The following is a 59,554-nucleotide window of genomic DNA, read 5'->3' as shown; positions in this document are numbered from 1 at the left end:
ATATTTTATTTTTCATAATTTGTGGATGAATAATATAGTGAAAATGTGTGAAGTTGAATAAATGTAAATGACTATGCAATGAGAAGTCATGGCTGATCACAAAAGATAACTTTTGGTGAAACGTCATCTCTCCTTCAAAAGTCACCTTACATCTATAAAACACTTGCTACACCATATTCTGAAAATAACTTTTCAATTCATCTTTTCTCCTCTCGTTTTACATATGAGTCTTTCCTAATGTCTTGAAAATAAATCGAATCTTATTAAGAAAGAGTTCATACACAATCTAAGTCCGCTGTTCTTGAGGTTTGGAGTGCTACTACCATAAGAAGAAGGTCGTTGTATCCTGGGAGACGTTTGCCATTAAAACCCTTAAAGTACCAATGAAGAGGCAATTTCGTTTTAAGGACATAGAACTAAGTTCTAGACTCGACCATATTGTTTAAGGTATTTCTAACTTTTATTGGTTTACTTTGATTTGAATTATGCTCTCTGCCTTTTACTTGATCTGCATAAATGAGTTCTTAATTTTATTATAAATATAGCAATTAGACCATATATTTTACCAACAGTGATAAATGGAAATGCAATTTAAAAGAAGCTCATGGTATGCTTGCGTCCAGTCCAGAGAAGCCTTCTTTCTCTTTTTCCTCGCAAAGTTTTCTGTCTCTAACTGGCTTGACAGAGATCATTGGCTAGATACTGAAGAATATATGCCATGAATATTCCTAAAGCAATTGAACATTTGCGGGAAGTTGGCCCTTTTCAGTGAAACTTATGCGTTTTAACTGGGAAGGTTTGATTTAGCAGACCAATGTTTTCCAAAGATCCTAGGGACATTTCTTATTGTGACGAGATGATAAACAACTAGTCAGAGACATGAAACATCTTACCATCAATTGAACAAGCCCATATGCTATGTCAGTTGATTAGTTGGCCTAACTAATACCGTGAAAATTATGTGTTCAAATCTCACTGACATCAGAAATAGATGAGATGAGGATAAAAATCAGATAAAAACAAAAGAATCGAGGATTTAATTGAATAAGGCTCTTAACATTAACAAGCTTCCAATCAAGTGAATCCAGATCCTTACCCTCCCAAACTTCCACAGAAAGTCCTCATCTATTTAATAGATCTTTAGACAAGTTCAACTCCATTCTACCAAAGTCCTCGTAGTGCTGCTGCAATTGGCTCAAGCTGGAATACCCTCCATGTAAAAGAGTCTTGGCTACTTCCAAAAAAAACAAAAAAAGTGTTGATTAACACCACTCGAATCAAATGACAACTCTTAGGAAACCCTCCAGGCCTTTTAGTGGATTTTTATTTATTATTTATTTTTTATCAAATAAGTGTCTTCATACAAAAGTCGTTATAAGCGGCATGAATAATATAACCATGAGCCACTAACGGTTCACCCATAACAAACGTTAGATCAACAGGGTTGGAGAATACTTCCTAAGTTCAAAGGGAACTAATGGAGCTACTAAATTTCTGATACACTATGAGGCTGAAACAGTGATCACATAGACAAAGGAGACTCTTAATCCAACAAAGTGCCAACATCATTAGTAAGGAAGCATCCGCATACCAACTGGGTAATAGTTTTGAACCCATGAAGGAGTAACTTTGGTCGGTGGAATTTAGACTTCGGTAAATGACCTATGTTTGGTATGCAAAAGGTAAGGAAAAGTTTCCCAGACGAAGTGATTAAGTGTGGGAAAGTGAATCCTCCCACATTTCTAAGGGATTCCCTCACTCTCTCTTTGCATCACTCATTTTCCATTATATTCTTGCATTATTTACGAGTTTCCTAACAACTTTCTTGACAACTTCGCCAATCTTACTAGATACTAGAATAGAAAAGTTTATCAAAATCTTAATTCCCATCACTTAGGAAATGTAAAGGAAGTGCTTTCCTTTTTGCTAACCAAATGAAACCTCAACGTAAAATAATATGTACATTAAGGTCTTGTTCAAGCTATTAATCAAGGTTATCAAACCAATCTAAGTGGGAAAAGATTCGTACCTCCCCATCACATGTGTCATTGACAAGTATACCATTCCTTGAAGACTAAAAAATTCACCGATGAGTGAAGACATCGTTAGGTTTTCTCGTACTTTTGAACAGATCTCGTTCAACTATATCTATCAAGAAGCAAAATTCACATTAAATTGTCTCACTAAGATAAAAATAGGTCTTTGTAGCGGCCACATGAACATTGAGATGATCCGATCATCCAATTACGTGGTAACACATTTATCAATTTTAAGAAAGGAGTATAATTTTGGTTACATCACATATGATGCATGTGGGGGTGGTCAACTACTACTAGACCCACAATTAAGGCAATTAACTCCATAGTTAGTATGACGATAAATATTGGTCATGAAAGTGGTGAATATTACTGCCTTAACGACGATAATAACTACGCACAATAATTACGATTATGAATGCGCGATGAATGACCGTTGTAAATGTGCCATGATTAACCGCCGTTAATGCAGATTATCATCATAAGTGTGTGAGCAAATGCGGCCATAAAAGTGGAGATAATGGTGGCTTGTCCCCAAGTAAGTCATCGCCTATATAAAGGAGGCTTGATGTACTGGTAAACAATCCCATTACTTATTCTACTTCACTCGATTAAGAAACATACTGACTCGGGCATCAGAGTTTTTTACAGGTACCCTCCCCTCCTCACTCAGCTGACGGTCAAACTCCAAGTCAACGCTCAAAGGAAGCTTCTCCATTGTTCCTGCTCAACTCCCGCTCCAGTCCGCATTCATTGGTGAGTCAAAATCCTCTTTGGAATTTTTCGTCACCAATAACGCAAGAGTTATTTTGGCTCTTTGAAGGAGTAATACACAAGACATGATACTTAATTATCTTAGAGCATTTTTAGCAATGCTATTCATTGTTTAGTTAAATTTTAGCCAAACTATCTAAAAATCATTTTGCCTAGCCACTTTAAAAATACATCAACATCAGTTCTCTCTATTTTAACTAGATTTGAATTTATATTATTTATTGAATGAAGAAAAAATAGGTTAAACATATTTATAAATTACATGAAATAACTTAAAAGAAATGTTAAGCTATAGGAGGGTATGGAGTATGGACACGTGGTGTAGTGATACCCAAAATTTAAGCTATCCAAAATGACTGAACAAGTATATCAAGTTTTTCATCCCAAGAAGCAGAATTCACGGTATGGAGTATGGACAAGTGGTGCAGTGATACCTCAAGAGCTAAGCTGTCGAAATGACTCAATAATGCATATCAAGTTTTGTCATTATCAATCCAGAGGAACTAACTTCAAATGTTGAAATTCTTTCGATGAATAGGTGGTGGAGACTTAACTTTTATATATACAAAGTTGTCAATACAAAGTGTATACACATCAATGAAGGTGCATCTTCTTTATGAAAAGACCTTCATATACTACCTACCACAAGAGAAACAGATTGTTTTCTACATGTACACCAAAAAGAAAACCTTCAATATGTATAAGAACCCTTGTGAATGACCAAAAAGCATTGCATTGTGATGTAACAATTTGCTATCCCTTATCGTCCTTCAATCATTGTAATGCTAGCTTCATTTTTGGAGGAATTAGTATTCTCAAAGTATGGTTGAGGATGATAAGCTGAGTTTTGGATAGTGAATACAGGTAGCTTAGGTTGTGGACCATCTTTCTCACTACTTAACATCAAAGCTATATCTGCCATGGTTGGCCTATCCACAGCATTGTCTTGTACACATAGAAGCCCGATATGCAGGCATTTCAATACTTCCGATGAGGAATATAAATCTCCTAATATTTCATCTACCAACTCCAACCCCCTACCTTCATTCCACAAGTTCCATGCCTGAAAAAAGTTAATGTATATGGTTTAAGCTATAAGAAAGTGCTAACTCATGAGTGCACATTTTACATCGGAAATTAGAGTATGAACTTACATAGGCTAGAAAACTAAGATGTTGGTCATATAAAGAGAAGCTGGTATTCTTCTTGCTGCTAATAATCTCCAAGACTATGACCCCGAAACTGTAGACATCGGATTTTTCAGAAAACATACCCCCCATGGCATACTCCGGAGACATATAGCCACTGCATAGCAAACTAATTAGTAGGTGACCAATTGATCATGTTGGAGATTAGGAAGAAAATATTTATTACCGTGTTCCCACAACTTTCTGAGTATTTTCTAGATTTTGTGTTCCTTCAATTATGCGTGCCAATCCAAAGTCTGAAATTTTTGGATTCATTTTTTCATCCAGGAGAATGTTGCTGACTTTCAGATCTCTATGTATTACCTTCACATAGGAATCATGATGGAGATAAAGAAGCCCTCTAGCAACACCCTGAATAATATTAAAGCGTGTTGCCCAATCAAGCACTGCTTTCTTTCTCATATCTGATCAAATAATCAATGCACCTAGTTAGTGTAATCAGTAATGGTTTTTCATAAATCATGACTTCCATGCACATTACAATGAAATATCATGAGACTGCTACCATTTCAAAACTTGGTTTAAACCAGATTTCTAACCTTCTTTAATTGCTGGGAAATGCAGACACAGTTGTATGAAAGTAGTAGTAAGTGCATCATCATATAGATCTGAACTGAACACATATTATATTGTACAGACACATTCAATATGTAATAGTTCTCTGCATTATATTTAGAAGATATATTCAATATCATCTAATATCTGAAAGTAATCAATAATAGATTATTTGTCTCTTGGGTAATTTATTTCATGTGACTGCTGCATTAATAGCTTTATGTTAGTATGTATTTGTGATTCCAAAGCTCAAATTATGCTAAGGTTGAATTCTTCAGACTTTCTGATATTTTTCTTGTTAAATAAGAACAAATAGGTGAGATCTTACTTTCCAGAGAAAGTTTTCATGGTTGCCCCAAGTTCGACATTTACAAACAGCAAAGATACTTTCATTGAAATAAGAAGATTGGTGAAGATGAGTTTTGCACTGCAATTGAACATAAAACACTAATAAAACTAACCAAATAGAAAAGTATCCAAGCTTTTGTTTGGCATGAACTCGTAAATCAGTAACTTCTCATCCTCTTTAATGCAGCAACCCATGATCCTAACAAGATTTTTATGTTGAAGATTGGAGATCAACAGCATCTCATTCTTGAACTCTTCAATGCCTTGTCCTGAGCTACTAGATAGTCTTTTTACAGCTACTTCCTTCCCATCTTGTAGCATACCCTATATGAGGTCCCCAAGTTGATCATGGTGTTCATGTTTGTATTCTTCTACTTGTTACAATGCTATATTACTCTCAAGTAAACAAGTAAGTACCTTATAAACAGGACCAAAGCCTCCTTGCCCAAGTTTGTTTGTAATGTTGAAATTGTCTGTAGCAGTTAATATGGTATCAAAATCATAGATCAATAGCTCTGATGGATCATGTTTTCCAATATATTTTCGAAGAGTGTCCCTAGAAGTTGGAATCGACTCTGTTCATTCAAAGACAAGTTTTGTTAATTTGCAAGTATAAATGTCAAACACCAAGTCAGAATAAAACAACAAAAGGTATGGATATCAACCAGCATATAACTATACATGCTCTTATATATACGGTTCTGAAGGGAAGTTATACTGATTTGATTAGTAGTCTAGTACTTCAGATTTCAGAAGTTCAGAGAGAGATAATGATAAATATGTTGATGCATCAGAATAATTGGTTTCCTCTATCTCATTCTCTTACCCTTTTGGTTAGCTCGCAACCTGTGCAAACCGAACACTGTGGCAACCAAGATAATCGTTAAACCAATAGCTGTAAGGCTGGCAATCAACTTAATCGGCTTTCCGTCACCTGCAAATGAATTTACAATACGAGAAGAAATTAACATAAGAAAAAGATAAGATATTGCTACCTACAGCTTGCAAGCATTGTTATCATATACCTAGTTCTCTGCGTGCTAGGCGAATATAAATATCAACTCCCCCCTTGGAAAATTTCTGTATATCAATAAGGTCTTTGGACCAGATCAAACACCCAATATTATTAACAAGTGCAAAAGCCAGGCATGAACAATTATTTAAGCACTGTATCTTGCAGTCACTGAACTTGTCTTGAAGATCCAAAGATGTAATAAACTGATGATAATCTGGTACTTTCGCCCGTATGATCTTCCAAAACCCATCATCGTTATCATCTTGTTTTCCTTGCAATGGTACTGACTTTTTTTTTTTTCTCTCACAGAACAATTCGGTTTTTCTTACACATCCACCAGTCCAGTCTCCTTTGCTCCATTCTTGGTGTGACTTTGGTACAAACCCTTTCAAACACTTGCAGATTGGAGATTCAGAGATGCTGCAAACCCCATAAGGCCCACATGCTCCATAGATGTCACATCGATTCGTTTGTCCCTCGCAGTAGAGTGACCAGTTCCTACCATTTTCTGAACTCATAAGCTTCAGCTTTCCCTGTGAAGAGACGTCTGCATATGCGAGAATTTTCTCAGGTAAGTTATAAGAGAAATACTTTGTTCCCTGTTCTGCATTTTCATCTAGTTTAAATCCACTAAGATATCGATCATCCATATCTGGGAAGCCGATGAACTTTGATTTATCCCATGGTCCACTTCTCCAGAAGGGAATTGACCGATTAATCCAAATGATCACTTGTGCTGGCATATCTGTTCGCCGTCCGCCTTCAGCTGTATATATCCCACTAGATGGATCACTCTCACTCTTCCAGGCAGTCAAAAAAAGGCCGTCTCCATATTTGCTGAAGTATCCCAACACCATGGTTGGTAGCATAGTGTCACCAGGATGATGAAAGCTCTGCCATATGAAAGCTCTACCATATTCACTAGCTCCGATAACATCTTTGACAACAAAGTTTCCATCATCTGAAAGAACTGCAGCAACTAAACTAGTATTAGATGATGACACCTGTATAGTAACATTGGTTGACCACACAGAATTTTGCTTCCCATCTACAAGCTCCAGACTCCCATTGCTGCTAATTCTCAAACTAGCCAAGGTGTCTATAAGAGCAAGAGGCTGATCTCTGTTAGCCACCCATACCACTTTACGTGGAAATATATCCTTGTGCCATATCCCCACATACTTGTTACCAGAACTATTAGGACTGAAGAAGCCCAATTCGAATATTAGGCCAGGAGAGACTAGAGTTTGTCCCTCGGATAATGGGTGTGAAGGGGTTATGTTATATACTTCAGCGCCATACTGTGATGGAAGCAAACTGAAGATGAATGAGAAAAAAGAAGTAACACTACCCAGTAGCATCCCTACCCCAATAGGTACATTTCCCAGAAGAACAATTTTAATTATTTTCTGTTTCACAAGGATAGCTCTGCTACTGAAAGTGGAGAAGAATCTAGGCCACATACAACTAAGCGTATAGACCCGGTAATTTAGAAAGTCCAATGATAGTTGTGCCATGCTTTCAAAGTCATGGCAGACTAATTTGAGGACCTAAGCTCCTTATAGGAGATCATATGACTCAATAATGCATTGCCCAAGACTTACGACAATAGCCCTCGATAAGCATCAAGTTGAGAGTATTTTTCTAGACCACAAAAATGCAATTATTGCAACTATATACATAGGAATGCTTATCGAGATTTTTTTCTAGACCACAAAAAACAATAAGAATTGCAACTATATACATAGGAAGCCAGCTAAGACTAAAGATTGAAATATCTGCGAAATTTCTAATATATCCTTTTTTCGAGGGATCGATATATCTTAGGGGTTACCATCACTACACCATAAACTTCTATTGATAGCATTTGAAAAACACAATGGTATCCTACCACCATAGCATTTTAGTAAACGCTATGTCTGCCCCAGCCATAATAGACTCGGGTTCTTCATAGCGTTTCTTCAAACGCTATGAAAAGTCTAGCATCCATAGTGTTTTTGTAAATGATATTGTATACGATTCAATAGTGATTCAGAAATGCTATTATTGAACAATATATAGCGTTTATTAAATGCTCTTAATACACATACTGCAGCTTTTAGAAAACTCAATTACATATATTTAATAGCATTTCAATGGTGCTGTCCTGTGTTGTAGCAACTGAAAATTGGCACAACACTTTCTAAACGCAATAATAAGACATGAAAAGTATATGGACTTTCAAAATACAATGTAATTAACATTCATAAAATTAGACAATTACGTACTACATTGTCTCAGCCATCAAGTTCGTTTGCCCTTGTACACTGATGACAAATCCTACTCGGAAAGTCTTAATAACAAAACTAATCTATTCGTCGAAAGCAGCTTCCAAAACTTGCAGTGTATCTCTGAATTGAACTGAACTGCCAAAACATAAAGTTAATATGAAATTTCATACAAACATATATATAATAAACTAAAACATACTAAGCAGATACATGAATTTTTAGACATATTATATACTTTATTAAAGTTGAATGTGTGATACTCTTACCTATGAGTGATGGTTAAATATGAAGAAGTCTTGGCCTATTAGCTGATTCGAAAAACAACCTCCGTTAGCATGTAATGTTACTACATTAATCATTTCTCAACAAGACAAATTACTAAATATATATTCCTCTGCCATCAGACCATACCTTTAGGGAATTAGAATTACATGGCAACAAAGCAAAACAAAGCCCCAATTGCAACACATTAAACAATTCACATATAAAAAAGAGTGAGAGCACTAAATGCATTATAACGAGAACTCAAGAACAAAACCAAACATAACTGGACATGCCAAAAAGTAAAAAATAAATACCAGGAAAAACAAATTAAAACCAAACTCAAGATCATGATAAGAAGGACAAAAAAAAAAAAAAAACAAACAAACAAACATTTCCTTAACAGATTGTGAGGCCAAAGAACAAAACAACCAAATTTGTTATATTACTGAACAGAATTCTTTGAGCCAAGAGAGAGTACACGAATTTAGAGCTTTTTGAAGTATTTATTCATTCCATCTTGCAATAATGTATGACATAACAATTAATAGTGATAAGGCTTATGTCAGTCATCAAGAGTGTACCAAAGCTAGAATTCTATCATTCACTAGTTGTGTTAGCATACCATCAACTTCAATTTATGAATGCAAATCATAATACTAAGATGTATTTAACCTACTCTGACCATTTAAGATATTGAACCATATGGATATATTCTTCAAACTAAAGAGCATGAACCAGATGTTGATATTAAAACTCTAATACTGTGCAACCCACAAATTAACTATACCAAAAAGTTATGCAAAGTGTGCACAATGAGATTTAACAGAACCTAAGAAGAAATGAAAATAGGTAAACAAAAATAAAAGAAAAAAATAAATAAAGAGAATATATACCTGATTATTTTCTTTTCGGAGTTGAACCAAACAGAACAAACTAACTTCCACTCTTAATCTGCAGTAGACCAAATAAAGAGGAAAAAAAAAAAAAAAACAGAACAATTAAACTCATTTCAGATTTGTATACAACGTTCAGTGATAACAAAGTACTAAAGTGAATCTTGGTCCTTTTTTTTTTTTTTTTTTTCTTTTGAAGATCTTGTAAAGAAAAATAATAAGGCAAAGTCCAGATATCGATGGTTTCAGGGATGATACTAATGCCAGACTTCACTGTATAACATCTCCACCCTATTCCTACAATCAATAACTAATGAAATTCAATAGTAAAGAAAAACAAACAAGAGATCTAATAAGACAAAAAACAATAACCAGTCCAAGTTGTTTGAACTGCTAAATTTTGCAATACCTTACTTGGAAGCATTGAGATGCTCTGCTTATTCCCAAAAAGATGTTCTGGATCAACGCCAATACTCTTTCACCAACCTACTGAGTATTGATGTTGTCATCAAAGTACCTCAACCCCGTAAGCAATCCGGCAGATATGATATAAATATGAAAAACATAGATACGTATATAGTCAATCCAATGCCTTATCAGAAAAATTCATATTCCCGTTTCGGGGCTGTATTTGAGATTGAAAGTTTACATAAAAGAATTCTGATTCAATCTGAAAACAATTCATAACAAAATAAAAAAGTCCCCAATTTAGATTTCTCTAAACCCTAAGTCAAATTTCCAAGAAATAGGAGAATCATAAAGACTAAAGAAGAGGATAAGAGATCCTTACCGATAGAGAATAAAGCTCTACTACCACAGAGAACAATAGAGTTATAGATAGGACGAGGAGATGGAGTCTGCGTTTTCATTCTGGCCGGCCAACACTTCTATCTATTTATCTTGTTAATTTTGGGCACGACTTCTAATCTTTTATCACGTTTTCCCTTTTACGAGGAGAAAATTTTAAATCCCCGCGTCTTTTTTAATGACCCGCCACCTTCCTGCATATAATAATAGCGTTTCAATATGTATTATAGCGACGGTAACTTTTACAGACTTCCAAAATTAACCATTATAGCATTTTGAGAAAAAAACTGATCCCAATTCCTTTTGAATTCACAACAAACCAAATTCACCTCCCTCAAACATGATTTCACGGTAAGCATGCAATCAATTCCAGCCGCAAACAGCAAACTACATAGGTAAATTCGCAGAACCCTTAAAACAAATTCCAACTAACCTTGTGATCAAAGTAGATGAAGAACGGAACCCATATTGCAGGTCTGCTCCCTGGCGGACGAACACAGCAAGCCGGAACCAGCTTAATCAATTTCGAGTTGATCAACTCAGCCCGACACTGCAGATTAAGCTCGAATGACCACCCTTCCGAGTCCAAACTTCAGATTTTCTATCCGAGATGAATCAGACTCCGACCGTCGCCGGAAACCGGAATCGCAATGAAATCCGACAACACCCCAAAACACAATTTTATCAGAACCGACTCGAACTCAAAAACTAAGTATGCTGGGGTGTAGAGCATGACGAGGAGGTGAGGTTTCATACCAAATACAGCTCAGATGGTGTCCGGAGTCGCCGGAAAGCACCACAGAACCGCTAGAGCAGGCGCTGCTTCTCATCGTCGATTCTCCCTCATTGTTCGGTGTATGGGCGATCGAAGACCACAGGCATGACGGCGACGACGAGACAAATCTATTTCTGGTGGTCTGCCGCTGTGTAGTGGCCGGAGGAAGGCGTTCTGGTCGGGTTCTCCCTCGGTTCGGCGACGCGTTTCCGGGTCGGAGAGCTCCCAGCTCTCGCTGATTCGCTCTCTCTCTCTCTCTCGTGCCTCCTAGATCATTCTGATCCGGTCCAGCAACAAAATAAGCCACCTCTTCTTAATATCTGATGGTTGTGATCAATCGGTGGGGTTATGGATGGCTGGGATGAAGCGGTGGATGATCGACGGCTGGATTTCACCACAATAGTTTCTTTTTATTTAAATGAAATCTCCATAATTTCTAAATTTCAGAAATTCATTATAAACACTTCGGGTGTCCGCAAAATTCCCCGAAAATTCCCACGAACTCGTCGTGTGGTGTACTTTATCATCCAACTCCTAAATTAAGGATTTCAGTTTATGAAAATTTCTGAAAATTTCCTCGAGCATCTTGACATTTATCAAGATCGTTGAATAATTTCGCATACGATCTCCATTAAGCTTGATACATTTTTCCGGGGCTCACACTAGTGGTTCTTGCCTAGTTAGGTGTGCTCCCCAACCTAGGTTCGAACCTCGAAGCTGTTAAAGTGGCTATACAGTATGCTGCAATGCACAGTTGAAGCATTTCACATGCACCGAAGGAGTTTATCTTGGGCCTAGGAAGCCTTTGGGTTCCCCTTGACAAAGTAAAAAAAAAAAATATATATGAATCATTTGGTACTGTGTACTGTAGTATGTAGTTGAACAATACAAAGAAGATAAAGATTCAATTATTCAAATGAGGCCAAGTGACTTTGCAGAAGGAATCATATATGGATTCATCCTTATTATCCCTTTATAGGGGAAACAGTCGGCAGCTCTAAAGAGATCTATAACTATCATGTTCATCGATCACTACAATTCGTACTATATGGGTTATATATCTTAGTCTGATTATTGCACTTTCGTAGACCAACGAGTGACTTTTTAACCACTGAGAGTCTCTTTTTAGATGTAGATAAAGTTGATATTCATATGTATTTATATGTAATTCAAATAAATTGACTCTTTCAAAAAAGATATATTTTCCCGGATATCCTCGATATTTTTGATATCTCCTTTTTTTAAAGTTCCGATAGATACGTAAATATAGATATTTTAATCCTTCACCAAGATAATTAATTGGAAGAAAATGGAGAATTTAAAAGACGGGTACTTTTGATTCTAACACCCATTGGCACCCCAATTAGGACAGTAAATTCCGTGCAAGGCTATATATTGGAGAGAGACTGATAACAAACAAGTATCACGAGGAAAAAAGGGAAAAGATTTTAATAAAAGAGTCAGGGAGTGCTTGAAATTATCGGGAGGGAAGTGAATGGGGGTCGACGATGCACCCTGGTCGGATGTGGAACACTCACAAGCTGGTCAGCCACTCAACTAGAGACGTGGACCATTGCAGATTGCGGCGGCCAAAGTCTGGGCTGTTGATATGTCCATGTAGACGTTGTTGATGTGGTAGGTAGCATTTGCCATCTCGGTGTACTACGACATCATGTTCCTCATAATATAATTTAATCAATAAGGGCTATCATGTTCCTCATAATATAATTTAATCAATGAGGGCAATAAATTTACATTTGCAAAAATCTTTCTTCTGTAGGGATCTCCACCTAATACTGATCTTCAAATTTCTTCTCAAATCTCTCCTAATTTAAAGGCTCTTGCCAAAATTTAGACGATTAAATTACCTCTTTAAGATTAAAATTTTTCTTGGTTATTGTTGCAAGCTTTATACTTCTAATAGACTTCTTGTTTCAGTAATGTAATTGATCTATGCTCTTTTGTAAGGCTTATGTACTTACATAGGCATTTGCAAGCATAATTAGCTATAATGAGCCACGTTCATGCTACCGCTAGCGGTACCAACTCCCGCCAAATGAGTGACCCACGGGAACACAGCCAAGCAGGTTACCGCTTGAGCCCCGGCTTGCCCCCAGATCACCGCTGACGCGCCGCCACGCACCGCGCCAAGACAGCAGCAGAAGTTCCAGAAGCTGGGGACTGAAGCATATCAGTCCCACATCGAAAACATGAAGAAGATCAGCTCCTTCTTCACCTATAAAAGGTTCTCTCTTCTCTCCTCATTGATTACACATTTAATACTTACCTACTGTTACTTTGTCAATACAAATACATTAACTAACTTAGGCATCGGAGAAGAGAAGACCGCCCAGCGCGGTCTCCCTTTGACGCCCTCTTTATTTCACTTGACATGTAGCGGGAGCTCTAAAGAGTATCATAGATAGTGGTCCGCCCATCGGACCAGCGGTAGCTAAAAGCGTTAGCAAAGGTTTAGCTACCGGTGAACTTTAAACATTAACATTGGCGCCGTCTGTGGGAATCTTTGAACAGAAGGCCATCCCACCACATCTACCATGAAGAACGGTAGCGGGGAAAGCACTGAGGAGCAGGCGGATCAATCCGCCAACCCCCATCCCACCAATCCAGTGATCAACGTCAATCCAGCGGTTAACGTTAACCGTGCACTATTCAGCACGCCGGTCAACCCCAGGCTAGTTACCAGATCCCACCAACCCAAACTACAGTGGAGGCTCAACCGAGCGCCAGCCGCCCTCCGGTGCAGGACCTCGCCGCTATGTATGAGCTGGCACTAGCGGACCTTCACAAGACAAATCGAGAGTGCGAGCAGGAGCGCAGAGAAAAGGCCGAAGCACAAAAGCAGGTGGCCACACTGATGTCAAGATTTGATGAGCTGAAGAAGGCGCTAGAAGCAAACGCCAACCCAGCGCAAAGCGAGCAATCGCGGAGCACCAGGCGCAGTCAGCCCAACACCGGCGGATTGGTACCCGGACCAATCATACAGATGCAGGTACCGTTGAACCCACCAAAACTACGAGGAATGGGACCACCTCCGGAACCCTGACTAATGTTGGAGCAGGAGGCGGAGTCACAGCCACACACCAGCCGCTCAACAATCAGGGCCAGAACCGAGGGTAATATACCTGTCCCTAGGCGAGAGCTGGTTCAGCAGAACATCTAGGCCGGACTCGATGAAGACACAACCGCCCTAATACTGGAGCGGATGCAACAACTAGAGCAAAGGCTAATCCGGGCCGAGGCAGGCGCCCCAGCGCCAATATCAAATTCACTCTTTGCGTCCAGACCAGGACCATTCACCGCCAGGATCCTGTATGCCATCCACCCGGCGCACATAAAGACACCAAAGATGTCACCTTACAGCGGCATGACTAACCCCTTTGTCCATATGGACACCTTCAAAAAAGTCACCAATAACAAGGGGTTCGATGACGCCACCCTCTGCCACTTGTTTAGCGAAACGCTGGATAGTGAGGCAATGAGTTGGTTTTTTGAGTGTCCACCGGGGTCCATTGACTCATTCCATGCACTATAAAATGCTTTCCTCTCTCGGTTCATCCTATTGGCTGCCAGACACAACAGTACATCTCAACTATTCAACCTCAAGTAGGGGGCAGAGGAAACATTGAAGGCGTTTGTCACCAGGTGGCGAGCGGCAACGTCCCAGTGCCGTGATCTTGATAAAACAATGGCGCTCGCAGCTTTCAAGCAGGAACTCCTCAAGGGACCATTTCTCTATCACCTCAATTACAACCATCCAAATGCCGCTTACAACCATGTCATGAGCGAGGCTGTCATCCATGACAGGCATAATTTATTACATATGGAGAAACCCCCCCACCACCACCAACACCTGTAAAGTCCACCCAACCCTCTGCCAGCCATCAGAAAACCGCTAGCAAAACCTCTGCCACGCCTCCAACTGATAAGAAGAGAGACTGGCAACAGGGCAACTACCAGAGCAATCGGTAGAAGGACCAACACTACAATAGGGGTAACCGCTCATCTCATGGGGATAACTGTAATAAGCAGGAGTCATCCCAATGGTACGCAGTGTTTACAGTCCTCACGGCCTCGTACGAAGAAATATATGACCAGTGCAAGGACCAGATACTGCCACCACCCCCAAGGAAATACCCAAGGGTCGGAAAGCCCAGAAACACTGGCAAGTGGTGCAAATATCACGAGGACAGCGGCCACAACACTAACAATTGCAACGCCCTCAAAACAGCCATTGAAACCTTATACCGAGACGATAAGATGGAACAATTCAAGGTACACCAACCACCACCCGTGATCGCTAACATTGAGCCTTTGGGCCTCATCAACACCATCGACGATGGTGCTCCGATCACCAACATGTCTCACAGGGCAAAAAACAGCTATGCGCGTGCTAACCACCCCAAGGAGGTGTGCAATATCCGTTATGAGAGGTCCGTTAAACTCCCAAAATCTGGTTGGGAGCCCATTACCTTCTCAGAGGAGGATGAGCGCGGAGTACATCTGCCCTAAGACGATCCATTCTTGATCGACGCCATACTCGATAAATGGTCAGTGGGAAGGATCCTTGTCGACAGCGGGTCCGCTGTAAATGTCATCTTCAACAGGTGCTACGACAAACTTCGGCGGAACAGAAAACTACTGCAGGATCATGAGCCATTTCTTAGCTTCTCTGGTGACGTCACACAGCCATTGGGTTCTGATTACATGTGACTGGTTATCGATGCCAGTCCACGAACGGCGGAGATCCATAAGGAGTTCATCATTGTGGACTGCTTCAGTTCATATAATGCCATCATTGGTCGACCGACACTTAACAAACTCAAATGCATCATCGTCGGGTACATGCTCCTCATGAAGTTCCCTACTCCCAACGGAACAGGCTGTGTAAAGGGAAGTCAACAACTGGCAAGAGAGTGCTATTCCACAACCGTGGCACGATCAGCGTGCCGCCACGAAATCCTAACAGTGGGAAATCATGCAGCGACACCAGACATCTTTGAGGACCCCAAGGATGACGAGAAGAAGTATGTCAAAAAGAAGCTGTTGAGCAAAAATTGTAAATTTATACTCAACACAATTTCGCTCTATTTTATTGACAAAATAGAGCTTTTATTATGTCAGGTTCGACCCATTCAAGATAACAACAATCTCTTAATTACAACCCCTCGCTTTAAGGGAAAACCCTTTGATTCCAAGTACAAAGTTAACATATGGAGATGTGTGTGTTTGTGAAAAATTGCGGCTGCACCTGGGTTGTTTTACAGGTTGCCTACGTACCCCGGAAGGGATCAAGCCACTCGTAGTTCAAGTTTTCGTGGCTGTGGGGTTTCAACAGGTTGATGACCTATCGAAACAATTCTGGTGAGGTGTTTGGGTGAATTTGGTTTTAAAAGAACCAGGGATTCGGTTTACGTTGTGGTTGCATCCAGATTTAAATCCAGATTACCTACATACCCTATGAAGGGATCAAACCACTGTAGTTCATATTTTTTTTGGAAATTTGGGGTTTTTTCTTGGTTTTGTACCAAAAGGATATTTTTTAGGTTTCGAAGCAATTTTTTATGAAACCAAAGCCTGGGTATTCGGAAATGGAACCCATGGCGTCATGCTTTGCCGAATTCTTCCAACGGGCCCAAATTTGGACATGGACTTCTTTTGTATCCTCGCGAATCAAGTTCTTCGATCCATGAAGCTTTCTCAGCCCCAAATTTAATACAAGGACCCCCAATGTAGCGAGTGAACTCCGAGTCTCAATTTTTCTTGAAAAGAATTCGGGGAAGTATATCGAACTTTTGTTTTGGGCATCAGAGAGACTTTTTGAAGGCCCAGACGCCCATCAAACTGTTCAAAGGCCCAATCTTCCCAGAGTCCCAAATTTGATAAGGACACCCAGCCATAATTTCATTTTCTTTTTCCTTTTACGTTCAATTCTCCTCTTCTTTTTGTTGTTTCTTATTCCTTTTTCTCTCCAAGCATATCGCCCCATCTTATATCCCAAACTAGGTAGAACACGAGCTCAATACTGATCTTCTGCGAGGTCGAATTGGAGATGGATTTGAAGACAGAGGCCAAATCGGAGATGGAACCATACATGGGTCTTCAACGAAAAGTCCCAGAGTGTTGGAAGCTTGAAACTCGGCGCCTTGCTTCTCTCTGTGAGAAATCAGGTGAAGACTTTCTCCCTGCTTTCGCTTCTAGCTAGTACTATGATCCAGAAGGCCAAATACTGACACCCATTTTTTCCTCCCACAACAATTCACAGTGATCTTGAAAAGGAGGAGCTTTGTGCATCAAGGAGCCATCTTCAAAGGTCGGCATATTGTGGGTGAGGCCAATTTTACTTCAATTGCCCAAATAAATTGAGAATTGATGGATTTTGCGAGGTGGTGACTGTCTTCATGTTCTTCCCCTATTTTGGAAGAACTTTGCATTCGATCCATGCTTGAGCACTTTTTAATTAAGCTATTTGTCTTATTCACAGCTTAATTAAATGAACCCCTTGGTCTGCAACACCCAGAGCATGCATTCTTCTTCTTTTTCTATATTATATATATTGTTATAAACTAGAGAAAAATATAGAGATAGAAGAGAGAAACAGAGTATGGAGGAGGTAGAAGTGTGTATTTCATTCTCATTAGACCCCTTTATATAGGAGTAATGTTTACATCATAAGGACATAACTAATGAATATTTACAGTGGACAACCACATTTATATAATATTTATAACACTCCCCCTTGGATGTCCACCACTAAATGATATGGTGTTGGACGCGCTTAATGTTGCCTCGTCAAAAACCTTGCCAGGTAATAAAAACCCAGTGGGACAAAAACAACCCCGGTCGAAGGAGAAAAAGAGTACAACGCGCATACGTCCTAGGTAGCATAATTTTGAATGCTCCCCCTGATGAGAATCTCCCTCTGATTGTTGCAAGCTTCAGTCATGTATGTAATAAAATACATGCACCATGTATATTAGATATGGTGTGTCGATCACACAGGTGAGACCATGTGTGCTTTGCATAAAAGAGACTCATCATGAATGGCAATTCCTGCAAAAGTTAGGGCATTACCAATAAAACTATGATGTTCTTAATGAATCTTACCTGACATGATAAGAGTAGAACCAATTTCATATGCTCAAATTATAGATAAAGATATTAGTTAAAGAATAACAATATAAATGAACAACAATTGACACATTTACCTTTATTCAAGCATTGAAATTTAAGTATGACATACTTAGCTATAAATATCAATTAGTATAATTGATAGTTTCATATAGGCTCAATATGAGCTCTAGATAAATTCATAACTTCGCGAAAGTTAGAATATGTTGCAACATTATGAGTATGATTCGAATTCGATTTCTTAGTCTTGTCATAGTACTCATTGAGGGAATAAGTCACTTTGACCGTAATTAAATGAGTATGTATGAGCTTTAGACTTTTGATTCCATGAGTGAGCTTTAAGCTCATTCATTCATGGACTTGCCTTTGGCAATATGAATCGGTCAAGGATTTGATTAAGCAATATGCTTATAATGACACATATGATTTGGGGATTTGCTTTTAGCAATTTTCCTTTAAGATTTTCATATTAGCCAAGACAACATGCCATAAGTCTCTCGTCAATATACCACTGTACTTATAGAAAAATTGTCGCTTAGAGAAGAATGATAAGCCCATGTCTCTATAAAGAGACTTGTGTCGTAGTGATTTTAATTTATTGAAATGAACACCCTCATGTATTTTAGGGGTTATAAAGTCCAAATATATCATCACGTTTACAATATTCAAATTCATTGGAATTGCCTCTTTCCAATTTGGCCAATAGTATGATTTGTCGACACAATGAAACGTGGTAGTATATAGCCCTTGATGATATTTAGTTGCAACACAGATGAGATATCATCAATGATCATCAATTAGAGATCTATCACACATTCAAAATATATGCATGCATTAGCTATAATAAGCGTTGTTGATATCAGGTACCCATGCCTCTTTTAGAATTTGTTGTCTCTCAAGGACAAATTAATTCAAGAATGTGGATCTTTGTATAACCTCATAAAGAGTGTTATAGGGCTTGTATAATCTTCCCTTATAGGGAGATTAAAACATTGGACTTTGTGGATATATCCCACATAATGCACGCCGTTACAATAGTGTTTCCTCCCCCTAACGGCGGGAAGACCATCTAGTTTGACCATTAGCAAAATATGCATGCAAAAAAATTTGGATTGGAAATTCATTGGTGTGTGGCGAGCCCAAACCAATTTTTAGGTCAAAAACTTGTCTTTAATACGTGTCACTTTCTCAATTTCTCATAATTGATTGAGACTTTTTCTTAAGATAATAATAAGACATGGTGGATAAATATCACACACCAATTCATATCGTTTTTCATAATATTTCTCCCCCTAATGACGGGAGAATTGTCTTATTAAAGTGACAACTCGCAGATATGCGATAAATTATAATGTCCTCGTTAGGAAAGTTTGCAATTATTGTTGTATTAAACAACAATGTAGAGTATGTATGTAGATGAGTCTACATGACATAATAATGACACATTAGTCACGCCAAAATAAATTTATTTGGCTCAATGAAATTTTTAATTCATGATATAGTATACAGTAGTATACTCATAGTTGATTAATACAACTTAATTTTGGTGAAAATTTCATCACCAAATATATGCAATGTATTCCACATAGGTAACATAATACGAGCTCGATCAGTTGGAGTCGGCCATCAATCAAGATCTGCAGCTCTTGAGATGATTATTACCTTAGCTTTTGGAAGCATCATTTGTGAAAAATTATCAACAATTGCAATGGATCATGTCCATAGTTGCATTATATGCATGCAAGACAACTATGTTTGTCATTATATTTATCATGAACATTCATGGTTCAAATTGAATTTATTAATGAACACGTTGTTCATATTATTGTTTGACACTGAAAACAAATGTCAAAATTATATACTCAAATTTGAGTCTGGGACAGTTGTCCATATGGGTATAAGCATATACTCCAATAATAATAAATTTAGGGATCATAGCCCTCATACTCAAACCATTTAGTTTGAGTCTTCACAATTAGAATCATGTTCTAAAAGTGGAGTGAACAGAGGTTCACATGTACTCATAAAGAGAAGGGATAAAGGTCCTGACATAATTGGAGATCAAGAAACAAGATGTTTCGATCTATTTGATTGTATAACAATCAGTGGAGGAATTTTAAGTCCACATGTAATTGGATCAAGAAACATGTAGTATCGATCTCATTATAAAATGACAATTTTAAATTAAATTATCATATAAGATAATAAGAGGAAATTAATTGAAGTTGTTAAACTCATGAAAATACATACCTCGATTCTGTTGAAAATAGAATTGATATTGTTGATATCAATTGGTGAGTAACAGAATATTCCAAAATAGAGATAGATTCATTTAGAGTCAGTAATTGAAATATGCATTAATATAACATTATAATAAAATAATCAATAAAACTGTTGTAGTCTAATTGGTTAGGATATTTGGATTGCATCCAAAAAGACCTGGGTTAAAGTCCCAGCGATGCAAAATAATTTTGTTATTTTTTCACACAGGACATAATCATATGAGGTAGATATGACAAAAAAATAATCATAAATAATAAATGTTCATTATGATCGCATAAATAACTATGGTGAGTATCGAATAATGGTAATAGAATGATAATAAAATGAGTTATTAATAACAATAACTACAAGATAATGGCAATTAAAAACATTATCATGATAATTGTAGCTCTTGCAACAAATACTCATAACAAATTCAGTTATGAAAGATTTGTAATAAAGGTAATTTAAACATAATAAATATGATTAAACAGATAACGATAATACAACATAATTACGTTTAATCGGTGCCAAAACATAGGCTTAAAATGACTAAACAAAATAAATAGAGACAAAAAAAAAGACCTAAACATAGGCTTAAAATTTATCGGTGTCAAGAAAACTACCGCTGATCATGTAATCAATATGTTTTCCATTGTCCACAAAAAAATCAGAGACTTTGAGCTTGTTATCTTCACTGACAGATTCTCCACATAATTTTAGTTGGGAGGTAATCATATGTTTAGCGGAATTGAAAATCAGTGACAGATTTAAAGTTCTGAAGGTGCAAAATGCGTCCATTCATATCGTGCTCTAGATAGAACAATGGTTTTCTGGTGAGCAAATCGATCAGCCAATGCTTGCCAAATCTCAAGTGGATCTTTCACCGTAAGGTAATCATCTTTTAGGATTTTATCAAGATGATAACGCAAGAAAATCATTGGCTTGGCGGGATCTTGCACAGATGACTTATTGTCAACTTTGATGGCATTAATTTCCAAGGTTTTTAGCCATAAGGTGAATTTCAGCATCAAATAGTTCTTGCCAGAAATTTTAAGAGGATCAAACTCCAATTTTATTAGATGTATCGATCATCTTTCTACAAAGAGAAAAGATGAGATATATCAGGATCCATAATTATTAGAACAGTATGTTCTATGAAAAATTCATATACGAAACAAAAGTTTCTAAGAGTTCATAAATATGAACAATGGATCCCATAGGGAACACACGAGAAAAACATTCGTGTGATGTCTATAGAACCATAGGTTCTAAGACTACTCGGTCAGAGGACTCGAGTCTTGAGCAATGGAACATGTAGTTCTCATTGTCGTATATGAAATATAAATTTTCAACAATTATATCATATAAAAGATACATACAAATATATGTAAATGATAGCATAAAGAAATTGATATTCATCTAGAAGAGAAAGAAGAAAAACTCATAGATCATTAGCCTTGGTCATAAGTAACTATGTTGCACCATAAGGCTTGCGGATCATCATGGAGTTCAAAGAAGAAGAAGAAGAAGAAAAATAAGAGCAAATTCGTGCTGATAACGTGCTATAAACTAGAGAAAAATATAGAGATAGAAGAGAGAAACAGAGTATGGAGGAGGTAGAAGTGTGTATTTCATTCTCATTAGACCCCTTTATATAGGAGTAATGTTTACATCATAAGGACATAACTAATGAATATTTACAGTGGACAACCACATTTATATAATATTTATAACATATATATATATATATATTGCTTTATGCTTTGCCAATTGCTGGAATGGTTCTGCAATTTGTCTTATTCACATTGATTCATTTAATTGAAATCTGCATGCTCAAACTGGAGCCACCGCCAAGCTTTCTTTGATTCTTCAATCCTGATTATAAAACCAATGCCAGACTATTCTTCTTTTTTTCCTATGACGGCACCTCATCAAGTTTGTAGCTTGGTTGTCTCATATCATTGTTAATTAAGCTTTTTGAATTGTGCATAGCTTAACTAAACCTCCCCACATGGCCTGCAATATTACCAGAACACACCTTTTTTTTATATTGCTTTGTGCTTTTGTGAAGTTCTGGAATTGCTTTGTTGACAATGACCAACAATTGGGCACCTTGTTAATTAAGCTCTTTTGTCTTATGCATAGCTTAATTAATATAATCTCTTAGTCTGCAACACCACCATAACATTCATTCCTCTTCTTCTTTCTTTATATATATATTGCTTTGTGCTTCTGTCAATCTCTGGAATGGTTTTGATGATGTTAGCCCATTTAGATCAAGGTTTCATGCTAGACACGAAGATGCCACCGCTAAGACTTTTCTTCTTTTAGTTTTTTTTTTGGTTGGCACCACTTTGAAGCTTCTTGGACCCGTAATGCTCCAAAGCTGCTGCACATAATTGAATTTGTTTAGTCAAGTCCACCTCAAATTTTCTTCTCTCTCCCTTCTCTTGACACACTGCACCCACGAACACATACTTGTCATTTTGCTTTTGTCAGTGTTGTTGTATTTGCACAATTTGATTGAACTCTCCCCTCTGCAGCGACTCTTCTGTCCTTTTCTTTTAGTTTCTCTGCACTGAAAACATTTATCTTGGTGTTTTGTCAAATCCTAATGCTGCAACCTTGAGGATTCTAAATTTAATAAACCCTTTATGCAGGTATAAGGCGAGGACAGTAGCCGCAGTGAAGATCCCAGAGTATCAATTTGAGGGTGAGCCTATGTCTATTTAGGCTCTGTTTATTTTTCCCTCCTCATGCTATCTGAGTTGGTGCTTTTGGTCTGAGTGTAAAGACTTCTTTATTTGTAGAGAAACAAAACTAGTTTTCATCAATTTTGCTTCTTTTATCCTTGCTTCTTTGTGGCGCCATTTCACTTAACACACTTTGCATTCATACTTGGTTTATAAGATCACCAGCCAAGATATTTCTTCCTCTACTTTCTTATGTCAGCACCTCTTCAGCCTCTTGCAACAATATTGGCTCAAAAGTTTTTTTTTTGTTTGGAATAAATGTAATTTGGCCTCAAAATATGCCTCGAATGATACTGCACTTCGACACATCTTTGACAAATGATGTGTCGAACTGTCTTGTGCACTTGACCAGAGTTTTGAGTTGTCATTTTGCCATTCCACCGCCTTGCTTTCTCTTTTTTTTGTTGTTGGCCTGCATCTTGACCTGTGGCCCTCAGAAACACACAGCTGTCGACCAATGGTATTAAACTTTGGACAAGAACAACTTCTTTTCTGAACATAGCTTGTATTTGATTTCAACAGGACAGTTTGGTGTGCAGGTGTAAACAAAAGCGGTAATTATCAGAGCCTCAGAGGCCTCTCGAAGCTTTTTTCTTTGGTGAGTTTCTTCTTGAAGTGTTAGTTCTGATGTGAACTTGTTTGTGGGCGTTAAGTTTATAGTCTGCTGCAGAATTGGATTCATTTTGACAACTTCTCTCCCTGGCAATGCAGGTGGCTCGAGACGAGATCGACGTCTATAGTTTAGCCAAGCTTCAGAATTCCAAGATTTTAACTCAAGGGTGAGGCTTTCTTTTTTTTACTTACCCACTGGTTTGTTTATAATAGGTGTTTCGAAACGGAGGTTGGAACTGGCTCTTTTTGGCTATCGAGTTTTGAAAAGATGCAGGGAGGAATTATATGTGGTGTTTAAATGGAATTGACAGAGTTCCTGTTAACATTTTTATATTGAACCACCACAACCCTATGGTAATTCACAAAGGGCCCTCTGTCAGTTTGGTGTATTAAACAGCCAAAACTTGAGGATAATATCGGCACCCTAAGGCACGCCGTGTCAAAGTTCTGAAACAGTATTGGCACCGGAAGGCACCGCCACCGGAGCTTTGAAAGCAGTTTCGGCACCCTAAGGCACGCCGAATGAAGCTCTGAAACGGTATTGGCACCGAAAGGTACCGCCACCGGAGCTTTGAAAGTGGTAAAACCATAAAGAGATGGATTCTCCACCTTTTTCGTATGGAACACGCTGCAGCTTCCTCTGTCTCCTTTGCTTTCCTTCTCCTTCTGCCTCCTTTTTTTTTTCCTTGCACGACCTTCTTGGCCTCTTATAGAGTGTACTGATGGTATGGTTGAGTTTTAGAGAGACTCTTGTATTTGACATGACATGAAACACCAAAAGATAACTATGATCCCTATCAGGGAATTACCGTGCATCAGTTGCAATCAAACTCTAATACTTAATAAGCTCATGTGTAATTATGGGCAATTGACCTTCACGCATTTTCCGTCCTTTTTTATTATCTATCTTTTTTTTTTTGTTTCAACAGAAGCCAGTCAACCCAGAAACATCCTTAAGAATTATTGGCATATCCGACGAGCACCCTGAGCGGACAGTTCGCATCGGCGCTCAGCTAGATCCAGAGGTAGCGGCTGAACTCACCCAGTTTCTATGTGACAACGCCGCCGTCTTTGCATGGTCCTACGCTGACATGCCAGGCATCTCCCCCTAGATCATCACTCACAAATTAAGTATCAAGCCATCCGCCTACCCTGTCAAGCAGCGGCGAAGGGCCTTTGATGAGGAGAGATACCGTGCAATAGGGGAAGAGGTTGCCAAGCTCCAGAGCATTGGATTCATCCGCCAAGTAAATTACCCCCAGTGGATTTCCAACTTGGTCATGGTAAAAAAACCCAGCGGAAAGTGGCGAATGTGTGTCGACTTCAAGGGCCTCAACAAGGCATGCCCCAAGGACAGTTTCCCGCTACCTCGCATAGACCAACTGGTCGATGCAACCACTGGGCACGAGCTACTAAGCATGATGGATGCCTTCTCCGGCTACAATCAGATCAAAATGCACCCTGGTGACCAAGAGTGCACCTCCTTCACCACCGACAAGGTCCTATACTGCTACAATGTCATGCCTTTCGGTTTGAAGAATGCCGGGGCAACTTACCAGCGGCTGATGAATGCTATGTTTGCTGAACATCTGAGCAAAATCATCGAGGTCTACGTGGACGATATGTTGGTAAAAAGCATAAAGGCTAGCGGACACGTGGCAAACCTCAGAATTATATTCGCCATTCTCTTGGCCTACGGTATGCGCCTTAACCCAGAAAAATGCTTCTTCGGCGTCACCGCCAGCAAATTTCTAGGTTACATAGTCAGTAAACGAGGCATAGAGGCCAACCCTGACAAGGTACAAACCATCCTCAACATGAAGGCTCCAGAGTGGAAGAAACACGTTCAGAGTCTCTAAGGCAAACTAACCGCCCTTTCTCGGTTTATCTCCAGACTCACCGACAGATGTCTCCCATTTTTCAAAGTCCTGAAGACAACCTACAAGAAGGTCATCGACTGGAACCCAGACTGTGAGGCAGCGTTCCAAAGCTTGAAAGGCGACAGTTCCACTCCTCTCTATTCCTATGCAGGGGGAGACATTATACATATACCTAGCGGTATCACAGACAGCGGTAAGCTGCGCCATTGTCCTGCGGGAAGGCCAGGATGAGCTCCCCGTATTCTACGCCGGCAGAGGCATGAAAGGGGCCTAAACAAGATATCCCCCCTTGGAGCAGCTCGCTCTCACACTCATCGTCCTGCTAGGCGCCTCCGCTAGTATTTTCAGGCCCACACAATTCATGTCTTAACAAATCAACCGCTGAGACAAGTAATGCAGAACCTAGAACACTCGGGATGCCTCAGCAAGTGGGCCATCGAGCTCAGCGAGTTTGACATTGATTACAAACTAAGAACCGCCATGAAAGGCTAGGCGGTGGCAGACTTCATTGCTGAGCTCACCGAGCGACAGATTGAACCTAGCACGGAAATGGTAACCACTGAGGAACCAGCTCCCCAGCAGACAGACTGGAACCTACACGTGGACGGCTCCGCTTGCGCCAAGGCCAGCGGCGCCGGAGTCATCTTAACAGGGCCAGGGGGACTAAACGTGGAATACGCATTAAAATTCAACTTCAAGGCCTCAAACAACATGGCGGAGTACGAACATCGCCGGCCTACTCCTCGCCATCGACTCAGGAGCTGACAGTGTCAACATATTCAGCGATTCCCAGTTAGTCGTCAACCAGGTCAACGACAGTTTCCAGGCCAAGGATCAACAGTTAGCGGCATACTTGGGTTACGTCAAGACGCTCCTCAAAAAATTCAAATTTCACACCATCATGCAGATCCCAGGGAAAAGAACGCCAAAGCCGATTCACTGGCCAGACTAGCAGCCGCTCAGCCACACCAAAGTCCGACGGACACAAGGGTGGAATGTCTTGACAAGCCAAGCATCACAAAAACCCTAGCAGAAATCTTCAACATTGAGGTCAATCCCAGTTGGATGGACGAGATCATCTAATACAAGCGCAATGGAACATTTCCAGAGGACAAGGTCGAAGCACGACAGCTCAAGCGGAGAGCAACCCGCTACAACATCCAGAATGGCAAGCTTTACCGCCAGGGGTTTACCTACCCCAACCTCCGGTGTCTAACCCCAGAGGAGGGAAAGGTCGTTCTGGTAATGATACACGGCGGGGAATGTGGAAATCACTCGGGCGCCAGATCCTTGGCCAAACGGACAATGCGACAACGCTACTTTTGGCCTACTCTCGGTGACGACGCTAGGAGGGTATTGAGATCTTGCCACAAATGTCAACAGTATGCTGATCTCCCACATGCCCCGGCGGAACCACTGTCGATCATCATTGGTCCATGTATTCACTCCACGTGGGGCTTGGACTTAATGGGAAAATTCCAAACTGCCAAGGGCCAGTTCAAATACATCATTGTTGCCATCGACTATAACAGCAAGTGGATAGAGGCGGAGCCACTGACGGTAATCACCACCGCCAAGGTAACTCAGTTCCTCTGGAAGAACATCTATTGCCGCTATGGTGTCCCCCACACAATCATCACAAACAACGACGCACAGTTCAACAACAAGTAACTCATATCTTTCACCGCTAGCCTGGGCACCCGGATGAAGCAGCAAACAAGATAATTAAGAAACTACTAAAAAAGAAAATCGACGACGCCAAGGGTTTAAGGGCGAAGAAGCTTCCGGAAGTTCTGTGGGCGATCAGAACTACCCCAACTTCCGCCACTGGTGAAACACCATTCTGCATGATGTTCGGAACTGAGGCCGTCCTACCCATTGAGGTAACTCAACCTACCGCTAGGGTGCAGGGCTACTGCCCGAGACCAACGGCGAGGGCGTCAACCTCGACAGAGACCTCCTAAAGGAAAAACGACACAAGACCCATTTGCACAATTTGCAAAACAAGCAGCGGGTATCACGTTTCTACAACGCCAGGGTCAAAGCCCGGAACCTCCAACTGGGGGACTGGGCAACAAAGAAAGTCATTCCACCGCCAACAACACTCCGCCCGACTTGGGAGGGTCCATACAAAATAGTGGAAGTCGCTAGCCCCAGCACCTTCTACCTGATGGACAAGGATGGCGTCACAACGACCCACCCTTGGAACACCGAACACCTTCGGTATTACTACAAGTAGACATCCCGCTACCCTAGAGCATCTTGACTCAGCTAAATTTTTGACACAATATTTAGCTAAGGGAAGCTACCCAACGGGTACAACCCCGCTTTTTGTAAAACGCTGACATATCAGCTATCAATGAAACGAGGAATTATTCAAACCATTGTCGCCAAGTCCAAGCACAAGAATTAAAGGGCAACGCCAACAAAGCTCAGCGGACTACGTCCACTACACCGTGCACTTGGAACAATTTTAATCCCTCTAATGTTTCATTAAGTCACAAAACAGCAGTCAAAACTCTAGCGGTCCATAATCATGCAAACAATACAATCCATAAACACGTTCATCTCAGAAGCAAAATACCAATTGCATTTTAGGGGTCGGGACTCCCCGCTCAAGAATATTGTTGAATTACAAAGGCCTTAGCTGCGCAAAAAAAAAAAAAAAAAACAAAGATAAAGCCCTCAGCGGCACTACTTCAGGCTGTGGAGCTATCTTCATACATGAGGGGCATCAGCGCCAGTCTCGCCCTCCGGCTGCGGTTGTTGCTCCGACTGACGGCTCGTCTGATTGGACCCACGAGCGATAGGGCTCGGCGTTATAATGGTACCATCCGTTCAGGTGTGGGTGGCCAGAAAGCCAGCACGGGAGACCTTGGACTGAGTAGGAGGCGGGGTCTGCTGAGAGTCGTCCGCCGGACGCACACCACTCTCCCCACTACCTGAATGGGCAACCTCAGCCTCGGCGCGAACCACACCCTGCGCGGGCGGTACGTTCTGACTGGACGACCCAACGGGCTGGGACGCCTTGACCCAGTCAATGGCGCCTTTTTGCTGCAGTAGCTCCACTTTGGCAATAGCACCGGCCTTTGCCGCCTCAGTCAACGCTTTCTTGTACTCCGCCGACTGCTTAAAAGCCTCCACAGCGGCAGACGCCACACGATTCCCCTCCGCTCCCAGACGAGCAACCTCATCCTCTAGCCTCTTCACCTCAGCAGACTTAGCGGCAGAATCCCGCTGAAGGATCTCAAATTTCTTCACCTTTGCCACCACTTGATCCTTCAACAGGGCTATGTCTTGCTCTAACCTGGAGACGTGGTCATTCTGCTCCATGTCCCGCTCAACGGCGACAGACAGCTTGCCACGAGCATCAGCGGCTTCACATTCTGCCTTGGTTAGGCGCCGCTCCGCATCTGCCAACCTGTCCTTGGCCTCCGCCAGCTCCCTCTAGAGACCCTTGACCTCCTCCCTGAGCTGCCACTCCACCCAGGGCTGCTTTGAGGCTGCAAAGAACATCTCATGTAGCCTGACGGACAGGTGCCCGAAGGCCGAGCTATAGAGCGACTGATCAGGGTCAATCTTTGGTACCTGAGTGGCGGGGGTCAACGTGCCTGATCAGGGTAGTCGTAGACTGTTGTCGTGTCCCCATGTCCCGGAGGGACGTAGCTTGAATGTAACGCTGCGTGGCGGTTGTTGTCAGGACGAGGCGTTGCCTCAAGAATCGCCGCTGGCAGAAATCCCTCCGCTGATAGTAAGCTGCAAGCGGTGTCGTGAGGACCTGCTTGGTGGCAGACCAGTGAGCGGTGTTGCGCTCAGCGGAGACTGCCTTGCTTGTAAGGTGAAGAGGGTGAGATTCCGCTAGCGGTGTTGCACTTAGCGGAGACCTCCACTTGCAAGATGAAAAAGGAGAAGTTCCTCTAGCGGAGTTGCATGTAGCGGAGACTTCCACTTGCAAGATGAAAATGGAGAAGTTCCGCTAGCGGAGTTGCGTCTAGCGGAGACTTCCACTTGCAATGAAAAGGGAGAAGTTCCGCTAGCGGAGTGGCGCTTAGCGGAGACTGCCTTGCTTTTAAGGTGAAGAGGGTGAGATTCTGCTAGCGATGTGGAGCTTAGCGGAGACCTCCACTTGCAAGATGAAAAGGGAGAAGTTCCGTTAGCAGAGTTACGTCTAGCGGAGACTTCCACCTGCAAGATGAAAAGGGAGAAGTTCCGCTAGCGGTGTGGCGCTTAGAAGAGACTTTTGAGGATTGGTGATCATGGATGGTTACTTCGGCTAGACGCTTCGTCTGACGGCGTCCGACACGTGGCTGACATGTATTGGGATAGCGTGTGGAATAACGTCCCTGCAGCATTCCCGCGTCTTCGCCATTAATGAGTGTAATTATTGATTGTTGCCTCGGTTAATCAGGAGAGTAAGTGCGATCGTGGGGCATGTGTACGGCTATCGTGCGATGTCGTTTTTCAGCGGTCGGCGTAGATTGGTTTGATGTTGACATAAAAGAGAGGGAAACCATAGTGGTTTTGACATCTTCTTCACTTCAAACCCTGAGTCGTCGTGTTCAAGCTTTGTTTCTGAGAGCCGAGAAGAAAATTCTGCAATTCCGTGAAGTTGTCGATCTTTGGAGAACGAAAAACTCTTGAAGCGGAGACGAGCACCCTTAAGCGCACCGGAGTTCCCATCTTTGAGGTTGGTAACCTGAATCTCGTCCCTGTTTTATTTGGTTTTTTGTTTGTTTGCTTCTGCCAGTTTCTGTTTTTAGTGTTTGGAGTAATTTCTGTCCTTCCCCGGTGTGTTCTGAGGTGTACGATGATGTTTAGGGATGGGTTTAGATGTTTGAGTGGGGGTTGAGGTTTCTTGCTTTGCTAGATGGTCGAATCTGGGTTTAAGTGTATGTGCGTATTGTTCTTGTTTTGGCACTTTCTGGGTTTTCTGGGTAAGGGTGTTCTTGATGTTCTTGGCTTCAATCTATCGTAAGGATAGTTTAGATCTTGTTGGAACTGACTGGTTTGGGTTTTAGGGTTTGTGATGACTAGCGTCGTAGAGATCTCGAGCAGTGAGGATTCAGGGTCTGACGTGTCGCAGAGCGTGGCGGATAGGATTTTTATTGATTAGTTGCGTCCGTCTGCTCCTGCAGGAACCTCATTGCCAGAACCACTAGACATTTAACCTTTACAAACCATACCTTGGGACGCAGCCATGGCTCGAGGTGGGCGACCAGAGAGTTCTAAGGCAAGAGAGGAGACTGCCGCCCTCCGTCATCATGAGGAGCGACTAGCCAGTAACAGCGCCGCTAGTTATTCCGCTGAAGGGGGGGAGGTTGGCGGTGATGAAATAGAGTCCGCCTGGTTTCTACATGAAGGTACCGCAGTTGACGAGGCGGGAAGGCCAATGACTGCGGCCGTCGTCAACCGTCTTCCTAGCGTGGTGAAGTTGCGCCCGCCAACCGCTGATGAGAAGGCCTCCATTTTGCCCGCGGGGTATGCTGCCGTTCACAAGGTCATCTTCCACCAAGGTGTCACCTTTCCGCTACTCCCCAACCTCCAGATCCTGGTGTCCTAGTTTGGTCTCGCCTTCGGGCAGATTTGCCCCAACATGTGGCGGTTGCTGATGGCGTTGAACTCGCTCTGGCTTCTATCGGGATGTGAAGGGCCTACCGTGGCGGAAGTACTTCACTTATATGAACTGGTGTATGTGAAGCGCCAAGGTTGCAGCGGGCAAGTGAACTTGAGCTGCCGCCAAGGGGCACCGAAGCTAATTGAGAATCTGAAGGATTCCATGTCCCCCTGGCGGGGAACCTTCTATATTGCTACCTCGGGGTGGGAATATCAAGCGGGGACAAACGAGGGAGCGCCGACATTCAGGATTAAGTCAGAGTTCCAACCTATCCGAGGTTGTCACTGGCCTTCGCTGCCCAAAGTTGGCGGTTTTTCTTTATGATAATTCCATTGTTTTAATCATTACCTCATTTTTTTGTGTAGCGGGCCTGCGTTTTAACCTGACGTGGGAGGAAGAGTGTCGCGTGGCAAGGATTAGGGGCTGCTGGCAGAATCGCAACCTGCTGGACCTACGTCTTCTCATCGGTTGGGAGTTGTTGGTCGATCAACAATTGACTTGCGCCCTTGGTAAGTAACTTCCGCTGATTTGTGCCCAGTTCAGCTTGTACCAGGCTAACCTGTTGCCTTTCTTGTAGATTCTCCCCCGGGTAATAAAGCGAGCCGTGACGTGTTTGCCAAAGCCATGGATCGCGTAGAGATTAACAATTTTTGGAGAGTATGTACGCCGCTGGGCTGGCGGCTCAGCAAATTGTCGTTGACCCTCAGACACTGGTGGTGAGCCAGTCAGAGACTCTTATGGTGCTGTAGATGCCGCATCACTCTCATCTCGGCGCTGATGGTTCGCCCGTGGTTCAGGCGGGTACTGGCGCAGATCGCTGGGCTGCTGGCGGGAGCAGGGTACAGGCCGCCCCCGAGAAGGTGAGGGAGAGAGTGCCCGCCAACCGCCGTGGACCCCGGAGGGACCGAGTGGTGGCAGAGAGGGAACTCGTTACCGTTGCGGTCCTGGAGCCTCAGGTGAACTCGAGGCCTGTTGCCGCCGGTGCCACACGGGCGGTTATGTAGAAGAAGCGGCGATAGAACGACGCCGATGAAGAAGAGAAGGAAGACAACGCGGAGACCATCGGGGCCCGCCAGCATAAGAGGGCCAAACAGGCCCCGCCGAAGGTGACAGTGGCTGCTGTCGGGGAGGTGCAGGCAAGCGGTCTAAACTCCTTTGGAAGTATGCCAAATTTCTGACTAACCCCTAGTAGGAGTTCCTCTTCCACCTCTGTGAGCGGCTAGGATTTGGCGGCTTGGATGCGACCATCCGCCAGACCGTTGTGCAATAGTCGCCATTCAGCTCGGCTTTTGGACATCTATCGGTGGGGCTACACGAGCTGTTCCTTGCCGCGTCAAACCAGCCTCGGGTTGAGCAGCAGCTGAGGGGGGAGATCCAAGGTCTCCAGAGGGAGCTGGGGGAGGCCAAAGACAAGGTGGCGGATGTTGAGCGGTGCCTAACCAAGGCAGAATGCGACGCCATAGATGCCCACGACAAGCTGACTGTCGCCATTAAGCGGGATCTTGAGCGGAATGACCATGTCTCCAAGCTAGAGCAAGACATAGCCCTGTTGAAGGATCAAGTGGCAGTTAAGGCTAAGAAAGTTGAGATCCTTCAACGGGATTTTGCCGCTAAATCTGTGGAGGTGAAGAGGTTGGCGGACGAGGTTGCCCTGCTGGAAGCTGAGAGGAGCTACACGGAGGTCGCCTCCGTGGAGGCGTTTAAACAATTTGCAGAGTACAAGCGAGCCATGATGGAGGCGGCAAAGGCTGGTGCTGCCGCCAACTTGGACATGCTGAAGCAAAAGGGCGCCATCGACTGGGTGAAAGAGTCCCAACCCGCTAGGTCATCTGGTCAGTGGGGACCTGCGAGCAGTGTGGTTCCTACTCGAGCTGAGGGTGCCCGCTCAGGTAGTGGAGAGAGTGGTGAGCGTCCGGAGGACGATTCTCAGCGGACTCTACTTCCTACCCAATCCGAAGCTTCCCGTGCTCACTTCATGGCCACCCACACCCGAGCGGATGGCACCACGGTGACGCCAAGCCCTATCGCTCCAGGATCTGATCAGACGAGCCGCCTGGCCGGGCCACAACCATCGCTGGAAGGTGAGGATGTCGCCGCTGCTCCCGAGAATCAGTGACGAATGCTCCATAACTTTTGTAATGCCGTTGAGGCCTGTTTACTTTAGTGCCGCTAAGGCTTATTTTGTAATTTTGACAATACTTTTGGGCGGGGAGTCCCGACCCTAAATTTATGAAGTATTTGCCTTTGAAATTTTTTAAGTGTGGGATTCTTTTCAATGATTGTTGTTTGAATGTTGTTTTACCGCCAGAGTTTTGACTTGTGCTTTTGCCAATCAACGAAACATTAAAGGAATTAAAATTATTCCAAGTGCACGATGTAGAGAACGTGGTCCGCCGAATATTGTTGGCGTTGCCAGTTAACTCTTGTGCTTGGACTTGGAGACAATGGTTTGAATAATTCCTCGTTTCATTGATAGCTGACAGATCAGCGTTTACAAAAGCGGAGTTGTACCCGTTGGGTAGCTTCCCTTAGCTAAATATTGAAAAAAAATTTAGCTAAGTCAAGATGCTCTTGGGTTACGGCATGACTATTTGTAGTAATACCGAAGGTGTTCGGTATTCCAAGGGTGGGTCGTTGTGACGCCATCCTTGTCCATTAAGTAGAAGGTGCCGGGGCTAACGACTTCTACTATTTTGTATGGACCTTCCCAAGTTGGGCGGAGTGCCGTTGGCGGTGGAATAACTTCCTTCATTACCCAGTCCCCCAGTTAGAGGTTCCGGGCTTTGACTCTGGCGTTGTAGAAACGTGATACCTGTTGCTTGTTTTGCAAGTTGTGTAAATGGGCCTTGTGTCGTTTCTCCTCGAGGAGGTCTTTGTCGAGACTGATGCCTTCGTCGTTGGTCTCAGAGCCGTAGCCCTCGACCTTAGCGGTAAGTTGGGTGACCTCAATAGGTAGGACGGCTTCAGTTCCGAACATCAGCCATAATGGTGTTTCACCAGTAGCGGAAGTTGGGGTGGTCCTGATGGCCCACAACACTTCCGGGAGTTTCTCCGCCCATAAACCCTTGGCGTCGTCGAGCTTCTTTTTTAGCAGCTTCTTGATTATCTTGTTTGCTGCTTCGACTTGGCCGTTGGTTTGGGGGTGAGTGACAGATGCTAAACTCAACTTGGTGCCCAAGTTGGCGGTGAAAGATATGAGTTCCTTGTTGTTGAACTGTGTGCAGTTGTCTGTGATAATTGTGTGGGGGACGCTGCAGCGGCAGTAGATATTTTTCCAGAGGAAGTGAATTACCTTGGCGGTAGTTATTGCCGTTAGCGGTTCCGCCTCAATCCATTTACTGTTGTAGTCGATGGCGACAATGATGTACTTGAACTGGCCCTTGGCGGTTGGGAATTTCCCAAGCAAGTCCAGGCCCCAAGTGGAGTGGATCCATGGGCCAATGATGATAGAGAGGTGCTCCACCGGGGCATGGGGAAGGTCAGCGTATTGTTGACACTTGTGGCAAGACCTGGAGACCTTCCTGGTGTCGTCGCCGAGCGTGGGCTAGAAGTAGCCCTGTCGCACTGTGCGATTAACCAGAGATTTGGCACCGGAGTGGTTTCCACATTCCCCGGCTTGTATCATTCCAAGAACGACCTTTCCCTCCTCTGGGGTCAGACACCGGAGGTTGGGATGGGTGAACCCTTGGCGATAAAGCTTGCCATTCTAGATGTTATAGTGGGTTGCTCTCCGCTTAAGTTGCCTTGCTTCGATCTTGTCAGTGGGCAGTGTTCCATTGCTCTTGTACTCTATGATTTCATCCATCCAGCTGGGATTGACCTCAATGTTGAAGACCTCCGCCAGGGTTTTGGCAATGCTTGGCTTGTCAAGGCATTCCACCCTTGTGTCTGCTGGACTTTGGTGTGGTTGGGCGGTTACTAGTCTTGCCAATGAGTCAGCTTTAACGTTTTTTCCCTGGGAATCTGTGTGATGGTGTGAAATTTGAATTTTTTGAGTAGTATCTTGATGTACCCCAAGTATGCCGCTAACTGCTGGTCCTTGGCTTGGAAGCTGTCGTTGACCTGGTTAACGACTAGTTGAGAGTCGCTGAATATGTTGACACTGTCAGCTCCTGAGTTAATGGCAAGGAGTAAGCCGGCAATGAGCGCTTCATACTCCGCCATGTTGTTTGAGGCTTTGAAGTTAAATTTTAACGCATATTCTACGTTTAGTCCCCCTGGTCCCGTCAAGATGACTCCGGCGCCGCAGGCCTTGGCGCAAGCGGAGCCGTCTACGTGGAGGTTCCAGTCTGACTGCTGCTGGGGGGCTGGTTCCTCAGCGGTTACCATTTCTATGCTGGCCTCTTGTGCCCCTAGGTTGGGTTCATCCTGACGCTCGGTGAGCTCAGCGATGAAATCTGCCACTGCCTGGCCTTTCATGGCGGTCCTTGGCTTGTAGTCAATGTCGAACTCGTTGAGCTCGATGGCCCACTTGCTGAGGCTCCCAGAGTGCTCAGGGTTTTGTATTACCTGCTTCAGCTGTTGGTTTGTTAAGACATGAATGGTCTGGGCCTGAAAGTATTGGCAGAGGCGTCTAGCGGAGACAATGAGTGCGAGAGCAAGCTGCTCCAGGGGGGTATATCTTATATCTGCCCCATTCATGCCCCTGCTGGCGTAGAATACTGGGAGCTCCTCTTGGTCCTCTCGTCGTACAATGGCGCAGCTTACCGCTGATGGGGATACTGCCAAGTAGATGTACAGTACCTCCCCTGGTACAGGAATGGAAAGAAGTGGGACTGATGCCAAGTATTCCTTCAAGCTCTGGAATGCCGCCTCACAATCTGGTGTCCAGTCAATTACCTTCTTGTGGGTCCTCTTTAGAACCTTGAAAAATGGGAGGCACCTGTTAGTGAGTCTAGAGATGAATCGAGAGAGAGCGGTTAGCTTGCCTTGGAGGCTCTGAACGTGCACCTTCCATTCGGAGCCTTCATGTTGAGGATGGCTTGCACCTTGTCAGGATTGGCCTCTATGCCCCGTTCGTTGACGATGTAGCCCAGAAATTTGCTAGCGGTGACGCCAAAGAAACATTTTTCTGGGTTGAGGCGCATTCCATAAGCCAAGAGAATGGTGAATATGATTCTGAGGTTTGCCACATGTCGCTGGCCTTGATGCTTTTGACTAACATGTCGTCTACGTATACCTTTATGATTTTGCCGAGATGCTCAGCGAACATGGCGTTCATCAACCGTTGATACGTTGCACCGGCGTTCTTCAAACCGAAAGGCATGACATTGTAGCAGTATAGGCCCTTGTCGGTGGTGAAGGTGGTGCATTCCTGGTCGCCGGGGTGCATCTTGATCTGATTATAGCCGGAGAAGGCCTCCATCATGTTGAGCAGCTCGTGTCCAGCGGTTGCATCAACCAGTTGATCAATGCGAGGTAGCGGGAAGCTATCCTTTGGGCATGCCTTGTTAAGACCCTTGAAGTCGACACACATCCGCCACTTTCCGCTGGGCTTCTTGACCATGACCAAGTTGGAAATCCACTGAGGGTAATTAACCTGGCGGATGAACCCAATGTTCTAAAGTTTGGCGACTTCTTCCCCTATTGCACGATATCTCTCTTCATCGAAGGCTCTTCGCCTTTGCTTAACAGGATAGAAGGACGGTTTGATACTGAACTTGTGTGTGATGATCTCAGGGGAGATGCCCGGTATATCAGCGTAGGACCATGCAAAGACGGCGGCGTTGTCACGTAGAAACTGAGTGAGTTCAGCCGCTACCTCTGGGGCTAGCTGAGCGCCTATGAGGACTGTCTGCTCAGGGTGGTCGTCGGAGATGGTTATAACCTTCAAAGATGTTTCTGGGTTGACAGGCTCCTTCATTACATACTTCTCCTCGTCATCCCTAGGGTCCTCAAAAATGTTTGGTGGCGGTGCATGGTTTCCTACTGTTAGGATTTCATGGCGGCGCGTCGACAGTGCCACAGTGGTTGAATAACATTCTCGTGCTAGTTGTTGGTTTCCCTTCACACATCCTGTCCCGTTGGGTGTGGGAAACTTCATGAGAAGCATGTATCCGGCTATGATGCAACTGAGGTTGTTGAGTGCCAGTCGACCAATGATGGCATTGTATGAGCTGAAACAATCGACAACGATGAACTCCGTATGTACTTCTGCTGTACATTGACTAGCACCAATAACAAGTCACATGTAGTCAGAACCCAGTGGTTGTGTGACGTCACCGGAGAAACTGAGCAGCGGCTCATGATCCTAGAGCAATTTTCTATTCCGCTGGAGTTGGTTGTAGCAACCATTGAAGATGACATTGACAGTGGATCCGCTATCAACAAGGACCCTTCCCACTGACCATTTGTCGAGTATGGCGTCAATCAAAAATGGATCGTCATGGGGCAAATGTACTCCGCGCTCCTCCTCCTCCGAGAAGGTGATGGGTTCCCAACCAGACCTTGGGAGTTTAGCGGATCTCTCATAGCGGATGTTGCAAACCTCTTTGGGGTGGTTAGCGCGTGCATAACGCTTTCTTGCCCTATCCGCTGTCAATGGTGTTCATGCGGCGCACATGTTCGATGTTGGCGACCACAGGTGGCGGTTGGTGCACCTTGAATTGTTCAATCTTGCCATCACGGTACAAAGTCTCAATAGCTGTTTTGAGAGCATTGCAGTTGTTGGTGTAATGACCGCTATCCTCGTGGTATTTGCACCATTTGCGGGTGTTCTTGGGTTTCCCCACCCTTGGGTACTTTCTTGGGGGTGGTGGCGGAATCTGGTCGTTGCACTGGTCGTATATCTCTTCATACGAGGCTGTGAGGACTGTAAACACTGCGCACCGCTGGGAGGACTCCATCCGTTTGTTATGGTTATCCCCATGGGATGAGCGGTTGCCCCTGTTGTAATGCTGGTGCTTTTGCCGCTTGCTCTTATAATTGCCCTGTTGCCACTCTCTCTTCTTATCAGTTGGCGACGTAGCAGAGGTTTTGTTAGCGGTCTCCTGATGGCTGGAGGAGGGCTGAGTGGACTTTGCCGGTGTTGGCGGTGATGGTGGGGTTTCTCCATATGTGATGAATTCTGCCTGTGCATGGATGACTGCCTCGCCCATGACGTGGTCATACGTGGCATTTGGGTGATTGTAATTGAGGTGATAGAGAAATGGCCCCTTGAGGAGTCCTTGCTTGAAGGCTGCTAATGCCATTGTTTTGTCAAGATCGAGGTACTGAGATGCTGCCGCCAGCTACCTGGTGACAAATGCCTTCAATATTTCCTTAATGCCTTGTTTAACGTTGAACAACTGACTTGTGTTGTGTTGTCCGGCAGGTGGATTACCCTCAGTTCTGGCCCTAGCCGCCAAGCGGTTGGTGTGCGGTTGTGACTCCGCTTCCTATTCCATCATTAGGCGGGGTAGGGGAGGTGGCCCCATTCCCAATAGTTCTAGTGGATTCGGCGGTACCTGCATCTATAAGATTGGTATGGGTACCAATCCGCCGGTATTGGGTCGACTACGTCTGGTGCTCGTCGATTGCTTGCTCTGCGCTGGGTTAGCGTTTGCCTCCAACGCCTTTTTCAGTTCGTCGAATTTTGACATCAGCGTGGCCACCTGCTTTTGGGCCTCGACCTTCTCTCTTCGCTTTTGTTCGCGCTCCCTATTTGCTTTGTGGAGGTCCGCCAATGCCAGCTTATACATAGCGGCGAGATCCTGGCCTGGTGGGCGACTGCTGCCCGGTCGTGCCTCCGCTGCAGTTTGGGTCAACAGGACCTGGGATGAGCCCTGGGGATCCACGCTAGGGTTGACCGGAGTGTTGAATAGTGCTCGGTTAACATTAACCGTTGGGTTAATATTAGCAGCGGGGTTGGTGGTAAGGGGGTTAGCAGATTGATCCACTTGCTCCTCAGCGTTTCCCCCGCTACCGTTAGTCATGGTGATTCTTGTGGTGGGATGACCTTTTGTTCAAGGATTCCCACAGACGGCGCCAATGTTAATGTTTAAGATTGAGCGGTGGCCCAAGTTTTTATTAACGCTGGTCCGATGGGCGGACCGCTACTTGCAACGTTCTCAGAGCTTTCGCTACCTGTCAAGTAAAATACAAAGCGGCGTCAGAGGGAGACCGCGGTGGGCGGTCTTCTCTTCTCTGATGCCTAAGTTAGTCAATGTATTTATGTTGACAGAATAACAACAGGTAAGTAGTGAATGCGTAATTAATGAGAGAGGAGAGAACTTTTTATAGGTGGGGAAGAGGCTGATCTCTTCCGTGTTTTTGATGTGGGACTGATATGCTTCAGTTCTCAGCTTCTGGAGCTTCTGATGCCATCTTGACGTCGCGTGTGGCGGCGCGTCGGAGGTGATCTGGGGGTGAACCGAGCCTCAGGTGGTAGCCTGCTTGGCTGTGCTTCCGTAGGTCACTCCGATGGTGGGAGTTGGTACCGCTGGCGGTAGCATGAGCGTGACTCATTATAGCTAATTATGCTTGGCAAATGCTCATGTAAGTACAATCATCAATAGTTTTGTCACTATGTTGTTTTATTTATATCCTGAATGATTTTGGCCATACCTCTTTCATACAAGGAGATCATAGCTTTTGACAAAAGAAGTTTTTCATGCTTAAGTGAATGCACGTCTCTGTTCTAATGGCCTATCAGGCTATCATTCATTTTACAGAAAAAAAAAGATATCATTTACTTATCTGTTTCATGTGATCTGTTTTATTCTGGTTTGATGTTGATGAGAGTATATTTTGGAGGTGATGATTGTAGCTTTTGGTGGTGATGATTGTAGCTTTTTGTGGTGATGAGAGTAGTTTTTGACGTTGGTGAGAGTAGCTTTTGTTGGTGGTGAAAGTAGTTTTTTGCAGTAGTGATGGTAGTTTTTTGCGTTTGTGAGAATAGTTTTTGTTGATGGTGAGAGTAGTTTTTGATACAAGAGTAACTCTCAAATGTTAGTAAGAGTAGCTCGTTGGTGTTGGTGACAGTAACTTTTATTTTTAGTGATAGTAGGTTTTGGTGTTGGTGAAAGCAACTTTTGGTGTTGGTGAAAGCAGATTTTTAGTGCTGGTGAGAGTAGCATTTGTTGTTGGTGTGAGTAGTTTTTGGTATTAGTGAGAGTAGCTTTTGGTGTTGGTGACAATATCTTTTGTTTGTGGGGATAGTAGCTTTTCGTTTTGGGGAACATAGGTTTTTTGGTAAGGAGTAACTTTTGTTGTTGGTGATAGTAGCTTTTGTTATCTCGCCGGAGGTTGCTGGAAATCTCATAAGAGTAGCTTTTATGACCTCGCCGGAGGTTGTCGGAAATCTCATTAAAGTAGCTTTTGTTGCTAGCTACAGTAGCTTTTAGTGTTAGTGACAGTAACTTTTGTGGTCGTCGGAGTTGACCGACAGTTGGCCGGAGACCCACCGGAGTTCGCCGAAGACCCGCCGGAGTTGACCGGAGACCTCGCCGGAGAGGAAAGAGAGAATAACTGTTGATTTTGTACTCTAGTGGCATTTATGTAAATATATTGATTTTTAATATCCAAAATATAACATATTTTTTAATCTAGTGGCCTTATGAGGGAAAAAACTAATTAGTAGCCTTATGGCTAAAAAAACATTCAAAGATGCACTTATGTGTAATTAACCCAATAAATAAATACATAACGGAAATTTAATTTACGCAAAAATAGAAATTGAATTTCTAATCATCTCCTCTACGTCCAAAGCCTTCGATTCTCATCGGATTCCATCCAAACTTCACCAATAATATCAATTCATCGATTTACAAATTCTAAGGCAAATTCGACAGAAATTCGACAGTCAGATTCTTGTAAATCGATAACCGAAATTCTAAATTTTTAGAAATTCATAATCTATTAAAAACTTCACCAATCTTTACCAAAATCACATATATAAGCTCTACATCAATTATAGAACTTAACTAGCTAAAACTGAAGCCAAAAATCTGCCCTACGCGCCATCCACAGTGGCGGCGCCCCACGCACCGCCGACCAACCTCTGATTCCGGTCACCATATTTCAATTGCATGATCATCTCAACAAGCCCAACAATTTTCATAACTACAACAAAATTTAAAATTACTTTGGTTGTTCGGAATTTAGCCCTAAAGCAAAGAGGGAAAATTTGAAATTATTTACCTTCAATCCTTCGATTCGTGCTCCACACTTTGAATTAGACCAAGAAACTTTGAGGGATGGTTGTATGATCCAAGAGCTCCAAGACCCAATAAGAATTGTCGCCAGAGGTGGCCGAAAACTCAAGTTCCGACCAAACACTAGAGAAAACAGCGACATAGTCCACTTCTTCTCCTTGCTGCACTTTCCACAGTTCAAAATAAATTACCAGACCATCATAGAAATGAAGAAGAGGAAGAGAGCTTTCCAATGATAACTTATGCGTCAAAATCTGTTGCCGGATGAAGGAGTTATGGCCGGAAGAAGGTGAAGAGGACGGAGAGGGAGAGAGAATCGGGGAGAGAGAGAGGCTGTGGTAACTCGTCGTTTTTATAGAAAATTATCATAAACAGTAACTTTCGTTTTTCGATTATAACTTTCGCATACGAACTCCGATTTTTACGAACCACATATGCACGGACTCGGTTTAACATCTTCTACGACTTTCTAGAAGAAAATGTTCTTAAATTTTGACCCGAACAAAAAGTCAACTTTTAGGGCCATTAAAATATCGAAACAAAGTAAAAAGTGAAAGTAATTGCCGTTTAATGTCCAAATGACTAGTAAACTGGTAAATTGAGATACGGGACGTAACAAGTGCACATGGGCCTGATGCAGCATGAAGCACATTATTGAGGATGCGCAAATGGTGTCAGGGTGAGTGGAGCTTGGAGAAGCGGCTTAAGCCTAGCTTGGCGGTGATACGTCCTGAGTTTCATCTTCGTGAACTTGTGGAGGTCCCTGTTACTGTTGGGAAGACTCCGGAGAAGAAGAAATGACCTAAGAGTCGTCGGAACAAGCCTAAGTCTCAAGATAGAGAGTTGGAAAGCAAGAAGACCAACTTGATGCCGAGGTTGTTGGATGCTGAAGAGCTTGAGGCAGGTACTAACTCCGACCCCAAGGGGAAGGAGAAGGCACATGCTTAGGGTTTCAACAAAACAAGACATTCTGGACACGAGCCTTTTCGGTAAGGGTAATTTCTATGAGCTATTCTAAGACGTTTCTTGTTGATATTTGTACCACAATTCAGTGCTTGGCAGATTAGACTAGATGAATATTTTTTCCTTAGAGGGCGAGATTATTCTTGCTTAGATTAGGTTTGTTGTTCAGCGAGCATCCTTTTAGATCTTAATGAGTTTAATTGTGGCTTAGATATGTTTTATCCTGTTTGTCCTGGAATTTCTTATGCAAGTTTTGTTAGACTCTAGTTTGTCTATGATTATTAATAAAGTCAATCCTATTAAAAACAAATATTAATCAATTTCTTCAAGAATTTTGGAGTGCCAATAAGATTGCCTCGTGGAAATATAACAATCATCACAAACAATTGATTGGTTAGAACATACCTAATGATAATTGTTATAAATTAATTTTTGATGGCTCATTATTTGTTGTTGGAAAAACTTCTGCAGGATTTGTGATTCGCAATAACAATGGATCAATTACTATTGCAGGTTCTGTTTTTATTGGTTATTTGTTTGTTGGTTATGCTGAATCAATAGGTAAAGGCAGGTATGTTACGGGTTAAACGACTTGGTATTCATCAACTTCAAGTCAAAGGCAATTCTCTTCTTTTAATCAAGATGATCAGAGATATTTTCAAGGTTCCTTTAGCATCTTCATGCTAGTTTTTCAAATATTTCTTTCTGGCATATCTTCCGAGAGGCCAATATGATAGCAGATCAGTTTACAGATTTGGGTTAAAATGTTGTCTAAATAGAGTTAATTAGTTATTCCATATGTAATTTTTTTTTTTTTTGAAATAAGGGTTGGTGCAGCTGCCCTCAAGTCTTCATTAATGAAACTGCCGAATACAAAGGCCGAATACAAAGGGGGGGACGTGAAGCCTAAACCCCAAACAATTAGTAACAAGAGAACATCCTGAATGATAATAGAAGCTCCTAGCCTCCCACTAATCCTATGTATCAAGTATGCACCTACTAGCAAGGGTTGACATACCAGAAAACTGGGCAACGCCATTTGCTTCACAACAGTGACATATCGGAAAGACAAAGCTCATATAAAGCCATAAAACATTAAAACCTACTTCTTTCACTATCCATAGGTTGATATGTCGACCACTTGTCAGAACTCCATGGATCCCTCCTAACAACGAGAGAGAAGATTGCAGCAAACTTCCATACCGGCGGCCACTAACCCCTTCAACCGTGATCAGCCATCAACCAACCATCCGTGCAAAAGCTCAACCACAACCCGAGCCCAGATTGAAAGCGATCTGCATCCCCTGTCTCCAGCGGCCCACCACTTCCATCCCACGGCCTATGTCGATCGATCCCTCCGGCGAACCATTGAACCATACCGGCCCGTCCGACGACAATGTCATAAGGATGCCCCACCGGACGGAATATCACCTCCCCTGAAAACCCTGCCCTTTAGTATTAGAGAGAGAGAGAGGCTGGGATTCTTTTCTCCATATGTAAATTTTGATAAAGTGGGATCTTGAGATCATTTATTTTCATGTTAAAAAAAAAAGGTAAAATAAAACTCAAGTATATTATCCAAAATTTTCACCTTTTTTTTTTTTTTTTTTGGGAATAGAAATTGATTGTTATTCAATAACCAACAGCCAACAGGCCATAGCTTACAAAACTTACATAAGAATTCCAGCAAGAAAATCCGGTAAAACCAAGGTTCTAAAAATCGGCCTAGGCGGCCGCCTAGGCGCTAGGCGTCTCGGTTCCATTCGGCTTTTGGCCTAGTCGAATGAGCTAGGCACTGGGATGAAAAACGGCCACCTAGTCGGCCTAGGCGGATCTTGGGCGGGTCTCCCTGGGCGACTAGGCGCTGCTGCAATTTTTTTTTTTTAATTCAGATGGGACTACACCAACCATTGAAGCGACGAAGTCGAGGTTCTCCGCCTTCTCGAAACCTAAACTCACTCTCACTGAGTCATTGTCGCCGTCTCTCTCTCTCTGCGGGCTCCAGCACGGCAGCACAGCCTCTCTCCCTCTCTTCGGCACGGTTGCATGACCTCTCTCCTTGACTGACTCACTCTCATGAATTTCTGGGTTGAATTGGTAAGTTGAATTTCTGCCTTTCTGGGTTCAATTTTTTCAATCGATCTGTCTGGGTTTTCAGTTGCCTTTCTGGGTTTTCACTTTCAGTTGAAGTCTCGAGCTCGCACTCAACCGGTCTTGCTCTTGCCTCTTGGTTCGATACTTCGATTCAGAAATCTTCAAGCCTTGCTGGGTTTTCAATTGAGTTGTATATTGGATGGGAAGTTGCAATTGACTTTGCATCTGTTTTGGATAATTGGATGGGAAAGAGAGAAAGAGATTTAACAGAGAGAGAGAAAGAGAGAGATCTGATTCCACTTCCATCTACATGATATCATCTTCATCTTTATATCTAATCCAATCCTCTGGCTCTTAGTCCCTCTTACTTTGTACGTGTTGCACGCGAAAGAGAGAGAATAGTTATTAACATTATTCTCAGTTATTAAATAAGTTTCATCAAGATCGAGATAAGCTTTCTTTAAGTATCAGAATGATAATTAATGTGGCTTTTTTTTCTTTTTATGTTTTCACCTTTGATTTATTAAATGGTTACAACATATATTTTATTTATATAATTATATGTTATAAAAATAAAAATAAAATAAAAAATAAAAAAACCGCCTAGTTCCCGCCTAGGCCCCTAGGCGCTAGTCCCCGGGCTTCCGCCCGACTAGCATCTAGCGTTTTTTAGAACCTTGGGTAAAACATATCTAAGCTAAAGCAAACTAATTAACATCATTGGGTAGCTCACAATATTTAAGCAAGCATATCTAAGATTGACAAAGTTTCGCCTCCTACGAAAAGAAATCATTTAATTAGCTCTCACTCGCCAATCATGCAATTGTGGTACAAGTAAGAAACTAGAAACGCCATAAAAGACTCATAGAAACTGCATCATACTCGCACATGCTTAAACCCTGATAAGAACATTTAAACAATAAACAGCTTCTTCCCTGACGAGTTGGAGCTCTTATCCACACCTGCATTATTACCGTAATCTCTTTCCTGAATACGTTTGCGTGGACAACCCCTTTTCTTTGGAGCTGGCCCTACAGAAATCGGAACCTCCACCAACTCACCCAGCTTATTTTCACCTTTCGTGTGAAAAAGAGGCAAGATTTACTTGTCTCAAAATCTTGCCTCAAATCTTGGTTGCAGAGTGTAACAATGTAACAACAAAAAAATGGTGGTTCTAGTTGAACCTCCAAATTTGATATTTGGACCTCTAACTTTTTTAATTATTCATAGACTTTGTCAAGTCATATGAAAAGACAAATAAGGACAAAGAGAGAAAAATGAAAGGAAAAGAAAAACAAATACTCTTCTTACCTCCCCAAATATAACATTCAATTAAATTTTTTTTCTTTCCGAAATTTCCTTATATTGCCTATGTAATTTTATAATTTACCTAAAATAATTAAGTAAAAAGAATAATTATCATTTAATTAGACCTGGTAAATGGACTGGATTTGGATCGGATCGACCTAAATCCAAATCCGTTTACTTAAAAAAAAATTCAATCCAAACCCACTCCGTTAACCCGGCGGATTATTGATAGCTCGATCCAAATCCGTATCCGCCGGATTAATGGATACCCGATCCGCTAATCCGACCCATTTATAATTTCAAATATTTTAAAATTTTAAATAGTAATATTAAATTTATATCATTATACCTCATAAAATATTAATAAAATATTAAAACAACATAAAAACTATCACCAAAAGTAGAATTACATTATCAAAATTCTTAATGCTTCTTGGAATCTTAGGTGGTGGATTGTCCCTTAGATTTCTCCAAAAAATTTGTACTAGAAATTCTTCATATTATATTTTATATTTTTTAAAAATAATAATATATTAATAAAAAATAATATTTTATTATTACAAAAAGGGACCGGATCATTAACGGATCAGATCGACCTAAATCCGTATTTGATCCGTTAAATAAACGAGTTAACAGATTCGGATCATTAACGGATCAACGGATCAAAATTTTCGATCCAAACCCATCCAATAGCCACGGATTTGGAGCGGGTCCGGTTCAAAATCCGATCCATTTACAGGTCTACATTTAATACAAAAGTAAATTCAAAATAATCTGATATGAAATTTCCTTAAATTAAATTCATTGAATATTATGATATAGTTATTACTCGATCTTCCAACTCAAAACCCTTGAAATCATTCTTTTAGCAAATTCAAAGGGATTCCAGCAACATATCAAGATCGAGAACCAATAATTAATTTTGGTGGAGGAGAGACCTACTCATAAGAGAATAATATCATGTAATTTTGATTCATTATTCTTCTCGTGGTTGAAGATATAGATAAAAAGTAGAGTAACAAATTATTGTATCTCATGTTCAAAGGTGTTTTGGTAAACATAAGAAGGTCTACTTAGCTTTTCAAGTATTCTAAAAACTAAGTATGAGAAGTTTGATAGTAAATTTGGAGGTTCAGTTTAAACTAGAGGTGGCAAACGGGCCACTAAGCACGAGCACGGCACGCTTAAAAGCGGCCCGGTACGGCCCAAGTCCGTTAGTGGCCCGGCACGACCCAAGCACGTTAAAATAACGGGTCAGGCTGGGCTTAAGAATATTGGCCCATTAGCCCGGCCAGGCTCGAGCCCGTAATGGGCCCGGCATGGCCCGAGCACGACATATTGTGGGGAGGCCCGTTACAAACACAAAATTTCATTTTGTTTTTAAAAATATTAAAAAAATACAATAATGAGATTTGAATATGAGACCTTTTTATTTAAGGGATATTTCCCATTTGCCCCAGTACGAGCGAAAGTTGCCCGGTTACACAACTCTTTGCTGTGAAAAGACATCGATGTCCTTATCTTTTTGAGGAATTCCTTGCTTGTCTCAAGCTGAATGTTATTTTGGCTTTTTCTTGCCTCTTGCCTCTTGGATGGCTGCTTCGTTTCTTCTTGCCAGTTGCTGAGAAAACTATGTTGAGCTGTTCATCTTGATCTTCTTGCTTGAGAAATGAACTTCTTGAAAAGTGTAAAGCTATATCTTCATGCTTGAATCTTATCTTCTATTGATGTAGTGAGATGATCGTCAAGCTTCCATCATGTTTTCAATGTTGTGGAGTTCTTCATCATCGAGATTATCCCAATAATCAGCATCACTTTCTCGCACTTGTTGGCTCTCCTGCTCTTCTTTATACAATAAATCATACACTTCTTTAGTGGTTGTGCTCATATCAACAGTGTACAGCTCTCCTGGTCGTGGTACTCCATCCAGGTGTTCTCTGGTGTAGATATTTAAAGCATTGGCTTGGTAGATTAATTGCAGATTTGTATCATCAAAGAAATCATCTACTACAAGCTGGGCTGCACGAAATTTGTGAATATCCTCCACTGTTGGTGCCACATCAATTGTTGGTAAAGGAGGTGGCTCTATATAATTACGAAGTGATATGATGACTAGGTGTCTGGCTTTATCATGATATAGACTGGTTCTACGAGGATATGAAGGAATGCTAATTATTTCTAGTCGGATAGTACTATAACCTAACCCTATACTTCCCCATTGCTTAAGATAATGAGATATAGCATACTTAAGGTGATAGGAGAATGACTCTATATGATGTTCATTTTGGACATAAAGACTTTTTAACACTCCATGTTCCATTAGAAAACCTGGAGTAACTCTAACTCTACGATTATCATGCTCAATGTACATTTCACCAAAGTCTCTCATATTAATAGTAGCTAATAGAATATGAAATTGTGCTTTTTCTTCAGGATGAGAAAATGTATCATGACAAATGACTCCTATACCAGGTTGAGGATGAGATATAAGATTAAAGAGAAAATTCTGGATAGCTACTTGAAGGGAAAGATGCTTATCATGCTGTAACTTGAAGATTTTATCTTTACAATCATGAGGTAAATACGAAAACCGTTCTTTTGCTAGGGCTTGTAAAAAGTAGGGATTTTTTGTTTCTCTTTCTAACAGAGATGCAGGCCAACTACTTTCTTCTTCTTGCTTAATAAACTCAACTGTTTTCTGATAATTTATATTCAGTGTACGAAAATGATCAACTACTGTATCATGCTCATTTTGCAAATTATAATACAATGCATTCAGATTATCATGCTGTGCTTTAAGGTGATTATATTGTGTCTGAAGTCTAGCATATTGTGCTCTTGACTTAGGATACTCTTCTTGATATCTAGCAAGATCACAATTATTGGCTGAAAATTCCTGCTCAAGTGCTCTAATTAATTTTTCTTGACCCCTTCTCATATCCATAGCATTTATTCTAATATTCCAAAAATTATCTAATAGAACTTGTTGTCTAGTCGATAATGATGCTGTACTTTTATATCTAAAGAGTGGATTTCTAATTTCTTGCACAGTGTAGCCATTAAAGTTGTAACTAATATTTGCTGATCTTGCTGTCATGCTTAGTGTATTACCACTTTCTGCTCTTTGAGTACTAGAAGATGAAGGCCTGAAAAAGTCCATACCTGTCAAAGAAGAAGCCGAGATAAGATATCTGCAAGTGTATTATCAGCTCCTTTTATATGCTCAAATTGTGGCCTAAATCCATTTCCTGTAATACAATCTATAAAATTGACCCATCTTCTGGCTGCTTGTTTATTAGTAGTGATTTTATTATAATGAGAAACAATATTTTGACAATCAGTTCTAATTGTAAATATTTCATTATGTAAGAATAAAGAAAATGCTTCTAAAGAATTAATTATGCCTAATATTTCTAAATCTGTGGCTGGTAATCGAGATTGTATATCACTAAATTTACCTGATGCATATCTACAAATTTGCTCATCAGACTTTGGTAATTCTTTAAACTTTTTCTGATATAAAATTCCTGCCCAACCTAATGCTGATGCATCTGTTTCTACTATTTTGTAACTACTATCTAATGGTAGTGCTAAAGGTTTAAGTTGTGTAATTTCTTGTTTAATTTGCTGAACTAATTTAATATCTTCTGTATTAAAGTATTTCTGACCTGTTTTGCTAGTCTTACTATGTAAAACTGCTATTTTTCTTCCTAAATCTGGGATGAAACTTCTAGTATAATTTAATAATCCTAAAAATGCTTGTAACTGCTTTTTATCCTCTAATCGATCTGGAAATTCTATAACCTTCTTAGCTATATGTTCCTGCAATTGAATAGTTCCTGACTTAATATATATTCCTAAAAACTCTATATCTTGTTTTTCTAAGTCTATTTTATTTTTACTAATAATGATACCATTATCTATAAACTCTTGCAAGATTATTTCTAAGTGTTTTCTATGTTCATTTCTATTTTTGCTGTGTATAAGTATATCATCTACATATACACTACAAAAACTATCATACTTCTTCAAAAGTTGATCCATTTTTCTTTGAAAAATAGAAGGTGCATTTTTCAATCCAAATGGCATGACTAACCATTCAAAGTGTCCTTCTGGACAAGTGAAGGCTGTCCATTCTATTGATTCTTCAGCTAATCTAATTTGCCAAAAACCTGATTTACAATCAAATTTACTAAAGTATTTACTCTCTTGAATCTTATTTATTAACTCATCTTTATTAGGTAATTTATAACTATCTTCATAAGTATTGTCATTGAGTCTCCTATAATTATAAACTATTCTAGCTTTACCTCTTTTTAGTTCGGAATGCTTTCGAACTACAAAGGCTGCTGACCTATGTCTAGATTTAGAAGGTCTAATTACTTTAAGGTTTAATAACTCTTTTATTTGCTGCTCAAATTCTTGTTTATCCAATAAATTACAAGGCATATCTGCTGTTTTAATAGTTAAATCTGGGTTAATTATATCTAATTTTGCTAAAATCTTATTTTTATTCCAATGTAGTTGGGGATCTTCTCCTATGATTCGAGTATGTTCTGCTAATTGTAATAATTCTTCTAATGTTTTAGGTCTACCTATTTGTTTTAGTTCTACTAGAGCTACTTCTCCTATGTTTGGATACTCAAGTTCAAAGATTGATTCATCATATTCTATACTATTCTGCTCATCGACATTGTTATCTAGATTTTCTTCTTCTCTAAAGCTATTTTCTCTTGACTCTTCTATGCTAATGCTATTATAAGCTTCTATCAAATTACTTTGATCAGTTGTAGTTATACCTTTCTTAAAGAAAGTTATATCCGGAGGTATATACAAAAATCCTTGTAAGCTTTTAAGAAAGTTTAATCCTAAGATAAATTGATAAGATCCTACGGGTGATATAAATGTTAAAGGTAAGGTAAATAATTGTCTTTCTATCTTTATAGGTATATTAGTCATACAATGTGTTAAGTATACAGTTCTAGTATCGAATTGTGATACTCTAACTGGTTTAACTAGTTTTTGCCTAAATTGTGTTGGTACTAACTCTTCCTTTATGACACTCTTAGTGCTACCTGTATCTATCATACCTACTGTTTGAATCTTATGTTCTTTAGATAGTTCTAACTCACAATTAATAGTTATTAAAGAACTAGTTTTCTGATTTTCTCCAATGTTTTGCATATTAATTTCTTCGTCCTCTATTGAATTTAGCTCTAATGTTTCATTAGTATAACAAGGTTTACAAAATATTATCTTGCTTGTATAATATTTTTCAGCTACTACTTTCTTACATTTACTACATTCTTGAGGCCAACCTAAATTAACATATTGAAATTCTTCTTGTTCTTCCTCAAACATACATATATTTTCATCTAGTTCACTATCTGAATTATTAGAGTAATCTGACTCTAATTCTGATTCGGATAACATATCTATGCTATTTATGCTATAAATGCTTTCACTATCACTTAAGTTGTCTAAGCTATATATTGACTCTAAGTCTTCATCTTCTTCTAATTTAAATTGCTCAATTAATTGTACTTTTTCTCTAGGTTGTTTTCCTAACTTAGGACATTTAGGTCTAATGTGTCCTACCTCACCACAAAAATAACATTTACAAGTACTCTTATCTTTTGGTGCTTTGTATTTTCTAATCCAAGGTTTATTGGTTCTTTTCCTAAAGTGCTTAGGAATGTATTTTCTCTTCCTAAAGGTTCTTGAAGGTTGTATGTCAAAGGTCTTATGTTGCTTATATGATCTATACTTCTTCCTATAGCTCTTTCTATATGGTCTAATTTTCTTATTATACTTATCTTTCCTATGACAACCATATTGCTTAGGTAAATCTATGTTCTTACAGCTCATGTAAAATTGTTTTCTAATTTGTCTCTTTGCTTTTAATTGTCTACATTCTTCTCTTAATATATCATACACATGTTGTGTTCTAGGTCCTATTGCTATATCATCTTTTCTAGGGTGGTTTTGCCATTCTCTCCATATTTTTTCTCCTATTGGTCCTTTAATTTTAGTCATATATGTATTTAATAAATTTATGTCATTAATCCTACCTGTTCTTCCTAAATATTTAAAGAAATCTGTAGTATATTCTCCTATGTATTGCAAATCACAAATTTGTAATTGCTCTAAATTTCTTATTGCTCTAATTTGTTCTTGTTCGTTTCTACCATCTAACCTATTATGATCTAGAAACTCATACTTAATAAGTTTAACAAAAGTATCTATATTAAAAGTTTCTTTTGCTGCTTGATGTTGTTGTGGATTTTTTACTTTCCATGCTTGAAAGAAATCAAATACCATTCCATCTAAAGTATGTTCAAAATAATCTAACATATCAGTTGTATTACTAAAATCTAACATGATTGCCGCATGTACACATCCTTTCTCCCATCTTTCTATTGTTTTTTCCCAATCTTGTGGGTCTACATGATCTATGTTTAATATATTTCCTGCTAAGTTTACATGTTCTATTCCTGAATAAGGTATTCTATTTCTTCTAGGTCTAGTTTCTTCATAATCATAAGTTCTACTATTTTCTGCATAATGTTCTCTAGTTGGTCTTATATTTTGTTGATCGGTTCTACCTACTCTTGGTTCAGTATGGATTCCTGAAGTTCCTGTTGAACTAGTTTCTTCTACAGGCATACATTCTACTTGTATTAACATATTGTTATATTCTTTTTCTCCTAAAATATGTTCTAATCCTATTTTTAATATTAATTGCTTCAGTTCCTCATCATTTAGTCTATGTAATCCTAATTCATAAGTTTTATATTTTTCTAAGTATTGTTCTTCACTCAAATTATCTATGTCTTCTATTAATTTATCTATTATGTTATCAAAATTATGTTCAATCATATTGATTTCTAAATTATCAAAAGCCATATTAATTTCTGCTTCACTTTCTAAGTCGTCCACATTTTCTATTTGTCTATAATTGCTAAACCTTACTGATGCTTCTCCTAAGTGATTTTCAAAAATTTGTGCTTTATCAGGTTGTTTATTTTTTGATCCATGTAAATTAGGTAATAACCATTGAGTTCCTTCTAAAAAACTATTATCTACTGGTTTTGCTTCTATCATATTAACATGTTTACTTCCAAAAGTTTGTACTAAGTTTTGGAATTCAACATTAAACTTATAGTTAAATTTGTCTGACACTTTTCCTACATACATTAAACTAACACTTAAGTTTTTAAAATCGCCTTTCATATTATAATTTTTTGTTCTAATGCTTACCTTAATATATTTACTAAATTCTTTAATATTCATTACATAATTTGGAATGCAACCTATAATTGCTAAGTTTGTGCTAAGGTCTACTTCAGCTGTTGCTATGGCTACTTGTTGGTGATTATCCCATCTATCATCATATATGTATACTAATGCTTTAGTTCCTACTTGTGCTCTAGTTAATCCTGCTATTCCGATTAATATAGTTCCTATATGAATTTGTGAATAGTTTGATTTTCTAAGTTGTTCTATTGCCGAATTACTAAGTAAATTTAGTATAACTTCTTTATCTATGCAACTTATTTCATATTGACTTATGCTACTTACTATGCTATTTCTATTTTCAAATCTTCCTAATTGATATAAATTATGTCTATTTCTTTGTGATCTTAAAAATCCATTTCTAAGAAAGTCTTGTGCTTCCTCTTCACTAGGATATATATCTTCGGTTCTTACTATTTCTTTTCCTTTTCTTCTAAAGAGTTCCATTTGCTATTATCAAAAGGGTTTATTTTTCTTTTTCTTATATTGCTTGTGCCTAATGTTAAATTTTCTAATTTAGTAACTAATGATGGTAGTAATGATGCTGATGTGCTATTTAAAAGTTGATTAATTTCTGCTATTTGTTCCTCTATGTGATCTATTTTTTCTGCTAAATTTATTATCAATTGGATAATAATATTATTTTGCCTTATGGGAATATTATTACTAGGAACACTTGTTGTAAAGTCTGAAAATCCTATTGGTTCTTCTTCTAACTCACTAACTTCTTTTAATGCTTTGATGTAATTATTATTATTTCTAGAATCATTCATTAAACTAATAATCTATCTATTTTACTATGCAATTTGTCTACTTGCTCTGTTAACTCTTTTTGTACTAATTTAATTTTCTGTACTTCTATTTTCAGCTGTTCTACAATTTCTAAGGACTGCAATTCTACTTGCTTCGGCTTACTGTCAATGATGTCTATAAGCTCCTTTATTTCTTTTCTACTAGGAAACCTTTGTATATTTCTATTATTATCTTCTAGTTGTGATTGTATAAAACTTAAATTTTGTCTAATTATTTGTAGGGAATTTTTCTGAAAATAATCTAATACTTGCTGTAATTTCTGATTATACTGACTATGTTCTAATTTTATACTTTCTGCTTGGCTAATTATAAGGTCTATGACACTATTAATTAGTGGATGTTCTTCACTATGCAAAATATGCTTATTATTCTTCTGTGGTAAATAACAAACTAAAGTATTCTGATCTAGAGTGATCTTACGTTTTTGATGCTCTGTAATCTCTAAATTAAGATAATCTATCATAAAACAACAACAGATTTAAATATATGTAACAAACAGTTTAGATTTCAAGATAACTGAATCGTCTATTGGCCTCCAATAGTCGTCTATTGCCCCCCAATACAGGGTCGGATTGTACTGACTCTTAATTACAGGTTCAAATTTTTCTTGTTTTCTTACTAGGTGTGTTTATGACTTCTGTCCTCAAGGTACTTTACTGATATAACTATACTATTATAATGCTAAACTAGGCTCTGATACCAGATTTAAGGGGGTCTGTCCTAACTACATGATTTAAGGGGGTCTGTCCTAACTACACATATGCCAAAACATCTATTAAAGATTGAGTCTTGAACATGGACAAGAGCTTAAAACTGCATACAAAGCCAACCTATTGGGCCAAACAAGAGCAGAAACAGAGGTTCTTAGACTCAGAGGTTCCCTGACTAATTTTATTAGTTATCTCGGCATGCATGTTAATTAAAACAGGAATCCTTAAAGATAATATGATCGTCCGTTTAGCAATATAATAGCATAATTATCTCAGTGTTTCCCTATTTTGGACTAGAAGTCTACTAAGAAAACCGGAAAATAAAAAGTAAGATGAACCTACTTGAACGTGCTAGTACAAACTGTACAGTCTTCTATGGAGTTGCAATAGAAAACACTGGTTGAATGCTAGTTTGCTTCACACGAACATGAATAAAGTGTCACCACAGCTACTGCTAATCATGAACAGCTACTGCTCCATATTACAGCTACAGATTATTGTTGTGGGTTATGTATGGATGAATGTGGTGTTAATAAGTAGAAAGTATATGAACAGATGATATTATGAACAAAGGGCTTTATTGATACTGAAAGTGTTTACAAAGGAAAGCAATGGGTACTGAGATTTTTTCTTCTCCAACGTACTCCATCTGCTATCTATTCTTCCTTCTTATACCAGCTCTAGCTGGCTTTGTACAAGATTACGGTGGTGATTGCAAAAACAAGTGGAAGAAGCATGCATAACTATACAAAACAGCATGCAGAAATAAACAAAAGCCCATGCAAAAAGGGACAATAGCTCTTACGCAAAGAGCTTGCTGACAAAACTACAAATAAAAGCTATAAAACTATATTTTATTCTTTCTAGGCTTGCAGGCTGACCCACGGGTTTTCAAACATGAAGGAGACAAACTCCATGTGATGGTAAGGACAAGTGATGGTGCAGATCCTGCTATGCTCCTCCTGTACCCCTTTTCGGTATTTTGAAAATACTTTGGGTGACTGGGAATTACCCCCCTAGAAAATGTGTAAGTGGGAATTTCCCCTTTATTTAAAATCTCATGGCAATTCCACCAATGTTTTCTTTTATATTGTCAAAATAATGAAACAAAACATTATATCCTTGTTTTGACATAAGTATTTTTTCTAAATATTAAATATATGTTTATTAATAAAGACTAATCTAATAATAATACAACTATAGAATGAATGAAAGAATAATAGATACTAAATCTTCATTATATTAATAAAAACTAATCTCACAATAATATACTAAAAACAATATATTTTGAGTTTTTTTTTCTTCTTTCTTTCTTATAGTGGAATATAAAAAATTATTAGAAATCTAATCTTAAAAAGCTAAGATTAAGAAAAACGTTGTAGAACTTAATTTATTTTAATTTTCTAAATAGTTAAATAAAATTAATTTTTATTTGTTCAAATTAAGATTTTAAAATCGTGCTTTATAGTGGGTAGGCATGAGCAAGGCCCGTTATTGACCCGGCACGAGCACGGCCCAGCACGATATGGGCTCGGGCCATGGGTCGGGCCGAGCTTAATGTTTAAGTAAATGGGCCGGCACAAGCTCGGCAAGATAATAAATGGGCCGGCCCAAGCGCGACCAGACCCGCTTAAAATGGGCCCGGCCGGCCCGTTTGCCACCTCTAGTTTCCGGGCCGGCCAGTTTGCCACCAAAAAAAAAAAAAATTCTCGGTTGAAAATAGTAGCTTTTACCACCGAAGAAATTTAGCTACAGTCTTGTAAAGGCCTTTGATCCTTTCTCACTTCTCAGTCTGAATTCTCTCCAACCCCCTAAAGCAAACAACTTTTTTCGTCTCTTTCACCTTCACTGAAGTCGATTCTATTGAGACTTGAATGGACTCCATGGATGAGGCGGAGTCAGAACCGCCGCCGCCGCTGTCGTCACTACCACCACTATCAAACCTTATTCTCTCCCTTGAACAAGCAACCCTCATGGCCAAGCAGCTCCCTTCCACCTCCGACCCAACTCGCCTCCTCCACATCAACTCCTCCCTCCACCAAGCCCACCACCACCTCTCCACCTTCCTCTCCACAACCCACTTCCCCCAGCCGCCTCCCGCCGCGGAGAACTCCCTCTCCTCCGCCACTGGCAACGATCCGATGGACTTCGGCGGCGATGAGGAGAATTCCAAGAGCACAATTGAGAGGGTGGAGGAGCAGATGAGGGGCTGCTTCATTAAGAATAAGAGGGGGAGGAAGAGGCAGCTTTCGCCTTCTGCGGCGGCCGTGGCGGAGGAGAGACGGCTCAACGGTGATGGGCTTGTGGGCAATGTGGTGGGCTTTGATCCTCATGAAACTAGGTCGAGGGCATTGGAGCTTGTGTACCAGTTTCATTTGTGAAAAAATGAAAATGAAGCAGAGCAGAAACAGGGGAAAACAGAGGAGGTGTGTTGCATTAGGATGATGAGTTTACAAGAGATGATTTTGTTGTCTTCTATGAGTAGCTTCTTGGAATATAAATGCTTAGCATTGTGAACTTGAATGATTATGTAGATTGTAGGCGAATATCAGTAGCATGTTGAATGAGAAAATTGTTCTGCGACTTCAATTGGTATTGATCCTCTTACTGATTCTTACAGCAAACAGAGTTTCATGCCCACTATATAACTTGGTATATCTTATATGGGATTTAAGATGTGTCTCTCGGTCTTGATAATATGACAAACATTTATACAATACAATACACTAATTATAATCACTATTTCAACTATGAACATGGTTTTGGGACTACAGAACTGATGATTCTGCTTGAGTAGTACTGATAGGGCTCCTGAAAACCAGTTTTGCAGAACAATTCTGCCAACGATCCATTTCTTCTCCCATTTGGCCGTTCCATCAGTAGAATAATTGAATCTGTCCAGCTTGTCTTGTATACTGTTGCGTTCACTCTTCGAAATATGCTGCAGTATGTGCTGTGGAACAGGCTAGCTAGCATTTGATACCACAGGTCTTCCAGGGAAAGCACGAATAGTTACTCTTTCACAATCAAATTATGCAACTTCACAAAATCATCCGTGGTTAACTCTTCTGGTCTTGACTGCAAAAAGAATCAGAAAAATTAAGTAGCAGAACAAATTACAGGAGCCATGTGATTACGAAAGCTTTTCCCACATATTGCTAAGCGGTACCGTGGCAGGTCGACCAACATTTTCCAAAGCACTTTCAATCTCCGAGGGCGTGCATATGTGCTGAAGTGATTTCCGCAACATTTTGCGTTTCCCATTAAAAGCTGAATTGACCTGCATCAATATACAACAGGGAAAGCGCTCTAGTGAGTAAAGGAAACTTCACAAAATGAAGCAATGTCCAGTTGATCTTGCTGGCAACAAAAATGTCTACAAAAAGGAAATACCCAATCCTAACTTGTGAACTGTTGGAGAGTGAAATGATATTGCTGTTCTAACCAGAATGACTATTGAAATGATAAATCCTACTACTGTGTGTAAGAAATTTCAAAGGTCGGATATTATGACAGGACTCTATATGCAATTTATTCTGAAAAGTATATATTAGCATCTGGAGATGGGAAACCACCATTGAGAAGAAGCTTTTAGTTGAGGAAACTGGGGGATACTGTGTAGGTTGCTTCAGCCTAAACTTGACAACAGCAGCATCAACCTGAAGCACAAGAGAAATCAGGTCAATTTCCATTTTTGGTACTCTGGCAATATTATGGTTCGGTCATGTTATCAACTAATTCCTAAAAAGGTACAATTGTATGACTAGCACTGTTAGATCACACATGTTATGGAAGATAAATTACTTACATTAGGCTGAGGAAAGAAGTTTGTCCTGGGGACCTTAAATTTAAATTCAGGATCTGAAAGGAGAAAATCACAAAGATAAACAATAGTCAAATAAAATTCCAACAAAATCTTGAGATAATAACCTTAATTGCGGAGGGTCTAGAACCCTCCTGCAACATATATAGACATCTTGTCCTTGTTATATTTGATTAGCTCCTAGAACTGTTAATAGTCTACTGATTAAAGAAACCGAGTTTCCACTTGCATCTTATCAAATTATAGCTTCTGCTTTGCTACACCATCAAGAGCTTTAAATGATTTACTTAAATGACCAATTGGCTACCATGTACAATTTAAACAGAAATCAAACAGAGATACCTGAATAGAAATTGACGAAGACATTGATAGGCCGGTACTCTGATGTCCGCAGATATGACTCCACCAAGCGGAAAGCTGTCTCTTCCTAAAATTATATATCTTTAGCAGAAGGAATCATATCATGACTCATATCCATAACTTGAGAGTTGAGGCATTGTAAAAGTGAGTGCTTTGATAGTTATTGTCTTTCAAGATCCGAAATTGTACACTTGTATTGAGCTTGTTAGCTAGACATCCAGTGGTGATAACATGACCCCAACAGTAAAAGGAATATGAACAGAAGGCTGCACTGTACAGCTTATGTAAACAATTACAATCATACATCAACAGAATAATGCTAACCTGGAGTAAGAGAACTACTTCAGAGAAGATGTCACCCATTGGAAGAAGTTGTTTGACTACATCTGTACTTATATTAAAGGGTATATTAGCGACTACCTGCATTCAAGCAACTCAATTAGTCCATTTTAGGCTTTACAAAAGTAGTATGAAAACTTGGGACATTGTAAAGTGTAAACAAGGGAACAACTGTTCCAATTTGAGCAAATTCATTCAAGCAACCAAGTATGATTCTTACTTTTGCATGTCTTGAACTTGCACCGGATGACTCTATACTTCCCAATAATGATGACATATGTGAATGAATGTGACATTTGACAAAGTCCTCTTGCAAAACCTACAGATTGACAAAACGATATCAATATAAAGAACTTAAATGTAGAAGAACTCAATTCCATTCTCCACATAATTCAAATGGTGTTACTCCAGAGAGAAATGAATTTCAGTTTTGTTTAGAAATGCTACAGAAGTTGTAATACTTTGACTTCATTTCATACTACATAACTCAAAGCAAA

General features: G+C 40.5%; 3 protein-coding genes and 1 long non-coding RNA gene across 12 annotated transcripts in view; 1 reads left to right on the top strand and 3 right to left on the bottom strand.

The window, feature by feature from the left end:
- Nucleotides 1–3,327: 3,327 nt before the first annotated feature.
- Nucleotides 3,328–7,895, bottom strand: LOC112179966 (G-type lectin S-receptor-like serine/threonine-protein kinase At1g61500). 3 transcript variants are annotated; one of them, XM_024318450.2, is made up of 7 exons: nt 5,947–7,895; nt 5,748–5,855; nt 5,339–5,496; nt 5,035–5,245; nt 4,185–4,422; nt 3,965–4,115; nt 3,328–3,873 (listed from the first exon to the last, which is right to left on the bottom strand). In XM_024318450.2, exons 1-7 carry the CDS (start codon nt 7,451–7,453, stop codon nt 3,571–3,573), a joined length of 2,676 nt encoding a protein of 891 aa, XP_024174218.1. In that variant the 5' UTR covers nt 7,454–7,895; the 3' UTR covers nt 3,328–3,570. The 3 variants fall into 3 exon arrangements, 2 of the variants coding, with proteins under 2 accessions (XP_024174218.1, XP_040373421.1); XR_005809088.1 differs by having other exon boundaries at nt 3,733–3,873; nt 4,322–4,422; XM_040517487.1 differs by lacking the exon at nt 3,328–3,873 and having other exon boundaries at nt 3,928–4,115; nt 4,322–4,422.
- Nucleotides 7,896–9,501: 1,606 nt separating this feature from the next.
- On the bottom strand, nt 9,502–11,228 carry LOC112179976. 5 transcript variants are annotated; one of them, XR_002928011.2, is made up of 4 exons: nt 10,604–11,228; nt 10,154–10,364; nt 9,773–9,852; nt 9,502–9,660 (listed from the first exon to the last, which is right to left on the bottom strand). It is a non-coding gene; the product is annotated as an uncharacterized LOC112179976 (long non-coding RNA). The 5 variants fall into 5 exon arrangements; XR_005809091.1 differs by having other exon boundaries at nt 9,778–9,852; XR_002928015.2 differs by having other exon boundaries at nt 9,773–9,849.
- Nucleotides 11,229–56,308: 45,080 nt separating this feature from the next.
- LOC112183011 lies at nt 56,309–57,124 on the top strand. Its single transcript, XM_024321599.2, has one exon. It carries the CDS (start codon nt 56,410–56,412, stop codon nt 56,914–56,916), a length of 507 nt encoding a protein of 168 aa, XP_024177367.1. The 5' UTR covers nt 56,309–56,409; the 3' UTR covers nt 56,917–57,124.
- Nucleotides 57,095–59,554, bottom strand: part of LOC112183010 (ribosomal RNA small subunit methyltransferase, chloroplastic) — a 3,471-nt gene continuing 1,011 nt past the window's right edge. For 2 of the 3 annotated variants that reach the window (XM_024321597.2, XM_040512908.1), the window contains exons 4-10: nt 59,278–59,376; nt 59,043–59,138; nt 58,701–58,785; nt 58,344–58,396; nt 58,111–58,194; nt 57,705–57,815; nt 57,095–57,613 (exon numbers count right to left, since the gene is read on the bottom strand). In XM_024321597.2, coding sequence (XP_024177365.1) covers nt 57,548–57,613; nt 57,705–57,815; nt 58,111–58,194; nt 58,344–58,396; nt 58,701–58,785; nt 59,043–59,138; nt 59,278–59,376 — 594 coding nt within the window. In that variant the 3' untranslated portion in view covers nt 57,095–57,547. Of the gene's footprint in view, nt 57,614–57,704; nt 57,816–58,110; nt 58,195–58,343; nt 58,397–58,700; nt 58,800–59,042; nt 59,139–59,277; nt 59,377–59,554 lie in introns of those variants that run through there. The other variant, XR_005804937.1, reaches the window with a different exon arrangement.

Source organism: Rosa chinensis, chromosome 1 (assembly GCF_002994745.2).
Source record: "Rosa chinensis cultivar Old Blush chromosome 1, RchiOBHm-V2, whole genome shotgun sequence".
In the NCBI taxonomy this organism is placed as follows: domain Eukaryota; kingdom Viridiplantae; phylum Streptophyta; class Magnoliopsida; order Rosales; family Rosaceae; genus Rosa; species Rosa chinensis.
The sequence above is the reverse complement of the archived record's forward strand: the minus strand, read 5'-3'. Positions and strand labels throughout refer to the sequence as shown.

Bases quoted from the DNA above. Each gene is read 5' to 3' on its own strand.
- LOC112179966 (XM_024318450.2), bottom strand. From the start codon at position 7,453: ATGGCACAACTATCATTGGACTTTCTAAATTACCGGGTCTATACGCTT. The intron at 5,856-5,946 runs GTATATGATAAC...ATTCATTTGCAG, and splicing joins CCTAGCACGCAGAGAACTAG to GTGACGGAAAGCCGATTAAG. The intron at 5,246-5,338 runs GTACTTACTTGT...GACCTCATATAG, and splicing joins GCTTTGGTCCTGTTTATAAG to GGTATGCTACAAGATGGGAA.
- LOC112183011 (XM_024321599.2), top strand. From the start codon at position 56,410: ATGGACTCCATGGATGAGGCGGAGTCAGAACCGCCGCCGCCGCTGTCG.